The sequence below is a fragment of the Sus scrofa genome, chromosome 2 (genome assembly GCF_000003025.6).
Source record: "Sus scrofa isolate TJ Tabasco breed Duroc chromosome 2, Sscrofa11.1, whole genome shotgun sequence".
Classification (NCBI taxonomy): Eukaryota; Metazoa; Chordata; class Mammalia; order Artiodactyla; family Suidae; genus Sus; species Sus scrofa.
In genome coordinates, this window is record NC_010444.4 from 12802312 (window position 1) to 12874400 (window position 72089).

The following is a 72089-nucleotide window of genomic DNA, read 5'->3' on the forward strand; positions in this document are numbered from 1 at the left end:
AGTTTCATCTGTAAAAGAAATGTCTACAATTATATAACCATGAATTCTTTACAGAAGCAAAGAACTAACGCTTATGAACTTATAGTTAAAGGAAGATGTTGAAAGGAACTTTTGAAGTCGGTTTCTTTGCCTTCAGGAATGTACATAAGAGGAATTCTAAAGAATGGTATACCCTATTTTTTCTTACAAGTAGAATCCCAGTGATAATTAGGTAATTCCCACATCAGAAAAAATTTCATAAGTCTTTATTTTACGCAGACAATAAAGCAACTCAGCAAAAGAAGGTTCAGCACTTTCTGCCCTTCTTTTGCAGGAGACATGGTGGCTGGGAGCCCTGTGCTCAACCAGTCGGGTCCCCCCGAGTTTGTGTTCCGCGCCTTCACCACCGTCCCAGAATTCCAGGCGCTCCTCTTCCTCCTCTTCCTCCTCCTCTACTTGATGATCCTTTGTGGAAACACAGCCATCGTCTGGGCGGTGTGCACCCACAGCTCCCTCCGCACCCCGATGTATTTCTTCCTGTCCAATCTGTCTTTCCTGGAAATCTGCTACACACTGTTGTGGTGCCTTTGATGCTTTCCAACATTGTGGGGGCCGGGAAGCCCATTCCCTTAGCTGGTTGTGGGGCCCAGATGTTCTTTTTTCTCACCCTTGGTGGTGCTGACTGTTTTCTCTTGGCAATCATGGCGTACGATCGCTATGTGGCCATCTGCCACCCACTGCGCTACACTGTCATCATGACCCAGCCGCTGTGCATTCAAATGGTGGCAGGTGCCCTTGGCCTGGCCCTCTTCTTGTCCCTGCAGCTCACCTCCTTAATCTTCACCCTGCCCTTCTGCGGGCACCTCCGGGAAATCAACCACTTCCTCTGTGATGTGCCTCCGGTCCTGAGGCTGGCCTGTGCTGACATCCACGTACACCAGGCCGTCCTGTATGTCGTGGGCATCCTCGTGCTGACCGTCCCCTTCTTGCTCATCTGTGTCTCCTATGCGTTCATCACCTCAGCCATCCTGCGCATCCGTTCTGGGGAGGGCCGCCGCCGGGCCTTCTCCACCTGCTCCTCCCACATCACCGTGGTCCTGCTGCAATACGGCTTCTGTGCACTGGTCTACCTGCGTCCTCAGTCCAGCTCCTCAGTGGATGAGGACCGCCAATTTGCCCTCGTTTACACTTTTGTCACCCCCTTACTCAACCCTTTGATCTACACTCTTAGGAACAAGGATGTCAAAGGTGCTCTGAAAAAGGCCATCAGTTGCAAAGGAACAGCTGAAGCTCTCTCAGGGTTTAGAGGAACTTGAAAGGAATTACCTGAGCATAAGACAACAGTGAAACTCTTACATAGAGATGTGCACTGATAGCCCCCAAATTTGAATTTTTATTAATTCTCTTCCTAATACACCTAGTTGCTACAGTTCGCTCCCATTTTTAAAAAGTTTTCTATAAAACTCTGAAAACTGGACTGGGACACTGTAGGCTACTATTGTTCACTTTACCCCAAATTAAAAGTTTTTATTTCCTCTAAGGCAACTTTATTATCAGTGAAGCATCCTCCTGAGAAGCAATGATATTCACTGATTCCTTGAGCAGTGCTCTGGATGAAGAATGTTCACGAGGATATTTCACTGAACCTAATATGCCTTATTCTTGTATTTGCCATCAAAGTCGGACAAATTAGTGCCTGGTCAATTCACTTGTCTCCTTCATTAAACTTCTCTCACATGTAACAAGGGTCCCTTGTGCTGGTCTAACCTAATCTCCCACATTCAATTCAGGAATGTGCAGGTAGGTAAGGAAAAGTGGAGCAGAGTCAGTTTGCTCTAAAAATTAACAGGAGGGTAACTGCCAGATTTCCAATAGGGGACCCATAAATTGTGGGAACATCAGACTGGATCATCACGTGTCACGGTCAGACTCTCTAGAGGTCATTCTCTATGTCAGTCAGGGTTCTCCATAAAAAAGAATCAACAGGATGTATATACATATATATATGTATGTGGATATGAAAAAGGTGTATTTTAAGGAATTGCCCAATGTGATAGTGGAGTTTGGTTAGTCCAGAATGTTCAGCCCAGGCCAGGAGACTGGAAATTTCAGTAGGCATCACTGTTGTACTCTTGAGTCTAAAGGCATTATGAAAGTCAAATTCCTTCCTTTTCTCACAAGACCTTTAACTGATTGAATGAGCCCAACTCACATTAAGAGAAAGCCTCAGAGTTCCCATTTTGGCTCAGAGGTAATGAACCCAGTTAGTATCCATGAGAATGTGGGTTTGATCCTTGGCTATGCTCAGAGGTATAAGTATCCAACATTGCTATGAGCTGTGATGTAGGTCACAGATGCAACTCGGATCCCATTTTGCTGTGACTGTGGTGTAGACTGGCAGCTGTAGCTCTGATTCAACCCCTAGACTAGGAACCTCCATGTGTTGAAAAAAAAAAAAAAGAAGAGTAAGCCTCCTTAAACACAGCCTACTGATTTAAATGTTAATTATGTATTAAAAAACCCCAGGTCTTCACACCAGCATCTTCACTGGTATTTGACCAAACAACTGATTACCGTGGCCTGACCAAGTTGACATGGAAAATTAGCCACCACAATTCATCCCTTGTCAATAAACCATACTTAATCTCCAAATAAAGACAACAACTAAGTCATACGGCTGCCTAATTTGATACATTTATCCTGCCTATAACTGAACATGAACTAACCCTTTTCCTGGAAGAGGATGCAAACCAAGTCCTTGGTAATGGTCACCCTTCTCCTTGATATTCTATAAATTAAATACTATTATGTAAAGTTAACAATACCAAATACAATGATGTAAAGTGATCTCAAGTTATATGGTAAGTGTATAAGAAATGGAGAAAAACTCACACCAACACATTGATAAAACAATAAAAAAAACACGCATAACAATTACAGCTTTCATTTCTGTAACTGGTCATGTAGTCAAAACCAGTATTTATAAAACACTTCTTCCAAAACCCATTTCATATCCCCTTTGTCCTCAGAGAGTAGCATAGCTCATTATGTTTTTTTTAACCAAGCTGGGTCACATAGACCTTCATTCCTAAATGGTCTATTCGAATTAGGTTGTTGCAGTGTTCTATTGGTTCTAATCACAAGGCATGGTAGTGTTAAGAAAGGCCCTAAAGAATCTCCTGCATTTCAGACACACTCTCTGTTACCTCCATCGTGGAACGGCAGTCCAATTTCCCCTTAGTAATCAATATTAGTTAGTCCAGTCAGTACAATAATTTTGCCTGTTGATTCAGAGGCATGAGGAGCTCAGAGTGGCCAGGTGACAGTCTTAACTTTCAGTTCAATAGAATCATTGTTGTGTCTACTGGTGGAAGCACTCCATATTGGAACAAAGACTTCTTAACCAGAAGAGCAAAAAGTCACAAACACAAGAAGCAATTTTTTTCTCATGAAAAACTAGGGGTAATATAAAGAGTGGTACCACTTCCATTTCCATCTTCTGATTCCTGGATCTATGAATCCTCACTATGAGAAAAACAGTACCATAAGTTGGATGGAGATTCAGGACATGTACAGCCTCTTGGAGAACCTCTCCCCAGTCCTGATAGTTTTTAAAAGGACATTCAGCACTCCATCAAGCCAAATGCTCCAGGAAGGTTAGGAACATGGTCAGACCAGTGAATTGCATGAGCCGGGGCCCATTTCTGTACTTCATTTTCATGGCATGAATTCACTGAGCAGAAGCAATGCTGTAGGGAAGACCACGACAGTAGATAAAACCTTCCTAAAATCCGAAAGCAGCAGTTTTGGCAGAAGCACTGTTTGAAAGGAAGAAAAATTTATACCCAAAGTTCAATTATACATTCTCAAACTGAGGAAATAAGATGGATTTAGGGCCTCACAAGACACGTTGTGAGATAGACCTGAGCTTAAAAAAAAAAAAGAAAGAAAAAATCCATTGATCACTTGACTCCATAAACAACTACCCTGACTGGGGTAGGACTACAGCGACTCTTGGGTCTCCGGGAATTAATGTCAATTCAGAGCCAGTATCTAGTAGTTCCTGATTATTTCCTTTCCCCCAGTGCACAGTCCTATTGTTAACAGTCTACATCTCCATTTGGGGAAGGTGAGGGCTTGGGAGGGGAAGCTTAGCTGCATAAATACTTGGCAGTATGGTGGAGTTCTTCTTTATGAGAATCCAGTCTCCCCTTCATTCAAGAAGTTCTGGGGTTATAAACTAGCTCAAGTCTGAGAATTGATTCTGTGCTTCACAATTCAAGTTAGACTTTTAATAACTTGTCCTGAAACTTTTCCACTTACACAAATCAAGTAAAAACTTAATAGACTTCCCATCTACTTCTCTTCTAGCAACACTGTGATCAACCAGCCAAGGCCACTCACAAAAAAGGTCTCTATGTGTCAGACTCTTCTGACTGCTGCTTTACTCTGTGTGCATTACAATAACCACAGCCACCTTGCCTTTGGCAATTAAGTGCCCCACTTGGCCCTTGCCACCCAAGAATCCAATTATCTCCATTACATTTAGGTTTCTCAAGTCCATGGCAGATCTCACTGTAATTTCTGACCTACAGAGAAGAGCAATCACAGAACTCTTCAGGGAAGCGGGGACTCCCCTCATGAATTTGTTTCTCACAGTCATGACAAAAAGCATGTCCTTTGCACTCTCCTGGGATGGGTGAGCAGGACTTAAATGACAAATCCTCTGACGTTCTAAACTCCTAAAGCCTTTAAATTCCTTTCTCTATGTTATATTAAGGCAGTCTGGTATTTCTACTTTATTTGGTGTAGGCTACCTATTGGTCCATGTTTCAGCCAAACAGGAAAACTTTTAGGGCCCTTTCTTACACCACAAGCCACAAAATAAAATTCAAAATGTATGCTTAGTGTGTCCATGTCAAAAAATTCAGCCCGATTCAATTTTATGTTCCTTTCATCATTAATCCATAGATTTAATATCCATTCCTACACATATTTCTCGGATTTCTGTTTGTATAAGTGGGGGGTAGGGGTGGGGACAGGAGTCATGTGATTCTTTTGCAGTATTGCACAACTTTGTACCTCAATTTTCCAGGTCTGCTAGGACTTGAATCTTGTTTTAAGTCCAGAAGCAAAGAGGGAAGTGGGAGTGGGTCCTGTGGAGAATCAGCAGTGTCTTACAAGCAAATACCTCAGGGGAGGTCATTGCAGGCAAAGCAGGTTTAACGTCTTCAGATGGAGGTGGAGTAGAGCTTCTACTAGCAAAGAAGATTCTTTAGAATTAGGAGTTCTGTGGCCCTAGCTTCATCAGTATTATGCTGTGTGTCCCCATTCCAATTTTTAGGATCCCATTCTTTTCCAACTAATACCCTCATTTTAGCAGTAGAAACCCAGTGAGGTTAGAAATTCAATTTGAATTGTAAATCAGCCACTCCCACTAGAAGGATGAGATTCCTGGTTTGGTTTTCAGCAACCTCAGCTCTGCAACTGTCAGACCAGTTCATTCATCCCTCATTCATCTGCAGGGGGTTGCTTCCAAGACGGCCTACAGATACCAAAATCTGTGGACGCTCAAGGCCCTTCTATCAAATGGCATAGTATTTGCCTATAACCTATGCACATTCTCTTACTCTTTAAATCATCTCTGGATTACTTACAATATATAATACAATATAAATGCAATGTAAATTATTGCTGGCATGCAGCAAGTTCAAGTTTTGTTTTTGGAACTTTCTGGAATTTTTTGGAATATTTTTGATACATGGTTTGTTGAATCTGTAGATATGGAATCCATGGATATGGAGGACTGATATATACTAGGCTCTTTCAGGGCAGACATAGAAGTTTGCAAATCATTTATTTAGTAGTTTAGCTGACAATTTGAATCCTTGAGCCCATTCTTTTCTTTCTTACTTACTCTTGTGCAATCAGAAACAACCCACCAACATCATTATACTTGTCACTTTGACAAAAATGTTTGAAGGTATCATATGCATGGTTACTCAAAACCTTGCCTCTTATAAGCATTTGATCAGTTGTATCCAAAGTGATATTTTGTATATCTCTATTGCCAGTATCTACCACACCCTCTCAGTACTCTCTCTACTACTTGAGATAGAGATATGATTTAAATATATTCAGATTAGAAAGCAAATTCCACAAAGCCCAGAGCCTACTCAGAAAACTCATCCTTAGGATTCCTTCCCTTTAGAACAACTATTGGTATCAGAAGTTCTACCAAACAAGGTTCTCCAAGAAACAGTTGTGGATTCTGGCGAGTCCAAAATGTGCAGGGTAGGCGAGAAGACTGAAGACTCAGGGAAGAGCTGATGTTGCAGATTAAGTGCAAAGTCAGGCTGGAGGCAGAATTTCCTCTTCCTCTGGAGACCTCAATCTTTTTTCTCTTAAAATTTCAACTGATTAGATGAGGCCCACCACTATGGAGGATAATCTGTTTTACTCTAGCTATCTTATTAATCTCATCTAAAAAATACTTTCTCAGTAACATCTAGACTGGTGTTTGACCAAATATCTGAGTATTATGGCCTAGAAAATTTAACACATAAAGCTGAGCATCACAACCCAGGAAATAACAAAAGTTCTGACATAAATTTAATCTCAATCATATTATGTTTCTATTTTAGAAAACTGAGACAAAATGCTTTTGACATTTTATTTTACTGGAAACTCATCATACAACATATTGTTTCAAAATATGCAGTCATATTTGGGTCTTATGAATATATTTAATTTTAAAATTCTCACTCTAGTTTAAATTTTAGAAAAAGATTAAATCCTTGGTGTAATGAGTTATTAAAGGCCCTGTAGTATTCTCTTAAAAACAGATACTTATTCCCCACTCACTTCCTTTGTGGTCCTGAAGAGTTGATAGGTTTTATTATTCAAGAGTCAGAGGATAGTATTAGATAAAATTAGAAGAACCAAGTTAGTCTTTTTGGTCACTGACTTGTAGGGCAATATACAAATTAGACAATTTCTCTGGATTTCAGTTTCTTTATGAAGATCACTGATAATAAGTTTTATAATATCTTCATAGCAGAATGTGCTTAAAGGTCAAATATTGCTGTTTTAATCACACTGATTTTTTCCCCCAGATTTGAGTCCCTTTTTTTTTTTTTTTTTTTTGTCTTTTTGCCATTTCTTGGGCCATTCCTGCGGCATATGGAGATTCCCAGGCTAGGGGTCTAATCAGAGCCATAGCCGCCAGCCTACGCCAGAGCCACAGCAATGCAGGATCTGAGCCACGTCTGCAACCTACACCACAGCTCAGGGCAACGCCAGATCCTTAACCCACTGAGCAAGGCCAGGGATTGAGCCCGCAACCTCATGGTTCCTAGTTGGATACGTTAACCACTGAGCCACGACGGGAACTCCAGAGTCCTTTACAAGTACCATCATCACATTTTCCCTCTTTCTGAATTGGCTTTTCCCCCAAATTTTCACAGATAGGTTATTCTCCTCAATCATGTTCCAGCTCAAACATCACCTCATCAAAGATGTTTTCAATGACCCTCTTTCTCTAGTTTCTCTCTATCCCATTAATCTGTTATATTTTCTTCATGGGATTTATCACTATCTGATAATATTCAATTTCTTATTTACCATGTTTGTTTCACTAGCTACAACACAAACTCCATGAAAATAGGAATCTAGTCTATTTATTCGCTTTGTGTGCCCAGAACTTAGAATAGTGATGGGCACTTCATGGTTTGTTTGTTTGTTTTTGGGGGGGGTTAATGTCAGTGGAATTTTTTTCATCTTTTATAGTTATATTGAAGTATAGTTGATTAAAAATATTGTGATAACTTCTGTACAACAAAATGATTCGGTTATACATATACACACATCCATTCGTTTTCAGACTTTTTTGAAATATATTTGTTCAAATCTGTCAATAAATCAACAGTAAACCAAGCTTTAAATGGGTGAACCCTAAGACTGTGTAATTATCACCTACAATAATAATCACATCTCAGGAGTTCCCATTGTGGTGCAGCAGTGATGAACCTGACTAGTATCTGTGGGGTGGCAGGTTCTACCCCTGCCCTTGCTCAGTGGGTTAAGGATCTGGTGTTGCCATGAGCTGTGATGTAGGTCACACACACGGCTCAGATCTAGTGTTGCTGTGGCTATGGCATAGGCCAGCTGCTGCAGCTCTGCTTCGACCCCTAGCCTGAGAACTTCCATATGTTGCAGGTGTGGCCTTAAAAAAAAGACAAAAATAATAATAATAGTAATCATATCTCAGGAGAACATAACAAATGTATGCTCTATTGTAAAAGATCTAATTTGTCAAAAGAAAAGAGGGAAAGAGAAACACAATTAAATAAGGGTTTTTTTAATTAGCAATTTTAATATGACAAAGTACTAGCTGAACAGCAACATATTCAAACCTATATAATCTATTGAGTGAATATGTATGCTTTCTTCAAATTCTGGAAGACCACAATAAAAGAGTTCTTTAACAAGTAACAGAGGAGAGTTAAACCCGCCTAGGGTTCCCTCTCAATTTGTTCCTTTTTACATGGCTAAAATTACCACTGCTGCCTTTTTCATGTAAAATATGGAATACAGTCTCAGTTCTCCAGAGCAGTAACAGTTTAGAACTTGAGGTAAACCCTGACAATCTGGTGGGATTTGAATCCAATTTTAAATTTCTCAGGAAATTATTTTGGGGGACAGAGACGTTGATAAAGGGTTTAATGCTGCCTTTGCTTTGACAAGCAAGCTCCAGCCCTTCCATTGACAGGAGATCCTAGGGGTAAGAACAGTTTGGGTTTGGACTAATTATCTAGCAACAAGGGAGGAGATCAGCAATCGCCAAAATACCTTCTAGGAGATGGAACTTATGAAACAAGACCCTAAATAGCAAAGCAATTTACTCCTCCTACTGCTTTTGTTTGGAAGTTTACTAAATCTCCGTCCCACTGGGCAGCTTGTCCCAGCTCATGGTCCTCCTTTATCCACCAGAGCGTCAGGTATCAGCTGTCTTTTTTGAATATAGCTAAGACTGGCTAGGTATATTCCTTTCTCTTCTCATGATAGAGCCAAGACCTTTAAAGCCTTTTTCTACCTCCTTCTCGATTTACAAAGTTCCAGGTTCCAGCCGACACTGAGTTAAAAAAGTGAGTAATGGCTTTACAAGTCAACACTCCAGTATTTCAGGAGTTCCTGTCATGGTGCAGTGGTTAACGAATCCGACTAGGAACCATGAGGTTGCGGGTTCGGTCCCTGCCCTTGCTCAGTGGGTTAACGATCCGGCGTTGCCGTGAGCTGTGGTGTAGGTTGCAGACGCGGCTCGGATCTTGCGTTGCTGTGACTCTGGCGTAGGCCGGTGGCTACAGCTCTGATTCGACCCCTAGCCTGGGAACCTCCATATGCCGCAGGAGCGGCCCAAGAAATAGCAAAAAGACAAAAAAAAAAAAAAAAAACTCCAGTATTTCAGAACTAGTTTAGATCATGAATCACTATTTTCTCTGAATCCACTTGGGAGCCCAGTTTTTCTGAGTAGAATTGGAATAACTAATCTCAGTCAAAGAAATACTGAGAGAATAAATAATATGAATTTTGATAGAGCTTAGGAGTTCATAAAAACCCTCTCTTCATAGGGTACCTCATTTAATCCTGACAGAAAATGAGGCAGATATTATTAAAATTATCCCTTAATATTATCCCTTTTATAGAGTCAAAGAAATAAGGGAAGAATTAGCATTTTTATGCAACTTAATAGGTTTCATAGAGCCAGCCAAATGTTCTAAACACTTTAACTCATTTAATCTCATCACAACCCTATTAGGTAAGAATTATTATTTGCATCTTTTAAACAAGGAGACCAAAGTAATGTGAGATGATTTTCTCAGAGGATAATGCTATTAATAGTAGACAGATTCTAGCACAGATCTGTTTAATGCCAAATCCCCTAACCCCGTTTTAAGATAATATTAATTAGACAACTGGAGAGCAGTTCTTGCCTAAACTCTGGATTTTCAGAATACATATGGATAATTTTTCTCATAATATTCTTGCCAACTGGAGCTGGGCTGGCTGGCAAAATAAGAAGGAGTGAGGGTATGATGTGGAAAGTGACTTGGAGGTGCTGATATGGGTGTGGAATCATGAACAGGTGCCAGTCTGGGGCAGATTTCTGAGGATGGTGCTGAAGTGCTCTTTTCTTGCCTGTGTTCTCTGCAACATATTTAGTAGCAACTTGAAATAGCAAGTTGATGATATGTTGATACCCTAAGTCGTACTCTCTTGGAACCAGGAAATCACCTATTTCATCTGTCCAGAATATGGACACCCATTTCTCTGCCTATCCCTCTTCTCCTAGCTAATTTCTGTTCTTCAGATCTAAGCTTCAACATTATTTCTGCTAGGAAACCTTTTCAGAATTGCTTAATCACAGCTATGCCAAATCCCTATGTTGTACAGTCTTATGGCACAATATTTTTCTGAGTAGCACTTAAGCTGTTTTATATACAGGGCAGATTATATAATCAGTTATATATATATATGTACATATATATATAATCAGTTTTATATAGGCCAGATTTTATATGTATATATATATATAAAATCTGGGGTGTGTGAGTGCGTGTGTGTGTGTGTGTGTGTGTGTGTATACATATAACATTTATAACAGTGTCTGCCTTTCTCATTATGGTAGAATAGGCACTTGACAGAGTTCCCATTGTGGTGCAACAGAAATGAATCCATGACGATGCGGGTTCAATCCTTGGCCTCGCTCGGTGGGTTGGTGATCCTGCGTTGCCATGAGCTATGGTGTAGGTCACAGACTGGCTCGGATCCCGCATTGCTATGGCTGTAGCTGTGGTGTAGACCAGCAGCTGTAGCTCCAGTTCAACCCCTAGCCTGGGAACTTCCATATGCCACATAGGTGTGGCCCTAAAAAGAAAAAAAAAAAAAAAGAAGAAGAATATCTGCTTAAGCACTTAACATCCTATTTTGATCACCATTGTAAGTGGTGACTGGCAATTAAAAATTAAATGTGAGTTACTTTAAAAAGATAACCAAGTGAAGTGGCAAATTAATGTTTTTTTTTTTCCAAATCTCAATATCAACAGACTAGAACAATGAACCAATGCTAAAGGAATGGTGGATGTTCTGATGTGCTGAAAATGAGAAAAAAAAATTCCAGCCTCTAAGGAGCTAAGTACCAGTCAAAGTGTGAGGAAACCACCAAAACAAACACAAATCTATTGTTTTAATTTTTATTAGAGTGAAGAAATAGTCTGCCTATTACCGTTATGGGTGATGTCCAAATCTTTTTAATAATGATAATTTCACGTGATCTGTCCCATGCAGCATACTTTTAAAGAGGATATTTAAAATAAGAGGATTTCCAGAGCTAAAATTGTGGAAAGTGTCAAAACTACGTTATTTGAGGAATAGCTCAATAAATCAGAATTAAAATGTAGGACTGCACGATAATAGCTACCTAGTATCTGAAGTGGTTCATGTAGAAATGTCCTCACTGTGTAGGACACAATGAAAGCATAGAAGTTGCACAGAGGAAGCTGTCAGCTCATTATAAGAAAGGACTTTTAGAACATGCACCCTTCCAACAATGGAGCAAAAGAGCCAGAAAGTAAAGATATGTTCTAGGCATTGAAGCTGACACAATGTTCTGATACTTTATTGGAGATTCAAGTGTCTGATAGGGAACTGGGCTAAGCAATTTCTGAGATTCCTTCCATCTCCAGGATTTCATGACCTATGGTAGCTTTGAGGTAAATATTTTATGATAGATCCTGAAGAGCCCCATTAAGACAATATAAGTGTGACTGACTATAATAAAAATCTCAGAATCGAGCATTATCAGATAGATTTCAAAACCATCCATCATAACATAAGTGGTAGAATAGCCTCAGACATCAGTTCGTTTTAGCCTCATATATGCCGTCCTTGAGTGATGGGGTGATGAGATTTTTTTTCCACAGTGTAGCTCAAATGTTTTCCATAAGGGCTCCTAAACAAATGATGTGAATGTTAAGTAATCTTAAAAGTGAAAAGAGAAAATGGAAAAAAAGTTAATGATGTATGTTTTTCCCAGGATATTTATTTATTCCGCATATGAATTTGAGTGTGTACAATTTGGACATCATTAGCTAGATGACATAGGGAGATAAGAGTATAAGTAAGAGAGGATGGCAGCCCTTGAATTTACAAATAATATGATGGTGTAATAACTGTGGACTAGGCATTATGGTAACTACTTTACATTATAAGCTATCATAATCCTAACAACAACCCTTAAAACTAAGTATAGTTATTAAGCTCATTTTTCAAATAAACTTAGAGAAATTATATATAGCCCAGCATCACAGAGTCAGGAGAAAGGACTATACAAACCACATCATTTGGTTCCAAAACTAATTTCACACTGATACAATGAGAAAAAAAGAATTTTTTTCTGCTCCACATGTTATAATAAGATATTGGATATGATAAGTGACATTAGAAGTAATTCATCATTATTGAAATTCAGAAAAGGAGAATGAATGAAATGGACACCACTTATTAACTGCCGAAAAAACAGAGAGCTCTACATGCCCCAGGGGCTCTTGATAGGTATGACAGCCTCTAATCACACTTCTCCCTATGCTTGTGACACAGAGGCAGGTTTACGTGAAGGTTTTACTGGAAGTTCTGTTCCTAGGTTGAGATTTCTCTTCAATGCTCATGTTGAATTATAACAGTTATTAAAATTGGGCAAGTTTAATCAAGGTCACCTGTTGCCTCTTTTCCATCTTCTTGAATATGATTTGATCTTGGAAAAGAAAGAGAATAGATGCCCTTTGAAAGCTATGTCTGTTCACTACAAGATTTCTAAGAAAGCTAGATGGTTTTCTTTGAACTCTGGAACCAAAGACTAGCTTGGTCTTTCCTATTTATGCCCAAACTCTCACAAGAAGTGTTCCTAGATTTCAAATAGCATATATATAATTTTTTTTCTTAGATTGGAAATTCCACTAGATGTCCAGTGTTGGATATTGCATTTTGTGTGTGTGTGTGTGTGTGTGTGTGTGTGTGTGTGTGTGTGGTTGTTGGCCATGTCTTATGTTGAAATCTTCAAGACCTTTTGAGTTTATTTTTGGGCATACTGTGAGGATGTGTTGGTCCTGGACTTTTGTTTGTAGGGATTTTTTTTATTACATATTCGATTTCATTTCTAGTGATTGATCTGTTCAAATCAAAATGAAATCATTAAAAAGAAAAACCAAAAGGACAACCTACAGAATGGGAGAAAACAGTTGCAAATGATGCAACAAACAAAGGCTTAATCTCCAAAAAATACAAACAACACAGGCAACGCAACAACAAAAAAACAAACAACCCAAATGAAAAGGGGCATAAAACCTAAATAGACATTTCTCCAAAGAAGATGTATGGATGGCCAATGGGCACATGAAAAGATGCTCAACTTCATGAGAAATACAAATCAAAACCACAATGAGGTACCACCTCATACTGATCAGAATGGCCATCATTAAGAAGTCTACAAGTAATAAATGCTGGAGAGGGTGTGGAGAAAAAAGGAATGCTCCTACACTGCTGGTGGGAATATAAATTGGTACAGTCACTGTGGAAAACCATACGGAGATTCCTCAGAAACTAAATATAGAACTACCATATGATCCAGCAATCCCTCTCCTGGGACTATATCTGGAAAAAAAAAAAAAAAGCTGTAATTCAAAAAGATACCTGCAACTTTATGTTCTTTGCAGCACTGTTCACAATAGCCAAGACATGGAAACAACCTAAATGTCCATTGTCAGATGGATGGATTAAGAAGCTGTGGTACATATATACCATGGAATACTACTCAACCATAAAAAGGACAAAATAATGCCATTTGCAGCAACATAGATCAAACCAGAGATTCTCTACTGTGTGAAGTAAGGCAGAAAGATATAGACAAATACCATATGATATCACCTATATGTGGAATCCAAAATATGACACAAATGATCCTATCTACAAAAAAGAAACAGATCACGGACAGGGAGAGCAGACTTGTGCCAGGGGGAGGAAGAGGAAGTGTGAAGGATGGGGAGTTTGGGGTTGGTGGATGCAAACTGTTACATTGGGAATGGATAAGTAATGAGGTCCTATGTACAGCACAGGGAAATATGTCCAGTGTCCTGGTGTAGAACATGATGGAAGATGGTAAGGAAAAAACAACAAAACAGTGTTCCTGTTGTGGCTCAGTGGTTAACGAATCCAACTAGTAACCGTGAGGTTGTGGGTCTGATCCCTGGCCTTGCTCAGTGGGTTAAGGATCCGGCATTGCCGTGAGCTGTGGTGTAGGTCACAGACCCGGCTCAGATCCCATGCTACTGTGGCTCTGGCGTAGGCCGGCGTCTGCAGCTCCGATTGGACCCCTAGCCTGGGAATCTCCATACGCCATGGGAAGCGGCCCTAGAAAAAGGCAAAAAGGCAAAAAAAAACCCATATATATATATATATATATATATATATATATATATATACACACACACATACACACACACACATATATATGACTGGGTCACTATACTGTGCAGCAGAAATTGACACAACTCTGTAAATGAAATATATTCTAATAAAAATTAATAGAATAAAATAAAAGGGTTTGGAGTTCTCTTGTGGTACAGTAGGTTAAGGATCTGGCATTGTCACTGCAGCCTCGATAATCCCTGGCGAGAAAATTCCACTTTCTGCAGGTGCAGCCAAAAGGGTTGGAGAGCTAGGAAGAATTATGCATTTGGTTTTTTCCTTCCCAATGAATAATATGTCAACAATTAAATATATTTTGAAAGAAAGTTTTCTTTGATAGAAGTATCTCAGGTAATAAAGAAGTACTATATAGCTAAGAATAAAGTCCATTGAGGTTTAAAAAAAAAGAGTTAATATAGAATTAGAATATTTTGCAAATTTTTAGTGAATTTAGATAAATATCTTAAATGGTGGCTAATATCAAGTTGCATATCAAGAGTTATGATCAAACTCTCTAGAGATCATGCTCATAGGCAAGATCTGGATACCCAGCCCGAGGTGGAGGTAAAATGATGCAAAAGACGAGCAGCACTTGTGTGTAGACAGTACATGGTACAAAGAGTAGATCAATAAAGTCTGATCGAAGGAATTATTTCACTGATGTTACCTGTTCTCGAACACTTTTCCTGTGACCTTGAGTCTATTTCAGTGCAAGGAGTGTGACATCAGCAAGCAGAAAGGACAAGGCCATACACAGTGGAAAGACACTTCACCATGTCATGAATGATCCAGCTTTTATCAAATATATCTGAAGCAGACAAGAATTTTTGCCTAATGATCTGTGATTGAAATGAATACGTGGGGAAGGAGAAGATGGCCACATTGTGAGAAGTATCCCAAGGCATCCCATTCATACCTTTTGACTAGAAGTCGCCTCTCTCCATCATGGTTACATCAACTGACATCTCAAGAGAAACTGCATATCTGAAAAAATTTTTTAGCTACTGTATTAGGTGCTTGCCTAAATCAAGAATCATTCCACCTCAAAGTTAAACTTATTCTGTTTCCTTAAAACTAAACAATAAGGCAGAAATTTCCAACCTTCAAAGGACCTGGATGCCAGATTTTTAAAGTATTTTCTTAACTATCTTTTCTCTACTTAAAAAATATTATGTAATTTTACTGTTGCTGCCTTGTAACTGTGAGATAATTATTTCTCATGTTTTCAGTGTTGGATATGCACTTGGGGAAGAACCAGACACAAAGAGTTTTGCCATTAAATGAATGTCTACCTTCAGAGGGGAAGTTTTTTGATCCACATAAAATTAAAAAACACACCTGGATCAGATGCAATTAATAATAACAACTCCCAGTCATAGCACCTTTATCTCATCTGGGGCACATTTAATAAGCTATTTGCTGTCCAGATTTCTCATGGAACTTCTGCAAGCATTACACTTGCTACAAATAATATTTTGACAAAAATGAATGCAGATTTGATGGACTAGACTGAAACCAAAAATATTATAGTAACAATGTATATCACATTTTTTTTTACCGAAATAAAGAGGAAAAAAATCTAGAAATATATTGTGAGCAATGGGGTTGGGGGAGGGGTCTTTGGGTCTATAAAGAAGAATTTAATGAAATATTTTCTAGAATAACAAGTAAATATACTTTTTCAATATCTGGGTGGAGGAGCAATATTGGTAGGGATGTGGAAGGGATGTACATCAGAGAGAGAAAGACAAATACTGTATGTTATCACTTATATGTGGAATCTAAAAAAAAAACAAATGAAAAGACAACCACAGAATGGGAGGAGATCTTTGCAAATGAAGCACCCAATTAGGGATTAATCTCCAAAATATACAAATATCATGTATATCAAAAAAATCCCAAATAATTCAATGAAAAATTGTCAGAAAGGAATTCCCATTGTGCCTCAGCAGTATCAAACCCGACTAGTATCCATGAGGATTCAGGTTCAATCCTTGGCCTCGCTCAGTGGATTAAAGGATATGGCATTGCTGTGGGCTGTGGTGTAGGTCACAGATGTGGCTCAGATCCCACATTGCTGTGGCTGTGATGTACAGCTCCAATTTGACCCCTCGCCTGGGAACTTTCATACGCCATGGGGTGCGGCCCTAAAAAGATTTTTTTTTAAAAGTCGGAAGATCTTAATATGGAGTTCCCATCATGGTGCAATGGAAACCAATCCGACTAGGAACCATGAGGTTGGGGGTTCGATCCCTGGCCTTGTTCAATGGGTTAAGGATCTGGTGTTGCCATGAGCCGTGCTGTAGGTTGAAGACACGGCTCGGATCCCACGTTGCTGTGGCTTCGGCGTAGGCAGGTGGCTACAGCTCTGATTGGACCCATAGCCTGGAAACTCCATATGCCATGGATGTGGCCCTAAAAGGACAAAAGACAAAAGACAAAAAAAAAAAAAAAAAAGAAGAAGATCTAAATAGACATTATCAGAAAAAAAAAAAACACAGACAAATGGCCAAAAAGCACATGAAAAGATGTTAAACATCACTAATTATTAAAGAAATGCAAATCAGAACTACAATGAGGTATCACCTCACACCAGTCAGACTGCCGTCATCAAAAAGTCTATAAACAATAAATGCTGGAGAGTGTGTGGAGAAAGGGGAACCCTCTTACATGGTTGGTGGGAATGTAAGTTGGTGCAACCACTAATAATAACAGCATGGAGGTTCCTTTAAAAATCAAATATAGCACTACCATATGATCCAGCTATCCCATTCCTGGATATATATCAGAAAAAGATGAAAACTCTAGTTTGGAAAGACACATGGACCCCAGTATTTACTGCAAAGCTATTCACAACAGCCAAGACATGGAAGCAGCTTAAATGTCCACCAACAGAACATTAGATTAAGAAGATGTGGTACATATACACAATGGAATATTACTCAGCCATAAAAAAGAATGAAATAATGCCATTTGTAGCAACATGATGGACATATACATTATCACACTAAGTGAAGTAAGTCAGAGAAAGACAAATTTCATATAAAAATCACTAATACATGGAATCTAATAAAAATGAGACAAAAGAACATATTTATAAAACAGAAACAGACTCAAAGATTCCAAAATCAAACCTATGGTTATCAAAGGAAAACACTGGTGGTAGGGATAAACTGGGAGGTTGGTATTGGCATAAACACACTACTACATTAAAAAAAAATCAATAAGTAACAAGGACCTACTGTATAGCACAGGGAAATCTATTCAATACCCTGCGATAGCCTATATAGGGAAAGAACCTGAAGAAGAATAGATATATGTATATGTGTGCATATATATGTGTATGTATATATATATGTATATGTGATTCACTTTGATGTACACCTGAAACTGACACATTGTAAGTCAATTACACGCCAATAAAAGTTATTTTAAAAACAAATATCTACCATAAAAAAGAACAAAATAATGCTATGTGCAGCAACATGGGTGGAACTAGAGACTCTCATACTAAGTGAAGTCAGAAGGAGGAAGACAAATACCATCTGATATCGCGTATCTGGAATCCAATGTATGGCACAAATGAACCCATCTACAGAAAAGAAACAAACTCATGGATGTGGAGAACATACTTGTGGTTGCCAAGAGGGAGGGGGAGGGACTAGGAGGGACTGGGGGTGTGGGATTAATAGAGGCAAACTATTGTATCTGGAGTGGATAATCAATGAGATCCTGCTGTATAGCACAGGGAACTATGGCTAATCACTTGTGATGGAACATGACGAAGGATACTGTGGGGGAAAAAAGAATGTATACATATGTATAACTGGGTTACTTTGTTGTACAGCAGAAATTGGCAGAACATTGTAAATCCACCATAATAAAAAAATTTAAAAAGCAAATAAAAAACAAACATCTAAACTAAACTTTTCAAAGAAGAAAAACACTTTCAAATTAAAAAATAAATAAAAACAAAGAACTAAACAAATGAATGGATATAACAAAACATAAACAGACTCACAGATATAGAGCACAAATCCTATTTTTTTTTACCAATTTAAATTGGTATGAAAATTTTATGAATATATGAACACAGGAACAGAATGCCTCCTCTGAAAAAGTACTAAAAGGAGGACATTCCTCAGGCCCCAGTGTTCAAATGCCACCTTGGAGACAGGATTGATATCTTTGTCCTTTGCACTCTTTAAGCACATTATTTATCACTAAGAGCTGATCTTTGGAAGCAGGAAGCATGCCACAATCACCTTGGCATGAATTCTTTATGATGCCCAGTGGCCTACCCACAACATGAACTTGAAAAACGGTGGCTGCATGTTAAAATGCAATAAAATTCTGGCAAACTCAGAATGACAATGTATTTTTCCATAGGTAATTCATGCGTGCTCTTTCCAGGAAACTGAAATCCTATCTTTCAAAACAAATGCATTTTAAATTTATTTATTTTGGGAGCATCTCTAAAATGCACTGGAGGCATCTAGGATGGCACATAGAAGTAAAATGATGATAGCAGGCCATACTTTCTGCACACTCACCCAAAGCTAAACCTCACTCATGTTGGCACCTTCCTATCAGGTGTGTGCTTCAAAAGCTTGGCTTCACTAAAGTGTTCAGTTAAGACAGATTCTGGGTTTTCTTCTTTATCATAGTTGTGAAAATAAGTTTATAATATAGTTATAAAACAATTTAAATGTAAATGGAAGTCGGAAAGTAAATAATCTAAACTACAGAGGGAGAATTTAACACTATGCATAAAAATATGTTAAATATCTTCATGACATTTTAAAATAAAGCACCTTTCTCCAAAAATGATAGAATACATAGTCACTGTAGAAAATATAGAAAAAGAAAATCTGGAAAAAACAGAAAGGAAAAGGAGAAAAGCATCTATCATAAATAGATGAGATTAGAAGGTATTAAAGTTTTCTAGCCAAAACTTCTGGTTGAATTTATTAACTGCTGTTCTCCAAACAACCAGATCCCTTGGTCAATGTCGTTAAGCACCTGCTATGTTCCTGGTACTCTTGTATGTACTCGGGATACAGAGATGCAGTAAAGTTTCGGAAGGAGACAGACAAAACAACAAAAATATTGTATGGGGATGAATACATGTTTCATACATATGAAAAGTTTGGTGGCAATCATCACGCTCTTGGATGGAGAGGCAATTCACTGACAATGAGTTCTGGTTAGAGGAGTCCTAGCAGACTCATCTGTCAAAGTCTAGTTATCTTTGTAGGCAACCTCTAAGTAGAGCATTTTCCTTGGGGATTGAGCACCTGTCCGTTCTCTTTGCACATTGCTTTAGTCCAGTTGCCTGTTCCCTGTATCACAGAGAGATTTTAGCAGATTGGGAAACAGAACATACTGCAGCTGCTAACAAGTGATATCTCTTCAATACAATTGTTTTTTTCCTTTGAATGAGGTGAATTTCCAAAATGCTGAATATTTTCATATTCATTCATAGTCTATATATGGATAAAATCTTATTCTAGAGGTAAACACGGGGACTTTGGGATATCCTTGCCGTGCTCCAAAGGTGTCAATTCATGGACTGAATCTGGCTTGATGATGTGCTTCATATGGCCGGCACAAGGGTTTTTGTGGTTGTTTTGTTTTTCGTTTTTTCATGAATTTAAATGCTTTGGGAAAACCTAGAAACTTTCAGGTCTACCACCGTCCCCCCACCACCATGCTTTCCCGTTCATACTGACTGCTTATACCTGAAGTTACATGTGTTTAGCACTCTGCCAATGTTCTTGCATCAGCCTTAATAGCTAGTAATAGGCATTTCCATATATTCAGGGGACTGATTTAGAGCGAAGTCCCAGTGTTCTGCTTCTCTGGCCAGGAAATTACAAAGGATCTGTATAAGTTTAAACTTAGTTTCTCAAACTAAGATCTCAAACTTTAACTTAAAACTTAGGTCTCAAAGTTTAGTTTCTTTCAACTTAGTTTTAAACTTGGTTTTATGTTTCTATACAGTAACCTGTAAGAAAAAAACTTTTAATATTTTATTGTACTTATCACATTGCTTGAACAAAATATTGCTTCAAGATAGGTAGCCCCTATCTGGGTCTTAGTAATATACTGTTTCAAAAAAAAATCACATTTTGGTTACTTTTAATTATTTTCAAAAATATCCTTAGCCTGATAAATGATTAAGCAATGTGATATTCTTTTTAAAAATACACTCTTATTCCTTATTCATTTCCTTTGAAGTGGTAAAGAGTTATTAGATTTTACTGCTATATAATCAGGGAGTAGTATTGAATGAAATAAGAAAAACTGAATTATTTATGTGATATCATATTAATTTTCTTATAAGCCATGTGAGCATGGAATATGTGGACAGATACGTCCAGCTTGTCCCAGTAAATTACACACTGTATTATCTGTCTTAGACAGATAATTCTTAGAATAGGGACAAGTATTTGAGTTTTCAGGGTGCTCTAAAAATGCCTGATACAAAATAGTTGAATTATCAAACCCAGATTCTGGTACAAACCTGAGCTCCTGTGGAGCAAGATGTCCTAAGGGCTCAGCTGTCTTGCTGTATGAGAATCACAGGCAATGATTGCAGAAATTGTTGCTCCCATGGTCCCATACCCCACACCACCCAATCAGAACTTCTGTGAAGAAAGGAGAAATATTCTTTTGAAATAAATATCCAGTTACTCTGTGTCAACCAGTTTGTATATCAAAAATTTACAAATCAAACCTTCTTTTAACACTGACCCACATTAAGATGCCTGAGCCTATTTATCTTCATTCTTACTGATCTTCCTTGGTCAATGTTGATAATCCTTAGAGTTCAGCTGTTGAGGTCACATCCCCAGGAACACTCTGCTAAGCCTCCCTCTGAAGTCCTTATTTTTCTTTTGTGCTTGTCGAAACTAGGACATGAAAGTTCCTGAGAAGATGGCATGTATAGAAACTCCACAAGGAATTTTTATGCAGTGATAATTGATATCCCCACTCACATTCTTTTTATTTTTTGTTTGTTTTAAGTTTTATCTTTCAAAATAATTTTCTGAAAGGAAAGTATGCCAGTAGGCTTTACTTCTTTCACCCAAATTCCCTTTGGGATTAATTAAATCCAGTCCTTGTAAGTCAAGGAAGAAAAGTTAGAGTTAATGCAGCAACAAATTACTCATTCCATGAAGTGCTTGGTCCATCACTACAGTACTTCCTAATAGTTTCTTTATAAAGTATGGGACATGAGAAACACATTCTTGGTTAGTCAAATATCTGAGTTTCTTTCATCAATTTCTCCAAGTGCTTTCCCCTTAGGGATAGTGAATGGGAATGGGGGTACAGGAGAGACTGGGGGCAATGGCTCTAAGAGTGTATCCATGCTCTTACAGGCTGATAATGACTGAACCAGGATGCAAACCTGGGTCAAGATAATTCCAAAGTCTAAGCACTTTCTATTTTGCTGTGGTCAGCTATTTTGCATGCACAAGTGTGTGTGTGTGTGTGTGTGTGTGTGTGTGTGTGTGTGTGTGTGTGTGATGTGTTTTCACAGTCATAAATCCTCTGTCCAACTTCCCCTTACCCCAGATGTATCTTGGCTTCTTCATTGTATGACAATTCACTTGTTCCCTCATTCCTCCGATCAAAGATCCGCAAAGACAACTTGCTTCTGAGGACACCTTTCAGACAGGAGTTAATATATATTCTTCAAAATGAATAGTTGGTAAGAAATAATAGGTATTTTCTTAGAAATTAACTGACAAAAGGATGCTCTGACCTTATGTAACCATCCCTAATTCATTTAACTTAAATATCTTTACAACAGTGAAGAAAATGCATCAGACAACATACAGTCTAGTTAGCTGCAATTCTGCCAACCTGTCAATCTTTATCTTGAGTTGAAAAATTCATTCCCATAGAGTAATTGGCCTGAGTCTTGAGATATTTATTCAATTATTTAACAAATAGTTTTGAGCATATTCTGTATGTCTAGCCCAATGGTTCTCAACTGAAGGAAATCTAGCCTCCCAGGAAAACATTTGGTAATGTCTGGAGAAATTTTTGTTTATTATAAACAGTGGGTAGAAGCTATTGTTACTTTCATCTAGTGAATCCAGAATACAGTGAAATATCCTACAGTGCACAGGACAGCCCCTCACAACATATTTATCCAGCCCAAAATATCAATAGTGCCCAGGCTGAAAACATCTTTTGTTTCACAATACAATATACACACAAGCTGAAGAAAAGCAGACTCAGTCCTTGCCCTCATTGAGTACTAGTGGAGATGGAGGTTAATCCATAAACTTACAGCAGTGATAGTTGCAAAGATGAAGGGATACATGATATTTCAAGAGAAATATTTCATAAAGTTCTTTTAACCCTGACATGACCAAGGTCAGGGGAATATATTCCCTGAAGAACTTGTAAGGAAACTTGGACAAATGATAATCTACTTCAGTAAAGATAAAAATAAAAAGAAGGGGACGTTCCAGCAGAGTGAACAGTATGTGCAAGATCCTGGTGGCGGGAGAAAGCATACTGTCAAAAAAGGAAGGACTGAAAGAAACACAAGATCCCTGGATCAAAGAATGAGGAGGAGGCTAGAAGTTAGTAAGGTCAGCCTTGAGATGGCCTTGTAAGCAATATTACACTTTACCTTTATCCTAAGACCCAGATTTTCTTTCACTAAAAAGTAATTGAGAGCAATGTGGCCTGATGAAACTTGATGTAGAGAAACAAGAATATGCTTTAGGGTCAAGCGAACTTGATCAGCTTCTTGCTGCATCTACTCTTGAGCAAATTACTCAAATTCTATAAATCCTATCCAGAATCAAGATGGTGGAAGAGTAGTAGGTAGAGCTCACCTTCTCCCACAAGTACAGAAAAAAAAATCTACAGGTAGAACATTTCTCATAGAACATCTACTGAACACTGGCAGAAGACCTCAGACTTCCAAAAAGGGTAAGAAAATTCCACGTAACTGGGTAGAGCAACAGGGAAAAAAAAAAAGACAAAGAGGAGAGGAAAAAAGAAATCAGGATGGCACCAGCACTTCTGGGAAAAAGCTGTAAAAGAGGAAAGGAATTCGCATAATGGGAAGCCCCCTGACTGGTGGGGAAATCAGCTGGGATGGAGGGGGAGACTGAAAGCTTAGGAGAAAACCACAGCAGCTGAACTGAGGATGGCAAAGCACCGAGCCACACAGATGATCTGTACCACCATCTGCCACACCCCAGGAAAGGCCCTTGGGTGGGGTCTGGGTACTGCGATTAAGGGTTTCCGAGATCAGTCCTGGAAAAAGGACTAGGGTTTGCAGCATGGAAACAGCTTGAGGGGGCTACAGAGTGGTATGATAAAGCTGAGGGAGTACAGGGAGAGGTCTGGGCTTGCCAGAGAAGCAAGGCACCATTGTTGGGGAGTGTGATGGGGGGCAGCCAGGACCACCATAGAAATGTCTTTCTCTGCTCAGGTAGCAGGGCACCTCTTTCATGGGCTACAGGGGGTGGGTGCAAGCTGCCACAGCTATCTTAGACTCTAGAGGTCAGCACAGCCCACAATTGCCTGCCACCCTCACCACCCAGGGACTGACACCACAGTGGAGTGCCCTGTGACTGGTGCCACCTGTTGCCACCACCTCCCTGGGAATACACACACCCTACCATTGCAACTGCTGAGCATCCCATGACTGGGTTGCAAAACAATATGCAACTAAACAATGAATAGATCACTGAACAAATCAAAGATGAAATTAAGCAATAGCTAGAGACAAATTGAAATGAAAGCACAATAATCCAAAACCTATGGGACACTGCAAAAGCAGTTCTAAGAGGGAAGTTTATAGCAATACAAACCTACCTCCAGAAACAAGAAAAATCTCAAATAAACAATCTAAACTTATATCTAAAGCAACTAGAGAAAGAAAAACAATGCCCAAAGTTAATAGAAGGAAAGAAGTCATCAAGGACAAATAAATGAAATAGAAATGAAGAAATGAAAAGATCAATGAAACTAAAAGCAGGTTCTTTGAAAAGATAAGCAAAATTGATGTACTGTTAACCAGACTCATCTAGAAAAGGAGAGGGCTGATATCAATCAACTTATAAATAAAAAAGAAGTTACAACAGACATCACACAAATACAAAGGATCATAAGATACTACTACAAGAAAGTATATGCAAATAAAATGGACCTAGAAGAAATGAACAAATTCTTAGAAAGCACAATCTTCTAAGACTAAACCAGGAAGAAACAGGAAAGATGAATGGATGAATCACAAGTACTGAAATTGAAATTGTGACTTTAAAACTTCCAACAAACAAAAGTCCAGGACCAAATGGCTTCATAGACAAATTCTATCAAACATTTAGAGAAGAATTAACACCTACCCTTTTGAAAATATTCCAAAAAAAATTGCAGAGGAAGGAACACTCCCAAATTCATTCCCCTGAAACTAAAACCAAAGATACCACAAAAAAAGGAAATTATAGACCAATATCACTGATGAATATAGATGCAAAGATTTTTAACAAAATTCTAGCAAACTGAATTGAACAATATACTAAAAGGAACATACACCATGATCAAGTGGGATTTATCCAAGGAATTCGAGTTTTCTTCAATATCCACAATAAATCAATGTGATACACCACATTAACAAAATAAAGAATAAAAATTATGTCGCATCAATAGATGCAGAAAAATCTGACAAAATGCAACATTCATTTCTGATTTAAAAAGAAAAAAACCTCCAGAAAGTGTAAATAGAGGGAATATACCTCAACATGATAAAGGCCATATATGATAAACCCACAGCTAACATCGTTCTCAATGGCAAAAAGCTGAAAGAATTTCCAATAAGATCAGGAACAAGACAAGGACATCCCTTCTTGCCACTTTTATTCCACATAGTTTTGGAAGTCCTACTCATCACAATCAGAGAAGAAAAGGAAATACAAGGAATTCAAATTGGGAAAGAAAAGTAAAACTATCACTGTTTGCAGATGACATGACACGTACATAGAAAAATCCTAAAGACACTATGAGAAAACTATTAGAGCTCATCAATGAATTCAGTAAAGCTGAAGGATACAAAATTAATACACAATAATCTAATGTTTTTCTAGGTACTAACAATGAAAGATAAGAAAGAAGAGCTAGGGAAACAAAAATCTGACCAAACATATGAAGAACTTATACCAATCTTTCTTAAATTCTTCCAAAAGACTGAAGAAGAAGAAACAATTCCAAAGACACTCTATGAAGCCAGCATTACCCTAATACCAAAACCAAAGGTACGTCCCCCCCAAAAAAAAAAGAAAATCATAGGCCAATATCTTTGATGAATATAAATGCAAAACTTCTTAACAAAATTTTAGCCAACCAAATTAAATAACACATAAAAAAGATCATATACCATGACCAAGGGGGATTCATCCCAAGTTCACCAGGATGGTTCAACATATGCAAATCAATCATGTAACACACCACAATAACAAAAGAAAAGTCAAACCCACATGGTCACCTCAGTAGATGCAGAAAAAGCACTTGACAGTTCAACATCCATTCATGATAAAAAAAAACTTTTACCAAAGTGGGTATAGAGGGATCATATCTCAACATAATAAAAGCCATTTATGACAAGCCCGAAGCCAGTATAATATTCAACAGACAAAAGCTAAAAGCCTTCCTGCTAAAATCTAGAACAGGACAAGGATGACAACTTCACCAGTTTTATTCATCATGGTACTGGAAGTCCTATACACAGCAGTCAGACCAAAAAAAAAGTAATAAAATTTATCCAAATTGAAAGAGAAAAGGTAAAATTTTCACTATATGCACATGACACAATACTATATGTAGAAAATCCTAAGGCCTCTACACAAAAACTAGTCAATCCGATCAACAAATTAGCAAAGTAACAGTATACATAATTAACATTCAGAAATCAATTGCGTTTGTGTATACCAACAACGATACATTAGAAAAGGAATTTTTAAAATACCTTTTAAAATCACACCTCAAAAAATTAAATACCTAGGAAGAAACATGACAAGGTGAAAGACATATGCTGAGAACTAGAAAGCTTTAATCAAGGAAAGTAAAGAGGATTCAAAGAAATGGAAAGATACCCAATGCTCCTGGATTGGAAGAATTAGTATCACTAAAATGGCCATACTACTCAAAGCAATCTAAAGATTTAATGCAATCCCAATCAAATTACCCATGATATTTTTCACAGAGTAGAACAAATAATCCAAAAATTTATGTGGAGTCATAAAAGACCCAGAATTGCCAAAGCAATCCTCAAGGAAAAACAAAACAAAACAAGGAAGGGGGCTAACTCTCCCACACTTCAGACAATACTACAAAACTGCAGTAATCAAGACAGTGTGGTACTCATACAAAAACAGACATAGAGATCAATGATGAAAGGAGAAGACAACCTATAGAATGGGAGAAAATATCTGGAAACAATGCAACTGACAAGGGTTTAATCTCCAAAATATACAAACAAGTTATACAACTCAACAACAAAAAACAAACAACCCAATTGAAAAATGAACAGAAGACTTAAATAGACATTTCTCCAAAAAAGAAATATGGATGGCCAGTAGACACATGAAAAGATGCTCAACATAGCTACTTATTAGAGCAAAGGAAATCAAAACTACAATGAGGTTCCACCTCACACCCATCAGAACAGGCATCATTAATAAGTCTACAAATAACAAATGCTGGAGAGGATGTGGAGAAAAGGGAATCCTCCTACACCGTTGGTGGGAATATAAATTGGTACAACCACTATGGAAAACATTATAGAGGTTCCCCATAAAACTAAGAATAGAATTACCATATGATCCAGCAATCCCATACCTGGGCATATATCCAGACAAAACCATAATTCAAAAAGATATATGAACCCATATGCTCATAGCAGCAATATTCATAATACCCAAGACATGAAAACAAACTAAATGTTCATCAACAGATTAATGGATTAAGAAGATGTGGTACATATATACAATGGAATACTACTCACCCATAAAAGATTAAATAATGTCATTTGCAGCAACATAGATGCAACTAGAGACTATCATATTAGTCAAATAAGTCAGAAAAAGAAAGACAGATGCCATATGATTTCATTTTTATGTGGAATCTAAAATATGGCACAAATGAACCTATCTGCAAAAGAGAAACAGACTCATAGACATAGAGAACTAATTTGTGGCTGCCAAGGAAAAGAGAGGAGGGAAAGAGATGGACTAGGAGTTTGGGTTTAGTAGATGTAAACTATTACGTTTAGAATGGATAAATAACAAGATCCTACTGTATAACACAGGGAACTATATCCAGTCTCCTGGGATAGACCATGATGGAAAATAATATTTAAAAAGAATGTGCATATATTCATATATACACACATATATATGAATGAGTCACTTTGCTGTACAGTAGAAATTGGCACAATGTAGATCAACTATACTTTAATTAGAAAAATTTTAAATCTATAAATCTTTTACCTTTGACTTATACCTATAAAATAGGAATAACCCTCACCTTGCATAGTTCTTGTAAGGATTACATAATATAATGCATAAATGTGATACCAATAGTTCCTCCTTCTTAGAATTGATCAAAGATAAAACGGGTTAATATGTGCAAAGTGTGTGTGAATTATGGTAAGTGCAATATGAAACTTAGATACTGTAATTATTATAACACTTGACACAAAACACATTTCAGAAGTCTTGTATAACTTGTAGCTCAGCCCTGCCTGGTTGTTGGACCTGATTGCCCTGCGCTATCCCATCCCACTCAACACACGTACACAAGCATTTGAACACACATCAAAGAATTGCTCTGATCACTCAAGAACCATGCAAAGGACTTGCCTTTGAGTAAATGGGGCACGTGGGATCATACATTAATACACAGTTATATAAAGATTTATATACATATGACCAAGCACCATTTATTCAAGGAACAAACTAACTTGCTAAAACCTAGAGGAGTGTCTCTGTTCACAGTTAAACAAAGAAAGATGCCATGGAAAAAGTGAAATGTTTGATAAATATTGAGGATCTATTAAATATATAGCACTATACTAGGTCTCATGGAAGCCAGATAAAATAGAAAATATGGTCTCAGTTCTCCAGAAAATAATAATTTGAGACTTAGGCGGAACTCAGCTGTGATAATCTGGTGGGAATAACCTCTTTGAAATACAAGGTTAAAGTGACCTTCATTAGGAGTTCCCATCGTGGCGCAGTGGTTAACGAATCCGACTAGGAACCATGAGGTTGTGGGTTCGGTCCCTGCCCTTGCTCAGTGGGTTAACAATCCGGCGTTGCCCTGAGCTGTGGTGTAGGTTGCAGACGCGGCTCGGATTTCGTGTTGCTGTGGCTCTGGCGTAGGCCAGTGGCTACAGCTCCAATTCGACCCCTAGCCTGGGAACCTCCATATGCCACGGGAGCGGCCCAAAGAAATAGCAAAAAGACAAAAAAATAAAAATTAAAAAATAAAAAATAAAATAAAATGACCTTGACTAGGTAACTTCATATTTCTCAGGAAATTATTTTGAGCACTGAGAATGTTGATAAAGGATTTAATATTGGCCTTTACCATGATAAACATACCCCAGATCATCCATTGATGGGGGGATCCCAAGTGGAGAGACAGTTTCACTTGGACTAATTACCTGGTAACAGGAGATCAGCAATCACACCGCCTTCTTCTGGGAGATGGCTTTTATGAGACAGGACCCTAGATAACAAAGCAATTTACTCCTGCCATGGTTTTTAATTGGGGACGGTTACCAAAGACTCAGTCCTTCTGGGCGGTATCTCCAGGCTCATGGTCCTCCTTTCTGTCCACCAGAGACATCAGACATCATCTCCTAGGTGCTGTCTCTAATGAATGTAACTGAGAACACTGGTCCGGTATATGCCTCTCCTTTTTCACGCTAAAGGTAAGAGAAAGTCTTTTTCTACCTCCTTATAAATTTGCAATATACCCATCAGTTGCTGACGCTGGAACTTCAGTACTAGCACTTATTTACTTCAGCCCTGTGCTTACACTATTTCCCTGAGTTCACTTAGAAGTTCTGAGTTCATTTCTTCTGGTTAAAATGGTAATTACCGGGGTCCCCGTTGTGGCTCAGCAGTAACAAACCCAACTAGTACCCATGAGAATGCAGGTTGGATCCCTGGCCTCGTTCAGTAAGTTAGGGGTGCAGCATTGCCATGAACTTCAGTGTAGGTCGCAGACACAGCTTGGACCCTGCATTGCTGTGGCTGTGGCATGAGTAGGCAGCTACAGTTCCAATTTGACCCCTAGCCTGGGAACTTCCATGTGCCCCAGGTGCAGCCCCAAAGAGACCAAAAAAAAAAAAAAAGGTAATTACTAATCTCAGTCCAGGAAATATTGAGGGAATGACTAATATAAATTCACATAAGGTTTAAGAATTAATAAAAACCTTCTCTTCATAAGGTACCTCATTTAATCCTCTACTATGAAGCTGATATCATTATCATCCCCCTAAAATATTCAAAGGAGAGAAGAATTAACATTTATCATGCAACTTAAAAGGCTTCATACATCAAGAATTCTAAATACTTTATCTCATTTAATCTCATCACAACTCCATTAGGTAAGGAGTATTATTTACATCTTTTAAACATGAGGAAAGAGAAATTAATGTAAAATGATCTGCCCAAGTAACAGTAACAGATGGAGATGCTACCTCAGATCTGTTATTGCCAAAACCACCAACCTTCTTTTTTACACGATGTTCACTAGACAATTGGAAAGCTACTGCAGCCTACACTTTCTGCATTTCTAGAATGCATACGGCCAATGTTTCTCACAATGTTTTTACCTACTGGAGCTGGTCTTACGGGAGAAGTAAGAAGGAAGGTGAGAATGTGGTGTGGGATGTGACTTGGAGGCATGGAGATGGGTGTGGATTGATGAACAACAGACGCCAGCCTGGGCCAGATTTCTGGGGCCAATGCCCAAGTGCTCTTATCTTGCTTCCATCCTTTGCAATATCTTTAGTATCCATCTAGAATAGCAAATTGATGATATGTTAAGATATTACATTTCACTGTCTTCCAACCATAAAATCCACTATTTCATCTGTCCCTAATATGGACCCCATCACTCTACCTACCCCTCTTCTCCCAGTTAATTTTTTTTTCAGATATAAGATTAAATATTACTTCCTCTAGGAAGCCATTTCAAAATCCCTTAATCATGACTATGCCAGAGCCCCAAGTTGGACAAAGTCATAACACACAATTTTTCTCTTTTTTTATAAATTTATTGGAGTAGAGTTGATTTACAATGTTGTGTTAGTTTCAGGTGTACCGCAAAGTAAATCAGTTTTATTTATGTGTGTGTGTGTGTATCTTTATAGATAGATAAAACTAATTTTATCTATATGTCAGAGAGCTATCTCTATGTCAGCTCTTCCCCAGATGCCCCCTTTAAGAGGTGGAAACTTCAGGAGGTCTTCTTAGTACTCAAGGATGGATAGCAGATTCCCTTGTTCAAGCTCAGTGAGGAGAAGGGGGACAAGGTGAAAAGGGAATGAAAGTGATCTAAGACCAGCTCCCTCTGAGCCTGGCCCCTCTCATCACATTGTGCTGTGGGCCAGCATTCCAGCCACTGCAGGTTGTGGAGTGGGGGGGCACTGTACATGCTGACAGATTGTGATCTTGTTATCTAGAAATTCTCATTTGACCAGAATGAACCCTATTGTGGTTTTCAGTCAGAAACTTACTGTAATTAATATTTGAAAGTTATCTGTATAGAAGTAAAGCGCAGAATAAAATGAATCAGTATTTTTAAAAACTATTTTTCAGATTCTTTCCCCATATAGGCCATCAGAGATTATTGAATAGGTTTTCCTGTACTATACAGTAGATCCTTGTTACTTGTTGATTTTTTATATAGTAGTGTGTTTATGCCAATATCAACTCTAAATTTATCCCTCCCTACAGTGTTTCCCCTTAGGTAACCATAAGTTTGGTCTTGAAATTTTCAAGTCTGTTTTGTGAATAAGTTCTTTGGTATCATTTATTAGATTCCATATATTAGTGATCTCATGTGATATTTGTCTTTCTCTGTCTGACTTACTTAACTTAGTGTGATCATCTCTGGGTCCAACCATGTTGCTGCATTATTTCATTCTTTTTTATGGCCAAGTAATATTCCATTGTGTATATGTACCACTTCTTCTTTATCCAATCCTTACAGCACCTAATCACAGTTTTCATTATATGGATATATATGGCATATATATGGCAACACCAGATCCTTAACCCACTGAGCGAGGCCAGGGATCGTACCAACATCCTCATGGATACTAGTTGTGTTGTTAACCACTGAGCCACAATGGGAACTCCTCTTTTACATTTTTAAGAATATTTTCCCTGGATATAGAATTCTAGAAATAATCTTTTTTCATTCTTCTCTTTAAAGATGTCATTCCATTGTCTTCTGGATCCTATTTTTCTGATGAGAAACAGTTTACATCTTTGTGGGGGTTTTTCCCATATGAATATAAACTTTTTTCTCTTTGATTCCTAGCCATATAACTATGATGAACCTAAAATCTCTGTGTGTTTTGGGGGTGGGGGTTGATAAAGGATTTACTGTGTTAAAATAAAATGGATACTGGGCTTGAGAATCACCTGAGCAAATAAAACCAGTCAGGATATGTAAGTAAAATGCAGTCTAGCTTATTTCATGAATATAAGTGAAACTTAATTTAGATATTTCTTTGTAAGCATCTCTGATAATCATAAGTGAAATTTAAGAATTTCCCATTGTGGCTAAGTGGAAATGAAACTGATTGGTATCCATGAGGATGCGGGTTCAATCCCTGGCCTCACTCAGTGGTAAAACATCAGGTGTTGCCATGAGCTCTGGTGTAGGTTGAAGACGTGACTTGGATATGGTGTTGCTGTGCTCTGTCATAGGCTGACAGCCGTAGCTCTGATTCAACCCCTAGCCTGGGAACTTTCATATACTGCACCTGCAGCCAAGAAAAGAAAAGAAAGGAAAAGAAAAGAAATTTAAATTGTCTTCCTAAAATGATGTAACACCTTTTAACCAATCCCCTGCCATCTAGAAACTCCCATTTTAATAATCAATCATTATAAATGTTAAACAACTTCTTCATTCTCACTTCATAAGCCATCTTATAATAATATGCCTCTGAGCTTTTGATCACTCTAGTCTGAAGTCTCACTATTTGCAAATAATTTCTTGCTCAATAAAATGTTCATATCAAGTAAAGCTCTTTTTGACAGTCATGTTTAATAACACATCCCAAACATAAAGTATATTTGCCCTACTCCAACATCTCCAAAAACCTCACTGCATTATAGCATTAAGTCCAGAATTCTCATCTAAATATCATTAGTTCAAAACTCCCAAATTTCATCATCTAAACCATCTAAATCAAGGTCTAGATGAAATTTAGGGTATGAACCATGCTGGGATAAAATGCCTTTCCATCTGTGGACCTGAAAAACTAGAAAATAAGCCATCTGTTCCCAACATACATGGTGAGACAGGCATAGGATAACAGTTACAGGTATTTCCATTCAAAAACGAGACAATGGAAGGGGGAAAGGACATAATGGTTCCAACCAATTTTGAAATAAAACAGGGCAAACTCCATTAGTTTTCAAGGCCTGTGAATAATCCTCTGCTGCTTATGGAATATTATCAGACATAAAAAAAGAATGAATCAATGCCATTTACAGCTACATGGATGGACCTAGAGGTGATCGTACTAAGCAGAGTAAGTCAAAAAGAGAAAGACAAATACCATATGTTATCATTTATGTGAGGGATCTAAAATATAACATAAACAAGCTTATTTATGAAACAGAAACAGACTCACAGACATAGAGAACAGACTTGTGGTTGCCAAGGGAGGGAGACAAAGGGGGAGTGTTGGACTGGGAGTTTGAGACTAGCAGATGCAAACTATTATATATAGAGTGGATAAACAATGAGGTCTTATTTATAGCACAAGGAATTATATTCAATATCCTATAATAAACTACAATGGAAAAGGATCTTAAAATATATTTTTCCTTTTTTTATGGCCACACTAGCCATGGCAACACTGGATCCAAGCCACATCTGAAACCTATGCCACAGCTTGCAGTAATGCTGGATCCTTAACCCACAGAGCGAGGCCAGGGATCCAACCCACATCCTCACAGAGACAGCGTTGGGGTCTTGACCCATGGAGCCACAATGAGAACTCCTAAAATATTTTAAATATTCAGTATTATGTAATAGTTTAATTAATCGTAGAACATCAATACTCTTCATATTAAGTAATCACAAAAAGTATAGCCTGTGTATACTACCTGTAAAAACATTTATAACCTACTATTCGATGGAAATACTATGTGCTGTCATTGCAAGAGTATAAAAATGTAGAAATGAGGCCATCTGAATAAATAAATATATCTGGGTGAGAAAAAAGGAGAATAAGTCTGAATATAACCTCCACATGCACTTCACCACGGTCCAACTTTAAGAACCTGCACAGAGCCATTTAATTGACTATTGCCATGAATATAAAAGGCAAGCTGTCTTCATTCACATGGGTTTTAGATATTTTGGACTTTACGGATAAATTCGATATGCTTATTTTGACTTCCGAAAAGACCATTTTACATGCTGTTGCCTCTGCCCTGCAGTGCTTTCCCATCCTTTCTCCTGGGTGGCTTGTCATCTCAGATCATTGCCTAAATATTGGGTCAGGGAGCCCTTCCCAGAACTCTGCACCTGTCGTATCTATCAAACCATTCTCTCACACACACTCCCCCAGTGCCCTTACCCTTGTCTGCCTTTTGTCTATAGCACTCACCCCTTCTACCACATTATTATGTTCTTATCCTTATGTACTGCTTATTGCCTTTCTTCTCCTCTCCAAGAATATTATCTCTGAGTGGGCAAAATTCTTGTCTCTTTTGTACACAGATGTATCCCAATGGAAACAGGACCTGGCTCATAGTAGAAATTCAATAATATCTGTTACATATTAAATAAAGATATATTATTAATTATGGACATGAGACCTGGATGCTGAATATGGCTTGAAATTAATGGCCACAATGAGGAGAAAGTATGATTTTAAATACATGAGAAATGGAGGGAGGTGGAAAGGGAGAAAAAATTTAAATTGGTAGGTTAAGGGATGGAAATGTAACTATAATTACCAAAAAAGAAGACACATAGATATCTTTTTTCTTTTTTTTTTTTTTTCTTTTTAGGGCTACACCTGCAGCATATGGAAGTTGCTGGGCTAGGGGTCAAATTGGAGTTGCAGCTGCTGGCCTATGCCACTGCAATAGCAACACTGGGTTCAAGCCACACCTGTGATCTACGCCACAGCTTGGGCAATGCCAGATCCACTGAGCAAGGCCAGGGATTGAACCTGTATTTTCACGAATGCTATGTCAGGTTCTTAACCCACTGAGCCACAGCTGGAATGCCTATGGATAACTTTAAGATGTGAAAATTATAAGCAGAGGGAAAACTTGATCAAGAAGTAGAAATAAGTAGGATGAGGAAAAATGAAACCAAAGATTAAAAGGAGTCATTGTGGAGAAATTCTTCATAATTGTACTTATCAAGAAAAAACTAAATATATATATATATATATATATATGGAGTTCCCATCGTGGCGCAGTGGTTAACGAATCCTACTAGGAACCATGAGGTTGCAGGTTCGATCCCTGGCCTTGATCAGTGAGTTAAGGATCCAGCGTTGCTGTGAGCTGTGGTGTAGGTCACAGACGCGGCTTGGATCCTGCATTGCTCTGGCTCTGGCGTAGGCTGGCAGCTACGGCTCCGATTCGACCCCTATCCTGGGAACCTCCATATGCCGCGGGAGCGGCCCAAGAAATGGCAAAAAGACTACATATACATATATATATATAAAGAAAAAACTCAGTTCACACTTCACCCACTCCTGGGCATCTATATGGAGAAAACCATAATTTGAAAAGATACATGCATCCCAGTGTTCATCACAGCATTATTTACAATAGCCGAGACACGGAAGCAACAAAATGTCCATCTACAGAGGAGTGGACAAAAAGGATATGGTTCATACATAGAATAAAATGTTAGCCATAAAAACAAATGAAATAATGCCATTTTCAGCAACATGGATGGACCTAGAAATTATCAAACTAAGGGAAGTTAGGCAGTAAAAGATAAACACGATATCATTTATATGTAGAATCTTTTTTAAAAAAGGATACAAATGAACTTATTTGCAGAACAGAAACAGACTCACAGACTTTGAAAAACTCATGTTTACCAAAAGGGACAGGTGGGGGGGGGACTGGAGGTTTGAGATTGGCATATGCACACTGAGGTATATGACATGATTGGCCAACAGAGACCTACTGTATAGCACAGAGCACTCTACACAATATTCTGTGACAATCTATGTAAGAAAAGAATCTGAAAGAGAATGGATGTGTGTACATGTATAACTGAATCACTTTGTTGCACAGCAGATATTATCACAACATGTACATCAACTATTCTTCAACAAAACTTTAAAAAAGAAAAAAGAGAGTTCATAGACTTTTAGAGCTGGAAGTATCCTTCCTTGGAAGTATCCAAGTAAGTCCACTTACTCCAACAAGTCCTGTCACAGATGAGGAGGTTCACATGGGAATTCAACTGCTTGCTGACGTCAACAGCTACCACAGGGCAAAGCGCATCATTAGATTCCAGGTTTCCAGATTCCCAGGCTAGTGTTAAATTAGTGCATTACACATGGTCCAAGAGCTCAAGCTGAAATGAATGTGTGACTTCAACGATGCTCATTGGGAGACTGTCTGGAACACATCAGTTCGTTCCCTTTGGGTATAGAAAAGGAATGAGGATAGCCATCTACAATTCCCAGATACGGAGTCCCTGTCATGGCTCAACAGTAACAAACCCGACTATTACCCGTGAGGATGAGGTTTCGATCCCCGTCCTCGCCCAGTGGGTTAAGGATCTGGTGTTGCCATGAGCTGTGGTGTAGGTCACAGAGGTGACTCGGATTCCACATTGCTGTGTCTGTGGCATAGGCCGGCAGCTGTAGCTAGATTGGACCCCTAGCCTGGGAACCTCCAAATGCCACAGGTGCAGCCCTAAATAAAAAAGAATTACCAGATAAGCATTGCCTATGGTGACCATGCAGAAGAGTTGCCCATTAATATTGCTTAGTTGTCAGCTCAGTTCTTCTCAAATATTTTCTTGAGTTGACTTCAGTTTAAGGAAACCCTGGGGAAATTCCTCCTCTGTGGGGACCCATTAATTTTAAAGAGATTTCATAAAGGACACCAAATAACCTGGCTAAATCAGGCATGAATGGACTCTGGGCGGATGTATCAGAGTCAATTTTCTGTCATTACGGAGATAGTTCTTCTCATCCAGGACTTAACATATAGGATGATTCCACAGTATCATCCTTCCAAAGGGTGTTCCTCTCATCCTGCTTCACCCTGATCACAGATTTCTAAGAGGTGGCTCTTCTCCTGAATATTAACATGCAAAGGACACTTTTTTCCATTCTCACCTAGACATTATGGAGGTATCGTATACTGTCTACTTGTCCTGTTCAGGAGATCCTGCACAGCACAAGGTTCGTGGATCCTTGTTCCATTTTATGCCTTAAGAAGAGGACAAGCCGGGTCAGTGAGCTCTCTGAAAGAGCTCCTCTATCCTCTATGGCAAGAACTTCTAATATACTAGCAAGAAAGTTTAAGCTGATGGAATGAAGCAAATTTCAAAGCGGTAAGAAACTTCACTTCTTTGATGGATTTGATTTCGATTTTATTTCTAAAAACAAATTCAACAAATTTCTGTAGCTCTTTACAGTTGGGGAAAAATATTTGTGTGTGGGTGGGTGGGTGGGTGGGTGTATTGAATTGTGGGAAACAAATGAAATACCAGAGTAGGTACTACTACCCATTTTGACAGATACAGGAAAGGGACCTCTGATAAATGTTTGAATTACCTGCCATCATGTAAGTAATAAGTATAAAGCTAGGGTAAAAGTGGTAATTTTTGCCTATATTTTGAATATTCTGTCCACAGAACTATCCTAAAAAGTACGGCATGGACCTCACTTTTTTCAAGCAGAAATATGTTATAAACATTTGATGGTGCTTCGTGGGGTGGGGGGGTTATTTTGTGGGGAAAAAAAAAAAGAAAGTACTGCACAGCAGCTTGGATCCTGCGTTGCTGTGGCTGTGGTGTAGGCCGGCAGCTATAGCTCCGATTGGACCCCTAGCCTGGGAGCCTCCATATGCCGCAGGTGCGGCCCTAAAAAGAAAAAAAAAAAAAAGTATCCCATGGTCCCATGGTGAAGCAAAATTGGAAAATCTTTGAGGTAAACCTAAACTGTTTGCTTTACAATAGGACCTCATAGAACTTCGTTGCAATGATATGCACTGTGAGTCTTGAAAAAAGGTGTGAATGTTTTCTAATGTGACCATGAAATTTTTCATTTCTGAGGTGTCATGAAGAAGTCTGCTCTAAGGAACATAATTTAGGAATTAGTTCCTCAGAAGGTGTTTCTTTTCATACATGTCATGTCGTGTTGTGAGGCTGAAGTTGGCAATGTCTTATAATTTCCTTATACATCTCCGCATAGCTGCGCCCAAGACTTGGGGTCATAATATAATAAATGTTTTTCTGCTTAATTTACTTATTTATTTACTTATTTATTGCTTTTTAGGGCTGCACCCATGGCATATGGAAGTTCCCAGACTAGGGGTCGAATTGGAGCTGCAGCCACCAGCCTACACCACAGCCACATCAAAGCCAGATCCCTGACCCACTGAGCAAGGCCAGGGATCAAACCCACATCTTCATGGCTGCTATTCAGATTCATTTCCAAAGCATCACAATGGGAACTCCCTAGATTTTCTTATCGATAAGCTCTAGTGGCATTGTAGTTGAGATGAGAAGAAAGTTTTATAGAAATTCAGAGGAATAAAAGATGAGGACCACAGGGTTGGGGAAAGATGGTCATGTTTTTTCATTTGTGCCAGTGGCAAGATGACTTCAGGGTCATCAGTCAAAAGAGATGAATTTGGATGACAAAATTAATAACTTGTTGCAAAACTGAACATGAGGAAAACTTTCACAAAGATCGTGCCAAACATCCTGAATGGTACACCTAGTAGCAATGATAACAGGTATTCTTATGTTTCATAAAAAGCTGAAGAAAATCATGTTTCTACTGACAACAATATTAGCTTCACCAACTGTTTTTTTTTTTTTTTTTTTTTTTTTTTCTTTTGTCTTTTTTGTTGTTGTTGTTGTTGCTATTTCTTGCGCCGCTCCCGAGGCATATGGAGGTTCCCAGGCTAGGGGTTGAATCGGAGCTGTAGCCACCGGCCTACACCAGAGCCACAGCAACGCGGGATCGGAGCCGCGTCTGCAACCTGCACCACAGCTCCCGGCAACGCTGGATCCTTAACCCACTGAGCAATAGGTATTTTTCTATGGCTTGCTTTATCACAGTATTTGCTTTATCTCTGTGGTCTGGAACTGAACCCACAATATCTGTGAGATATCCCTGTGTTTCCTCAGCACTTGTAAATCAGAGAAAGTCTTTCTGTTGCTTTTGAACATAAATCACTAAAGCCTGAATATAGAATTCTTCCACAAGAATTTTTTTTCTTAAAACTCTGTAAAACATAGCTTTATTGTCTCTTGGGGTTTTGTATTGAAAATAAAACTATAGTTCAACCTATAGAAAGTTCTTACTTGATAGGCACTTTTCCCTTCACAGATGCTCATAAATCTCTTATTCACCTGATTGTTCTAATGTCTGTTTGAATTCAGCTACTGCATTTTTAGTTTTCTTCCTGTCTTTTCTTGACTCAGGCAGCCCCACTTCATTATTAACATATTCACTTAGAAGTTCCTTTAGTTGGAATCTGTCTAAATCTTAAAAGTTTATGTTCACATTTGAAAATGTTTTTAAGTATTCAAATGAGAGGAAATACATAAAGAGGATATATCAGAAAGGACTGAAAGAAAATGTGTTTGACTAGTTTTGTATGGACTCAAAACTGGATGAAAAGCGAACAACTCATGAATAAATAACAGCATAGCCCCAAAAAAGTGGGATACTATAAAGTAATGGAAAGAACAAAGTCTTGCTACCCAAAACAACAAGAATAACTTTGCAGACATAGTGCTGAAGCCAGTTACAATAAAATACACACTTTATTGTTATATATATAAACTGAAGCATAGCTAAACTAATCCGCAGTGATAAAAACCAAAAGGGTAGTTATCTTTGTAAGGGATAAAGACTGAGAGAAGACATAAAGAATGCTTGTAAATAACTGGAATTGTTTTTTTTTCTTAATCTTGGTAGTGTTTATACTGGTATATTTACCGTGTAAAAAATCAAGCTGTACATTTAGAATTTATGAAGTTCTCTGTATGTGTTATATTTCAAAAAGTTTTACCAAAAAAGTAAACATCACATCCATGTACTAATTTCAAAAATATCTACAGCTACAGTGGGTCCTATTTATGCACTCTGCACCCTTGGAGTCAACCAATTAGAAAATATTTGAAAAAAAATTTTTCCAGAAAGTTCCAGAAAGCAAAACCTGAATTTGCCAGGCATAGGCAACTATTTACATAGCACTGTATTAGATGTTATGAGTAATTTAGAGATGATTTAAAGCATACAGGAGGATGTATGTAGGTTATACACAAATAAAATCCTACTTTATGAAAGGGACTTGAGCCTTCGTGGATTTTGGTATCTAAGGAGGACCCAGAAGCAATCCCCCACAATGCCGAAGTGCAACTGTATACAACTCATATGTTTAATTAAATACAAGCAAAGAATTAGCCCTCGTCAATTGGATTTTAAATACCAGAATTACCAAAAAAAGGAGTTCCCATCATGGTGCAGTGGAAACAAATCCGACTAGAAACCATGAGGTTGTGGATTCGATTCCGGGCCTGGCTCAGTGGGTTAAGGATCCAGCGTTGTTGTGAGCTATGGTGTAGGTTGCAGACACGGCTCGGATCTGGCGTTGCTGTGGCTGTGGTGTAGGCCGGCAGCTACAGCTCTGATTAGACCCCTACCCTGGGAACCTCAATATGCTGCGAGTGCGGCCCTAAAAAAAGCAAAAGAAAAAATAAAGAAAATAATAATAATAAAAATAAATAAAAAAGACATTTTTCGGAACATCTGGTGGCATCTCTGTCACCAGAAACTTCTACACATTAGACACAATCCCATTCATGAAGATTTCCAAGGAAAAATATACCATGTCCTCTCTTGTGAATTCATTCCCAAGCACTGAGATTACAAACCGGATGCACAATAGGTAATTCAAAATCAAAAGTCAAATCTTAAATCCCTGATTCTACTCAGGCAATTAAATAACTCTGCAAAGGGAGGTTCCGCACTTTCTTTTTTAAAAATTCTATTGGGATATAGTTGATTTAACACTATTGTATTAGTTTCAGGAAGGTTCAGCACTTTCTGCCCTTCTTTTGCAGGAGACATGGTGGCTGGGAGCCCTGTGCTCAACCAGTCGGGTCCCCCCGAGTTTGTGTTCCGCGCCTTCACCACCGTCCCAGAATTCCAGGCGCTCCTCTTCCTCCTCTTCCTCCTCCTCTACTTGATGATCCTTTGTGGAAACACAGCCATCGTCTGGGCGGTGTGCACCCACAGCTCCCTCCGCACCCCGATGTATTTCTTCCTGTCCAATCTGTCTTTCCTGGAAATCTGCTACACATCTGTTGTGGTGCCTTTGATGCTTTCCAATATTTGGGGGTTCCAGAAGCCCATACCATTGGCTGGCTGTGGGGCCCAAATGTTCTTTTTTGTCACCCTTGGCAGCACTGACTGTTTTCTCTTGGCAGTCATGGCTTATGATCGCTATGTGGCCATCTGCCACCCACTGCACTACACTCTTATCATGACCCAGAAGCTGTGCATTCAAATGGTGGCAGGTGCCCTTGGCCTGGCCCTCTTCTTGTCCCTGCAGCTCACCTCCTTAATCTTCACCCTGCCCTTCTGCGGGCACCTCCGGGAAATCAACCACTTCCTCTGTGATGTGCCTCCGGTTCTACGGCTGGCCTGTGCTGATATCCGCGTACACCAGGCTGTCCTGTATGTCGTGGGCATCCTCGTGCTGACCGTCCCCTTCTTGCTCATCTGTGTCTCCTATGCGTTCATCACCTCAGCCATCCTGCGCATCCGTTCTGGGGAGGGCCGCCGCCGGGCCTTCTCCACCTGTTCCTCCCACCTCACTGTGGTCCTGCTGCAGTATGGCTGTTGCAGCCTGGTCTACCTGCGTCCAAGGTCCAGCACCTCAGAGGATGAAGACCGCCAAATCGCACTGGTCTATACCTTTGTCACCCCCTTACTCAACCCCCTGATTTACACTTTACGCAACAAGGATGTCAAAGACGCTCTGAGACATGCCATCATCAGTAAAGCAGCCTCTGACACCAACTGAAGGCTTAGGGGGACTGCAGTGGGTATCAGTCACTTGCAATGAAAATAACAAATACAGCATATGATTTCCCACACATTGCAGATGATATGTATTTTTTGCCATATTTGCTCCATGTCCACAATCTGCACTCATTTTCCAGCATGTCAAATAAGATTTGAAAATTTAGAAATTTCAATGTAGGAGCTCTAGACTACTGGTCCTGCTATAAAGATCACAGCTCACCAATGTCAGTTGGTCTATCAGTAACCTCCCAAACATGCTATGAATAAAGTTTGATGCTTTTACACCTTTAGACTTGGAGACAATATCAACTTATCCCATGAAGCATGCCTTAAGTATGAACTATCCATACAAACATGTATTTTACTCAAAGAAATGTGCTTTATTATTATTTTATTATTTTAGCTATGAACCTATGACAAACAATAGCCTATTTAGGAGTTCCCATTGTGGCTCAGCAGGTTAAGAACAAATCATTGTGTCTGTGAGGATGCAGGTTCAATCCTTGGCCTCACTCAATGGGTTAAGGATCTGGCCATACTGCAAGATCCTTAGGTGTAGGTTGCAAATGCACCTCAGATCCCACATTGCTGTGGTTGTGGCATAGGCCCAGGGAACGGCAGCTCTGATTCGATCCCTAGCCAGGGAACTTCCACATGCTGCAGGTGTGGCTGAAAAAAGGAAACAAGCAAACAAAAATAACTTATTTAAAGCATCAATTTCCTTCATTCCATCCATCCCATCTGGTTGCCTCAATTTTCTTTTATTTTGCCCTACCAGGGAGCAGTCCAGAAATAGCACTCGTTAACTAAACACCTACTATGTACTAGTCAAGCTAGAGTAACAAAAACTGCATTTGAATGATGCCAGCGCTACCTGCATGTGCTTGCTGTCCTGGAAGCTTTCACATAGACTTGTCCTCACCTCACCTCGTCTGTGTCTTCACAATGGCTGCTACTCAGATCCACTCAGAGGGTGGTGCCACTGTTTCTCACACTTCTAGCCAAGTCCAGCTGCCAAGCATGCACAAACACTCAAGTAGAATCGGCTCCCTCTCTGATATTCATGGCTGCCTTTATGCTGCCCAACCTTCTCATACCCTGAGGAGCAACGAGATGGAGAGAGCTCCCACGACAGTTCTTAACTGGAATGAATGATCATTCCCACGACAACTCTAAGGCAAGGAACTGGAAGCAGCCGCTAAAGCTGATTTTGTTTAGCAATTCCAAGGAGAGAATGTTGACCTAAAATAGACTACCAGTGATTTTCCTAGCAAAAAAAAAAAAAAGGGGTTTATTCGGGATCAGCAAAGAATTGCAATTAGAGGTCTACAACAAGAGTAAACCATGTCTGTACAAGTCCCCACACAGCAAGGAAAAACCCTTGTGAAAAGGTTGAAAGGAAGTTGGTATGACTGTAGTAAACAAAGAGTCCATTGGAGGACGTGAGAGTTGCAAAGTATAGTGGCTTTTCATTGGCTGAGTTATGAGAGTCTCTCATTGGCTGAACTCTTAGCAGGCAAGAGAGGCAGTCACTTCTGGCTGATGGACTCTACTATCATTGTAGGGCAGAAGAGCTCCCTCTTCTGGCCCCCTGACTACCTTAATTGATGTTTTTGTTTATTCATTTTAACAAGAGTGAGGATGTCTGCAGTGGATTTTAAAACTGGCCTAAGAAATTGGTATAATCCTTCCAAATGCCATATAACTAAGTATACCAAAAGCCTAGAAAAGTATCTGTTCTGTGACTCAATAATTCTTATTCTAAAATTGTAACCTCAAGTAATTAACAGAGTCAAACAAAACTAAAAATATAAGGCTTTTCTTATACTTAGAAAATGAAATATTATTAAGATGTAATTTCAAATATTGGATACATAAATGCTGTATGCGTAAAATTATATTTAAGTTAACATTTTATAACAAGGGGCATTTATAACTATAAGTGATAAAAGAAAGGTACAGAACTTTGTATACAGCAGAAGCCCAACTTTGTAAAAATACATATACATAATGACGAATAGAAAGATACCAAAAAGTTAACAGTTTTTACCTGTGATTTGTAGAATTATGGATAATCTTTGTCTTTTTTATCCATTTATGCATTTTTCATGATTTTTAACATAAGATTGTATTACTCTCATAATCGGGAAAATTATAATTTCTAAGAGGAACCTGAGATAAATTTATTTGGCAAGTAAACTCCATCATCATCAGCATGATCTTCCTCCACTTTCCATAGTTTTCCTAGATTAACACTTTTTGCTTTGGTTACTTCTTTTTCTTTTCAAAACTATTTCAATGTTCTAAAACGTTTAAGCTGATTTCACACAGGGATAAGGAGAACTAAAAAGTATTATTTATTCCAGGAATAGTCATGGATTGAACAATATTAGAAATGCCTTTGCTTCCAGCTAAATGTTGGGAAGAGACGCAAAGGTCTCTGATTGGCAGGTTGCTCATGAACGTATCCGGTCCATGTCACATGAGAACATAATGAATCAATTAAATGTACACGTTCTGCTAGGCATTGTCTCGAATGCCAACAAAAGAAAAGTTTGCAGTTGCATTTCCTTGCCTCCTCTCATTTGTATTTGATGTCACTAATCTTACGGAAAATTAACCTGGAACAGAGAAGAGAGAGAAAGAAAGAAAGAAGGAAGGAAGGAAGGAAGGGAAAGGAAAGGAGAGGAGAAAGAAAGAAAAGAGCAGAGGGGTCATTACCTTGTTGGGAAGAAAACCCTAAAATGTGAATCAATCCTTTCAGCTGAATTACTGAGTGCCCCCATTTCCTTCCCGAACATGTATTCACTGAATGTAATTAGTTGCTCCTTTTTTTTTCCTTTTTTTTTTTTTTTCCCCTTTCTTTTCTAGGGCTGTACCCACGGCATATGGCGGTTCCCAGGCTAGGGGTGGAATTGGAGCCTTAGCCACCGGCCTACACCAGAGCCACAGGAATGTGGGATCCGAGCTGCCACTGAGAACTACACCACAGTTCACGTAACGCCAGATCCTTAACCCACTGAGCAAGGCCAAGGATCGAACCTGCAACCTTATGGTTCCTAGTTGGATTCGTTAATCACTGAGCCACAACGAGAACTCCCCTTCTTCTTCTTTTTTTTTTTTTTCTTTTTTTGTCTTTTTGCCATTTCTTGGGCCACTCCCACGGCATATGGAGGTTCCCAGGCTAGGGGTCGAATCAGAGCTGTAGCTGCCAGCCTACGCCAGAGCCACAGCAAGGCGGGATCTGAGCCACGTCTGCAACCTACACCACAGCTCACGGCAACACCGAATCTTCAACCCACTGAGCAAGGGCAGGTATCGAACCCACAACCCCATGGTTCCTAGTCGAACTCGTTAACCAGTGCGCCACGACGGGAACTCTTCCCCTTCTTCTTATCAAAAAAAATAATAATAATAATATTCCCTTAATATGAGTCTTTCCATCAAGTTATTAGATTCTGAAGTTAGAACACTGAGTGGAATGTCAGTATATCATGAGTCACATCATGGGACTGAAATGCCAACCAGTGATGTTTCACCTGAGAAAATAAATGTCCTTCCCGTGACAAGGTAGATGCTCAGTAGCATAAGTGAAAGTCAGAACTTGCAAAATTATTTTAGGTTCCCTCCATTTTTCCTCTCATGCGTCTTCACTGCTACTTTCAAATTTTACTCTTTCTTCCAGAACCTTGTTTATCCCCTTCCCGCAGACTTTAAGTTTATGAATCTGTCCTTGGTATCAGCTAACTTCCAGAGATGTACTTGCCCAGGAAATCACCTCTAGCTCCACTATCTATCTATCTTTGCCTCTCTCATTAGAATTTTATTAAAAAAAAAAAAAAAAGGAGTTCCCGTCGTGGCGCAGTGGTTAACGAATCCGACTAGGAACCATGAGGTTGCGGGTTCGATCCCTGCCCTTGCTCAGTGGGTTAACATCCGGCGTTGCCGTGAGCTGTGGTGTAGGTTGCAGACACGGCTCGGATCCCGCGTTGCTGTGGCTCTGGCATAGGCTGGTGGCTACAGCTCCGATTCAACCCCTAGCCTGGGAACCTCCATATGCCGTGGGAGCGGCCCAAGAAATAGCAACAATAACAACAACAACAACAACAACAACAACAAAAAAAAGTTATTAAAGTACAATTTATCACATAGGGTAATTGCGTACACATATGTCTCCACTATGAATCAATAAGCATCTCGTGGCCCAAATACATGACAATGACATTACAGGTATGTTGATACAGTGGATTTCTCCAACTCTTTTCTTACAGTGTAACTGGTGGATGAAAAGAAGGGTTAGTTACACCAGTAGGAATAGTACTTCTTTGTGGAAATTCCTTCCCAGCATTCCCCCCCCCAAAAAAGGGTTTATTTTTTTAATCCAAACTTTGAGAAAATGTAGTGAGAAATCATGAAAACTGAGAAACATGTCATAATTCTCCTGCAAAAATTAAAGCATAATACTCACTCACAGGGAAATATATATCAAAACCCACAATGATATCACTTCATATTTGTCAGAATGACTGTCATCCAAAAAAAAAAAAAAAAAACGCAAATAACAGCTGTTGGCAAGAATGTGGACAAAGGGGATTCTTTGTACAGAGTTGATGAGAATGTAAAGTGGTTTAGCCACTATGGAAAACATTACAGAAGTTCCTCAAAAAAATAAAAATACAACTACTACATGATCCAACATTTCCACTCCTGGCTATATATCCAAAAAAAAAAAAAAAAAAAAAAAAACTCTAACTGGAAAATATACATGCACCTCAATGTTCATAGCAGCATCATTTATAATAGCCAAGATACAGAAGGAAGCTAAGTGTCCAACAGGTTAATGGATAAAAGAATGTGAGGGGAGTTCCACTTGTGGTGCAGTGGTGCAGTGGTGCAGTGGCTCGGGTCACTTTGGAAGTGCAAGTTTGGTCCCTGGCTCTGCACAGTGGGTTAAAGTATCTGGCATTGCCATAGCTGTGCATAGGTCGCAATGGTGGCTCAGACTCAGTCCCTGGCTAGGGAACTTCCATATGCCAGGGGTGAAGCCATAAAATGAATTAATTTAATTTAATTTAATTTAAAAAGATGGGAGAGAAGATGTGATAGAATGCTACACAGCTATAGACAAAAGTGAAATTTGGAGTTCCCATCGTGGCGCAGTGGTTAACGAATCCGACTAGGAACGATGAGGTTGCGGGTTCGATCCCTGGCCTTGCTCAGTGGGTTAACAATCCGGCGTTGCCGTGAACTGTGGTGTAGGCTGCAGACTCGGCTCGGATCCCGAGTTGCTGTGGCTCTGGCGTAGGCCGGCGGCTACAGCTCCGATTGGACCCCTAGCCTGGGAACCTCCATATGCCGCGGGAGCGGCCCAAGAAATAGCAAAAAGACAAAAAAAAAAAAAAAAAAAAGTGAAATTTTGCCATTTGCAAAAACTTGGCTGGACCTGGAGGGTACTTTTCTTAGCAAAATAAGAAAGGGAAAGATAAGTACTATATGTTATCACTTAAATGTGGAATCTAAAAAAATAAAACAAAGGAATACAACAAACAGAAACAGACTTACAGATATATAGAACAAACTAGTAGTTACCAGTGGAGAAAGAGGTAAGAGGAGAAGAGAGACAGGGTAGGGAATTATAAAATAAATATAAGGCTATGCTGTACAACACAGGGAAAGTATCCAATATTTTTATAGTAACAGTAAATGAAGTATAATCCATAAAAATATTGAATTACTATATTGTACACCTGAAACAAATAAAATATTGTAAATAAACTATCCTCTAATAAAAGTAATAATGAAATGTAATTTAATTTTAAAATATATGAATAAATAAAACTTTATCAAATAGAGAGGTTACTGGTTCAGAGGAACCCTCTCATGTCAAGGAGAAAGTAGGAACCTGGAAACGTGGCACATCAAGCCAAAGGTTAAGTCTACATTTTTTTTCTGGCTGCACCCACGGCAAGTGGATGCCCCTGGGCCAGGGATCAAACCTGCACCACAGCAGTGACCACACCTGGACCCTAACCTTTAGACCACCAGGGAACACCAATGCATTATCTTACTTAATTTTCATAGTAGTGCTATAAAGTAGGTCTCATTATCATCTTAATTTTTCAGCTGGAAGTAACCACTGCATCAAGCCCGGGATGAAACCTGTGCTTCTTCGGTGACCCGAGCAAGTGCAATCAGATATTAACCCACTTCGCCACAGCGGGAACCCCTTCCTTCTTTCTAATGAACTTAGTTCACCTTCCAAACTCTGCTACCTCTTTCCAAGCTCTCTCAGGTAGCGGACACCCACATTAAACCTATACACCAAACCTGCACACACACAGTTTCCCTCAAAATGGATAAACAGTCATAAAGAGCCATATTGTGGAATATAGTTCCTGACTTTCTATGTGGCCACCAAGCGGCCAGATGATGCAACTTGGAAGTTCAAGGGAGTTAAGTCCCCATGGGATGAACCTTGACCGATGGAAAGCAAGAGATGAAAAGGAACAGGGCATATAAATATCCCTTTCTCCTCTCCCTGGATTGACCCTGGCTATGATTTCTCCTTCCAGAGGAGTCTGACATGCTGGGGGAAGATTTCTCATGAGTTATCTTCTCTGGCTCTCCCATGCTTGTGTGAACAATCGCCCTTGCGGTAATGCATATCATTGCATTGTTCCGCATCCAGCCCAGACTCTGTTGCCTCATTTGTCCTCCTCTTTACATCCCTGGGACTTCATTTTCCAAATAAAATGTCAAGTCTTAAATTGTCTTTTAGAAACTTATGCTAAGACAGAAGTTATTATACTCCCTTCTGGCTGCTATAACAAAACACCACAAATCATGTGGCTTGTAAACAACAGAAATTTATTTCCTTTTCTTTTCTTTTCTTTTTCTTTTTCTTTTTTTTTGTTTTGTTTTGTTTTGTTTTGTTTTTAGGGCCAAACCCATGGCATATGGAAGTTTCCAGGCTAGGGGTCAAATTGGAGCTACAGCTGCCAGCCTACACCACAGCCACAGCAATGTGGAATCTGAGCCTCATCTGCAACCTACATCACAGCTCATGGCAAAGCTGGATCCCTAACCCACTGAGCAAGGCCAGAGATAGAGCCTGCATCCTCATGGATATTAGTCAGACTTGTTTCCACTGCACTACAGCGTGGTTTCCAGAAACTTGTTTCTTACAGTGCTAGGGACCAGAAACCCAAGGTCAAGGCACTAGCAGATTTGGTGTCTTGTGAGAGCCTGCTGCATGGTTCGCTGACTGCCACTTTCTCACTGGATCCTCACATAGCAGAAGGGGCAAGGGAGCTCTTTCAGGCCTCATTTATAAGGATACTAATCGTATTCATGAAGGCTCTGTTCCATGACCTAATCACCTCCCAAAGGCCCTCCATCCTTTTACTATTGCCTGGGGCTCAGGTTTCAGCATAGGAATTCTAGGAGGACACAAATATTCAGACCATAACAGTAGCAGAAGAAGGAACTCATAAATGGACAAGTTGTAGAAACAAGGATTCTGGTTCACCCACACTTCTTTCCTAGCTATGGCCAAGATGAAGGAAGGAAGGAAGGAAGGAAGGAAGGAAGGAAGGAAGGAAGGAAGGATAACTTGCCTTTTCTTTCCTCTCCATTACCCAGTTATTTTAAAAATTAGTCATGAGTAGCTATACAGTTAGTCCATAGATTAAGTTGTTGCCTGCTGAGGAGGAGGTGAGTGTTCCTGTTTCAGGTGAAAAATAACTGCACTCTATTAGGAGGCACATGAAATCAATGGAAGGTTTGTATTAATTTTGGTTGTGTCTTTGGCTGTACAGCCTCCTTTTCTCATGTCTATTTCAAGGTCCATTTCCAGCGTTCTCGGCTATCTCTGAACTACCCAACATCATTTCAATATACTTCTTTTCAATATTGAGAATCCAGAGTTTATTTCTCTGGTTTGCAACTAAGAGCCCTGAGGGCTGAGTTCCTGGGTCCCCAGATTCCCTTCCAACACTGACATTCATTTCAAGCAGTTCAGAAGGCTGGAGCCTGTCCCCTTCCACTAGGGAGGGCCTCTCTTCAGAGTCATAATCCCTAGTGCAGAAATTACAGTCAATTCTCAAGGTATTTACTAAGTATTTCCTCTTCCAGACCCTAGAGAGGGAACAGAGAAGGAACTCTCAGAATCTCTCCTTCTCTCTGGCAAAATAATAAACAGCAAATAATCCACTTGCTACAAAGGGCAATAACCAAGTAATTTACAAACAGGAAACCACAGGTGAGAAGCGGCACCTGAGGACAAACAGACAGAGCTTCCTGTCTACTCCCCATTTACCTCTTTGGAGCCTGGGACATGAAAACGACCTCTGTCTTGAGGAAATCACCTCAGGGACATTGTCCCCAAGGACTCAGAAGAAGCTACTATAGCATATGAGCCCAGCACCGTGGCTCTGTTAACTGCTTGGGAAGAATTTGGTTCTGAAAAGTACATAAGACCTGCTCTCAGTCTCCCTGCTGCAACCCCGTCAGCAACAAGTTAAGCTACCGGGTCTGGATTCCAGTAACTTCCTGAGATCCTACCATCTTTCAGAGGTGAGCCCTTTCAGACTTTAGTGCTGCTCTTAACTAGCCAGGCAGGTGTCTCAAGATCTCAGACAATTTATGCAGGAATGCTGATGTGCAGGAGAGGTAGAATAGGAAGGGTGAGATTGGAAATTGCCACTCAGAAATACATACTTCCGGAGTTCCCATCGTGGCGCAGTGGTTAACGAATCCGACCAGGAACCATGAGGTTGAGGGTTCGGTCCCTGCCCTTGCTCAGTGGGTTAATGATCCGGCGTTGCCGTGAGCTGTGGTGTAGGTTGCAGATGCGGCTCGGATCCAGCGTTGCTGTGGCTCTGGCGTAGGCTGGTGGCTACAGCTCCGATTGGACCCCTGGCCTGGGAACCTCCATATGCCGCAGGTGCAGCCCCCCAAAAAAGGGCAAAAAGACAAAAAAAAATACCATCAGTTTCATATTCTTCAAAGCACATGCCCTCCTTCCTGAGCTCAACCTGCTGTGTACCTTGGGAGTGTGTAGCAGTAAATAGTAAGGGGGAAGAATGGGGCTGAGAAAAAGGGCAAAGTCTTCAAGCCTGTTGCCTTGGAAGACTAGCAATTGGTGAGTTGTGTGTGGCTGACGTGCTCTGTCCCAAGAACATTTGGGACTCTTCAATATTCTTTTCAGGAACAACTTCATGAAGCAGTTTCCCAACAAGGACAATGAGTTTTCTCCCTGATCTCTCTATAATCTCTGTCATAACAGAGCCATCCTTGACCTCTTACTGCTAAAGCCTCCTCCACCACCCCAGCAGGTCCCTTCTTGGTTGGAGTCCCAACAAGGTGGCTTGAGCTCAATGGCTTCCAGCAGCATCCACTAGGCTTGTGGATAACTTGCTGCACTATGTATGAGGATGCAGGATTGCCCTACCTGCAGAGTGAGCCCACGGTGTTGGCTGATCCAGAGGGCCCACAAACACAATCTTTAGGCTCCTATGTATCCCCTAAATTTTCTCCACTCATCTAACATCTGGCTATGAATGAAGTAAAATTCGGATCTCCCCTCCCTTACATTCTCCAAGACCAGTCCTTTTGGAGCCCTCCCCTAACTCGAGTGGGTAGGAGCACTTACATTAGCATTCCTGCCCCTCAGGTGTTTCTTCTTCCCCAAACTCCTCACCTACATCACTATTTAACATTCTCTTTCTTAGATTTAAAGGATGAAGGTGAATGGTGTCAAAGGTCTTTTAGTTCTTTTTTTTTTTTTTTTTAGAGCCGCACCCGTAGTATATGGAGGTTCCCGAGCTAGGGGTCAGAGCTGCAGCTGCCGGCCTATGTCACAGAGACAGCAATGCCAGATCCAAGCCTCATCTGTGACCTACACCACAGCTGATAGCAATGCCAGATCCTTAACCCACTGAGTAAGGCCAGGGATTGAACTCGAGTCTTCATGGATACTAATTGTGTTAGTTAACCATGAGCCACAATGCGAACTCTTAGTGCATTTTTTAAATAATTCCTTCATGGCTACTTGGCATTTTTTAGAAAATGGATTATACCTCACTATTGCCCTCAAATTAGGGTATCTCTTTTATAGTTGGAACCAACTGTAAAAAAAAAAAAAATCAGAGTTATGTTAGAGTTTAAAACATGTTCATTGAGAAGTATCTATCCTGCCTCTGTCTTTTCTATCTAAGGAATTTCCTGAGTCTCTGCATGGCTGACATAGTTCCTTATTAAGTAATCCTTCTCCATCCTCACCTCCTGCAATGGCCACAGTTAAGTGGTACCATATTGGGTTTTCCTGTAGGGTTGTGAAGACCTCGTGTTCCTTTCTCCAGATCAGCAGAAATATGCATCAAGGAAACCAAACCACCATCTCGGAATTCCTCCTCCTGGGACTCTCCAACCAGGCTGAGCATCAGAAGCCCCTCTTTGTGCTTTTCCTGGGTATGTACCTGGTCACTGTGGCTGGGAATGGACTCATCATTCTGGCCATTGGCTTGGATTCTTACCTTCACACCCCCATGTACCTCTTCCTTGCCAACCTGTCCTTTGCTGATATTTCCTCCATTTCCACCTCAGTCCCCAAAATGCTGGTGAATATTCAGACCAAGAGTCAATCCATCTCCTATGAGAGCTGCATCACTCAGATGTACTTTGCTACTCTGTTTGTCGTTATTGATAATTTCCTCTTGGGGGTCATGGCCTATGACCGTTTTGTGGCCATCTGCCACCCTCTGAATTATACAACCATCATGGAACCCAGGCTCTGCTTGCTGCTCACAGTCATCCCGTGGGTCCTCAGTAATACTGTTTCCTTGACGCACACCCTCCTGCTCCTTCGACTGGTCTTCTGTGACAGCAACACTCTCCCACACTTCTTCTGTGACTTAGCCCCCCTGCTCAGACTGTCCTGCTCAGACACGATGATCAACCAGCTTGTGTTGTTTATCGTGGGCTTATCAGTCATCACCTTCCCCTTTGCCCTCATCCTCTTCTCCTATGTCTGCATCGTCAGGGATGTCCTGAGAATCTCATCCACAGAGGGAAAGTGGAAAGCCTTCTCCACCTGTGGCTCTCACCTGACAGTTGTATTGCTCTTCTATGGGACCATTGTGGGGGTTTACTTCTTCCCCTCATCCACTGACCCTGACAACAGAGATAAGATTGGTGCAGTACTCTTCACTGTGGTGACGCCCATGGCGAACCCCTTCATCTACAGCCTGAGGAACAAGGACATGAAAGGTGCCCTGAGAAAACTCATCAATGTGAAAAGGAGATCTCCCTTTGATACCCTGGGCATATGACTTCCTTTTATCTCCATAACAAAATGAATAATTCTACCCAGAGTTTGTGACATAGATATGATGGTTCAGCTTTTGACAAACTTTCAGATATCTGCCTCCTATTCCAACCTCTGAAGCCTAGGACTTTTCCACATACCTCTGGTCTTCAAAGAAGACTCTTAACCCTATGGTTACTCACAATAATACATATCTAGGAGTTCCCATAATGGCGCAGCGGAAACGAATCTGACTAGGAACCATGAGATTGCAGGTTCAATCCCTGGCCTCGCTCAGTGGGTTGGGGATCTGGCATTGCTGTGAGCTGTGGTGTAGGTTACAGACACAGCTCAGATCTGGTGTTGCTGTGGCTGTGGTATAGGTTGGCAGCTACAGCTCCGATTGGACCCCTAGCCTGGGAACCTCCACATGCCACAGGTATGGCCCTAAAAAGGCAAAAAAAAAAAAATTAAAAATTAAAAAAATAATACATACCTAGATTATAATCTATGCTACTACTAACTTTAATAATAATAATACACATCTAGATTATATTTGGTGCGAATTGTTTATAAGTTAAACAATAACAAGTATATGCAGAACCTACCGTCTAGCTTTACATCTTTGAGGATAATTCTTACTATTTTCTTTATTCAATCTCAATTTCTCTAGATCATCTTTTCTCAAGGTTTGTTTTGCCAAAACAAATTACTATTCATTGATATGTTTAATGGCTATAAAAACAAAGAGTCCCATGTTCACATACATTGGGACAATTCTGACCTAAATAAAGCAAAATTTCTTAACTAGACAACTTCTTGGAGCCTTTAGAATGGTTTAAATCTCCAGGATAGTAATACAGTATGCAGTGTTTCTCAAAACTAAACTTATTTGGTCATACAGAACCAGATTTATCACAGAGTGATGACTAGTGTAGTTCAAAACACATCTTGGGAAGTGAGTTTCAATGGCAAACCAGGAGCAGGTATATAGAAGACTTTTGTTTTAGTCCCGATTCTGTCCCCAAGTTAGCTATGAGACTTTAGCTATGAGAGCTCACCTTCTTTTTTTTTTTTTTTTCATATTTTCCCACTGTACAGCAAGGGAGTCAGGTTATCTTTACATGTATACATTACAATTACATTTTTCCCCCACCCTTTCTTCTGTTGCAACATGAGTATCTAGACAAAGTTCTCAATGCTATTCAGCAGAATCTCCTTGTAAATCTATTCTAAATTGTGTCTGATAAGCCCAAGCTCCCGATCCCTCCCACTCCCTCCCCCTCCCATCAGGCAGCCACAAGTCTCTTCTCCAAGTCCATGATTTTCTTTTTTTTTTTTTTTTTTTTTTTTTTTGTCTTTTGTCTTTTGTTGTTGTTGCTATTTCTTGGGCCGCTCCCGCGCATATGGAGGTTCCCAGGCTAGGGGTTGAATCAGAGCTGTAGCCACCGGCCTACGCCAGAGCCACAGCAACGCGGGATCCGAGCTGCGTCTGCAACCTACACCACAGCTCATGGCAACGCCCGATTCTTAACCCACTGAGCAAGGGCAGGGACCGAACCCACAACCTCATGGTTCCTAGTTGGATTCGTTAACCACTGCGCCACGACGGGAACTCCCATGATTTTCTTTTCTGAGGAGATGTTCATTTGTGCTGGATATTAGATTCCAGTTATAAGTGATATCATATGGTATTTGTCTTTGTCTTTCTGGCTCATTTCACTCAGTATGAGATTCTCTAGTTCCATCCATGTTGCTGCAAATGGCATTATGTCATTCTTTTTTATGGCTGAGTAGTATTCCATTGTGTATATATACCACATCTTCCGAATCCAATCATTTGTCGATGGACATTTGGGTTGTTTCTATGTCCTGGCTATTGTGAATAGGGCTGCAATGAACATGCGGGTGCATGTGTCTCTTTTAAGTAGAGTTTTGTCCGGATAGATGCCCAAGAGTGGGATTGCGGGGTCATATGGAAGTTCTATGTATAGATTTCTAAGGTATCTCCAAACTGTTCTCCATAGTGGCTGTACCAGTTTACATTCCCACCAACAGTGCAGGAGGGTTCCCACCTTCTTTCTTTCTTTCTTTTCTTTTCTTTCTTTCTTCTTCTTTTTTTTTTTTTTTTTGTCTTTTATCTTTTGTCTTTTTGGGGCCGCACTACCCCACAGCTCAGGGCAACACCGGATCCTTAACCCACTGAGCGAGGCCAGGGATCAAACCTGCATCCTCATGGAAGCCAGTTGGGTTCATTAACCACTGAGACATGACAGAAACTCCCTCAGCTCACCTTCTTAAAATTGGCTTCTCATCTACAAGATGAGATCATTGGTCTCAGTTGTTTCCAACTGAAGGTGTACATCAGAATTACCTAGAGGAATTTTTTTTTTTAATTCACATTTTCAAACTCTTCAGTGCCTTCTCAACCAGCTGCAGTGGTCTTGTGTTCAGACCCAATTAAACTCACAAGATACACGAAAATCAAGTGTTAGGAAAGCTTTAAGAAAGGATACAGGAAGTTCCCTTCATGGCAAAGTGGAAACAAATCCAACTAGAAACCATGGGGTTGCGGGTTCGATTCCTGACCTTGCTTGGTGGGTTAAGGATCTGGTGTTGCCATTAGCTGTGGTATAGCTCACAGACGTGGCTCAGATCCCACATTATTTTGGCTGTGGTGTAGGCCAGTGGCTACAGCTCCAATTAGACCCTAGCCAGGGAACCTCCATATGCAGCAGGTGCGACCCTGAAAAGACCAAAAAAAAAAAAAAAAAAAAAAAAGCCAAAAAAGAAAGAAAGGATACAGGACAGTCACACAAGACACAGGGGCAGCGTAGAGATCTCATGATTCCAGGCATGCCTTTTAATTATCCTAGTCATTCCACACTTGAGATGTGCCTGGTCATGTGAGTGAACACTGGGTGTGTACCATCATGAGACAGAGCTGAAGTTCAGGAAACTTTATTTACTTGCTTATCACATAGCCCCTCCGTGGTGTGTGACTAGTACCCATTTTCTAGTGAAGCTGTATCTCAGCAAATACAGGTTGGTCATCAATTACAGATTTCTCCATTACCAATTTTAACATAGATGGAAGTGCTCATGTCATCTCAAAGCCATTTCAGCAGGACTGGCATGTGTCTTGGATCCAATATGCACCTATACAGGTCTTAGATTAGTTGCCAGGAGGATTTAATAGAGTATCAAACCTCAGACTTCGCCAAGGCTGGGAAAAGACTACAAACACGTTTGACTACTTTCCTTCAAAACTCTTGCCTGGATCTACTAACCCACACTCTAGTGAGGGAAATGGGCACTGGCATTTTTTAAATGCCCTCCAGTTGACCCTGATGTGCTAAGCCATCACTGAACCACATGAGCCCTGAGTTCCACTCCAGCTCTAGGATTCTGAGAATTTAGATGACAACTGGTTGATGGAAATGTCTTTGAGACATCCATCTTAAAAATACTCTGTATCTACCCAGAAAAATGTGGGGGGTTTTCCCCTGTCCAAATCCTCTTTTCATATTTCCAGCTCTGGAGAAAACTATTGCTAGTTATAGAATCTAATTTCTCTCTAACAATTGCACTGTAATGCAGAGAAAAGATCTGGTCTAAATTCTGACTTTTCAGCAAGTTCTGACCCACCTGTGTGGTCTAAGGAAAATTACTTAGACACTGAAACTCACCTTTTTGTCTATAAAATTGGAATAATAATCCCAATATTCCAAAGCTGTTTGTGGTTAAATAAATATGTAGACAACTACCATGGTGCCTAGTATATCATAAGCAGTAAAAAAAAAAAAAAAAAAACCACATAAATAGTAACTGTTCCTTTTTCTTCGGCTGTTCCCTGGACTCTAACTCCATTCTATCTGCTCTATCAAATTAGGTTTATTTGTACCCAGTCAAAGCTGACTTTTATTCTTCTGTAAACTTACAAAAATCCAACCTCTTTAAGAGAATATATATGATCAGCCACTTACCTTTCTCTATGGTGTCTCAAATTTTTATGATCTATTTGAGTTTTTTCATCACAAATGTAAAAACTACCTGCTTTTATGTGCATTACCAAACCATCCTCTTAAGAGTCCTGCCTTTCTTGAGTACCCCCAAAGTCCACTCTATTCCACTCCCAGCTCCAATATGAAACATCGCAGACCTCTGCTTTCATTATTCCAGGTGGAGTAGCAGAGTCATAAATTTGTAACCAAGAGACTTGGCATCTGGTCCGACTCTGCCGCTAACTCACAGTGTTACTAACGTCTAGAAATAAAGACCCAGCAAAGGGGTCTGAGGAGCAGCAGCCAAGGAGATGGGATAAATAAAGAATAAAGTAATGTCGGGAAGATGGGGAGGAAGTGACAATTCTTCCAAGAAAAAGGAGGGATCAGCTGTTTCAAACACCACTGGAGTCAAACCATTATTCCTGAAATGGGAATTCCTGACCTGCCCTCTCCAGCCCATGAGCATAATTCCGAATGATTGCTCCACCATCCCACGTCCTATGGTTGAATTCAAATGGAAAATGCCTCCTTCAGAACATATATTTTTCGAAAACATTTCAAACTTCTTATTTGCTTCTATCTTCCTTTCCCTGATTATGCCTCTGTCTATATTCTCTTTTTAATAGAGGGATTTAGATGACTTGGAGCTATAAATTCCTTTTAAAACTGGCATATGACTTGAGGCAATACCTTCTGTGACCTTTTTAACCATCAAGAATAGGCAGAACACCTTCTACTTTCTTTCATCATAAAAAGAATACTCCACTGTGACCAAGTGAAGTTTACCTTAGAAATAAAGAACTGTTTAACATTCCAAAGGAATCAAAGTAACTCACCATATAAACAAACAATAAAACACAGCATGATCATCTTAGTGAGTGCAGGAAAACTTTTAGACAAAATCAAAAATTCATCCCTGATTTAAAAAAAAAAAACTCTCAACAAACTAAGTCTCACAAAACACTCCCTTAACTTGATAAAGGACATCTGTGAAAAGTCTACATAATTAATGGAGAAAGAAACTCTTCAAAAGTTTCTCCAAAGATCAAGAACAGGACAGGGGCTTTCACTCTCATCACTTCTGTTCGATATTGTATTGGATATGAAATAGGTCAGAAAGAGACAAATACTATATGATTTCACTTATATGTGGAATCTTTAAAAAAAAAATAGTCTCATAGAAATAAGAGATTTGTAGTTGCCAGAGGCAAGGGCTGGAGGATAAGGGAAGTGTGGGTGGGGAGTAAGAGGTGGGGGAGCACAGTAGAGGTGTCAAAAAGGCACAAACTTAGTTGTAAGATAAATAAGTTCTGGGGGTGTAATATACAGCACGATGACTACTGTTAACAATACTGTACTGTGCATTTGAAAGATGCTAAAAGAGAGAATCCTAAAATTCTCATCACAAGGAAAAAAACTTGTAACTATGTGAGGTGATGGATGTTAACTAAATTTATGGAGGTGATCATTTCACCAACATGTACCTATAGCAAGTCATGATTTTATACACCTCAAGCTTATGCTTATATAATAGTTATATCAATAAAACTGGAATAAATAAATAAACATGATAATAAAGATGAAATAAAATGCCACAGGCTCAGAAAGCAGTGCCCAAGGAGAACCAATGGTAGCAAATTTGGAATTTAAAAAAAAAATTGTTTTGGAAGTTCTAGCCAGTGAAGTAAAGCAAGAAAAAAGAAATAAAGTCACTCGAATTAGAAAAGAAGAAATAAAGCTATTTTTATTTGCAGGCACACTGATTATGTAAGAATAATATTTTGTGGAATCTCAGAAAAGCTAGTAGAACTAGTGAGTTTAGCAAGGCTGCAAGATTCAACATGAATATTAAAAAGCAATTGTATTTCTAGAAATAAGTAAGGGGCAATTGGAAATGGAAATTTAAAAATCAATACCATTACAGTGGCATCAAAAATAATGGAATACTTAAGGATAAGCCTGACCAAAGATTTGAAAAGTTTATACACTGAAAAGTATAAAATACAGAAATTAAAAATCTAAATTAAATAAGAGATACATCAATCTTATGGGTCAGAAGAATCAATATTGGTAATATATTAATTGTCCCCAAATTGATCAGTGAGATTCAATGCAATCTCAATCAAAATTGCAATGGAACTTTTTGTAGAAATTAATAAACCGGTTTTTAAAATCATATGGAAATTCGAAGGGACTAAAATAATAGTCGTATTTTCATAATAATTTTCATTGTTTAAAAGAAAATGGATGAAGTTGAACAATTAACACTGCTGATTTCTAGACTTATTAGTATTCCAGGCAGTGTAGTATTGCAGTAAAAATAGACTAATAGATCATTGGAACAGAAAAAAGCCCAGAAATAGACCCACGCATATAGAGACACCTGATTCTCAACAAAGACACAGAGACCACTCAGTGAAGAAAAGAGTCTTTTCAACAAATGATGCTGGAACACCTTCATGTCCATATGCAAAATATCTACTTTGACCCATACATTGTTTCATATATAAAACCCAACTCAAAATAGATTGTAGACACAAATGTAAAACCTAAGACTATATAATTCTAGAAGACTGAGGAGAAAATCTTTGTGACCGTGAAATAAGCAAAGATTTCTTTGATATGATACCAAAGCACAATCTGTAAATGGAAAAACTGATAAATAGGACTTCATCGAAATTAAAAGTGTTTATTCTCTGAAGGACACTGTTAAGAATAACAAAACTAACAATGTAGAAAATGGGAGAAAATATTCACAAATCATATATCTGATAAAGAGCTTGCATCAAGAAATATAAAGAGTCTCGAAATCTGATCATAAGAAAACAAAAAATACTCTTAAAAATGGGCAAAAGATTTTGACAGATATTTCAGATTTACTAATGGTCATTGACCACATTAAAAAATTGAACATCAATATCATCGCTTATCAGAGACTTGAAAACTAAGATCACAATGAGTTATCACTATATACCCATTAGAATGCTAACATTAAAGAAAAAAATGGCCAAACCAAGTGCTGGCGAGGATGTAGAGGATCTGAAAATCTCATGGGTTGTTGGTGGAAACGTTAAGTGATACAAGCACTTTGGAAAATAGTTTGATGGTTTCTTAAAAAGTTAATCATATTCCTACCACATGATCTAACAATACTACCCCTAGATAATTACCAATTTATACACCTTGCATGCCAATTACACCTCAATGAAGCTTTTAAAAAAGATGTTAGCAAACCAGAAGGGATTTAAGATACATCCTTTGAGTAATATCTTATGTGATGATATATAGATAAATAGATAGATACAGATGATGGATATAGACAGATGGCTATGATTAATTGATAGATAGATAGATTGATTAATAGTGATGGTGAAGATAATGATGAATTGAACAAAGTAATAAAATATTTTAAATGCAATTAAATGGTAAGAAATAACAATGATAGGTGTTTGGAAATGAATATTGAATTCTTAGGCAATCACTGAAGATTGAAAAAGAAGACATGAAGACAAGTTTGGTGACCTTGTACTGATGAACTACTTATTGGAGGAAGCTTTCACTCCAGAGGTGTTCTGGAAGGGCTTCAAAAGGCAATAAGTTTATCTGAGCCCATCCTGCTTTTTCTGAGGGAGCAGAAAATTCTCCCCATGTCCTCCTCATTGACCTACAAGAAGGCAAGTGTGAATCCATGAATGTATATATGTGTCAGGCCATGCCATGCACCCAGCCCAGCCCAGACCTACCAAATACTGAGAGCAAGAATGCAATTGAAATCCAGATGCCTCTGAAGCAAATTGCAAAAAATACTGGGGCCTGGGAGAAAGAGATGGTAAAACACAGAAAGATGGACATCATTTAAGAGTAAATACTTTTGGAGTTCCCGTCGTGGCTCAGTGGTTAATGAATCCGACTAGGAACCATGAGGTTTCGGGTTTGATCCCTGGCCTTGCTCAGTGCGTTGGGGATCCGGCGTTGCCGTGAGCTGTGGTGTAGGTTGCAGACGCAGCTCGGATCCCGCGTTGCTGTGGCTGTGGCGTAGGCCAGTGGCCACAGCTCTGATTCGACCCCTAGCCTGGGAACCTCCATATGCCGAGGGAGCGTCCCCAGAAAAGGCAAAAAGACAAAAAAAAAAAAACAAGAGTAAATACTTTGGTGACCTGAGATCAGAGCATCCCTGGTCTGCCACTTTCTTGCTGCAGAGCTTGGGCAATTTACATAATCATGTTGGGTCTTATTTCTTCCTTTTGCTAAATGAGGTTGATAATAATTACTTTCCATTAAAGTTGTCAGGAGGACTAAAATAGATGATTCATATAAAGCTTTTAGTGTAGGGCCTAGCTTTAGTTTAAGTGTGCATTTAAGTGTACGCTAGTTTGAGAGTTATGTTTAAAGGTGAACTAGTGAACTCTTTACTTCTGGAGATGTCTGGATCCACAGCTAATCTTGGCCCTGGAGAGACCACTCCAGACAGTTCTGAAGTGAAGATGCCCACTGATCAGCTGTGGGACCCTCTACCCACTGATGCTCACGACGCTGCAGAGCCTGGGACAATCACCATCATAACACGATTTATAAACTAATGTTTATGCTTATAGAGCTTCACATGCACCCTCCCGTCCTCCACATGTGCCATGTTATTGTGAGAACAAATGAGATACATATAGAACCTGTCCCCGAGTAAATGCTCAATAAGTATTATTTCACAGTTGAGAAAGCAGGCTGATAGGCCCTAACTAATCTGAAACCATAATAACCTAAAAAGTGACAGACTGGACACTTTGATACCAAATTCTGAGCTCTTTCTATAAAACAAATGTCTCATCACCTACTACAGAAACGTGTCAGGGGAACACTGCGTGGCAGTTAATATTCAAAAAATGGCCTCCTAGGCACACTCTGTGGAGGTGCTTCCCCCCAGTTCTTCAGTGTTTAAGAGATTTGTGCAAAAACCCAAACTAAGGCTAAGGTGTGAATCCAAATCCCTTGGCCACCAATGCAATTTTTTTCCAGCTATCTTTTCCTAAACATGTCCACCTAACTCTTTTCTAGAAATTTTGTTATATATCCTTAAAATGAAAGTTCCTAGAGTTCAGAAGCTGCCATCTATTTCATCGATTTTTCTCACCACAACTATATGCACACACACACACACACACACAGACACACACAAACACATTGACACATGCTGCCACATTACACAGTACTAGCACATGAGAATAAATGTTGTTGGTGACCTCCTACCTCCACAGATTGGACTTTTATCTTTTCTTCACCAAGTAAAAGGAAAAAGAAACGTGCGATAACATTAAATGCCAGGTTGAGTGCTTATACAGTGTGGGCAGTAGATCACAGTAGGAGATTGTGTGTATGGCGAGGAAGAAAGAGCTCAGGAGTGGGTGGGGCTGGAGCCCCACTCTACCACTTGCTTGCTCACCTTGAAACAATTAGTCAACTCGAAGTCTCAGATGCCTCCTCTACCTATAAAGCAGGAATAATCATAGAACATGTTTCACCCTGCTGTGATGAGTACCAAATCAGATACTTCCTGCAGCAAAAATCACAATTCCTGGAAGGTGATAACTGCCTAATAAATCCTAGGTGCCCTCTATCATCATCATCATCACTAATATTATTATTATTGTTCAAAATCTACAGAAACTGTAGGAGAAACAAGGAAAACATAAATAATGGGATTTGGAACATTTCTTTGGATTCAATCAGCAGTGGCATTTGTAGATAGCTTTTTTATTTGCTTCACCCATTAACTGTGCCAGGCAACGCACTACATTTTACAGGTACTAGAGACTAAGACCAACATGGTCCCTGCCCTTTCACACCCTGAATCCTCAAAAATATAGTCCTGTTAAATAGGCAAACCCACTTGACAGATAAGAAAACTGAGGACTGAAGTTGGAACTTAAAAGTCAACAATGGAACCTGAGTTTCTTTCATTCATTCAACAAATATTTATCAAGCGCCTTATATGTAGGCTTTGCTTAGGAACTGGGCACACAGAAATGAATCTCACAGATAAAAATGCTTGCTCTCATGCGGTTTACTTTCGAGTTGTGAGGATTGGACAATATCAAATATATAAAACGTGGTACATCAAATGATGACAAGCATTACATGATACAGTTAATCAGAAAGTGGAGGTGGGAAGTTGAGGTGAAATGTTAATAAAGCTGTCTGGGAAAGTCTTTCCAATCAGTGATGTTTGAGGAATCCCAGAAAAGATAGAGAAACTAAGGAATGATGTGTTTGGGTCCATCTAGGTCCTTCCAGAAGGCTTTGATTGGCTCAGGACTTTCACAACAGCATCCTTGACCTCCTTATTCCTCAAGCTGTAAATGAGGGGGTTCAGCATCGGGGTCACCACCGTGTAGAGCACAGACACCACGTGGTCTGCCTCTGAGGACTGGCCCGAGTTATCTCGCAGGTACATGAAGATGAGGGTCCCGAAGAAGAGGGCCACAGCAGTGAGGTGGGAGGCACAGGTGGAGAAGGTCTTGGCCCGGCCCCCAGCAGCGCGGATCTGCATGACTGCCATGATGATAAACAGATAGGAAACCAAGATGACCAGTATACAAGCAGGCATGACAAAAAGGGCAAACACGATAATCACCACCTCCTGGGTGTAGCTGTCTCCACATGTGAGTTTTAACAGAGGGGGCAGGTCACAGAAAATAAAGTCGATCTCGTTGTCTCCACAAAAGGAGAGAGTGAAGGCGGTGACCGTTCGAACGAAGGCACTGGAGAAACCAGCCACGTAAGCCCCAGCTACCAAACCCAAGCGGGCCTTCTCGGTCACAATGGTGACATAAAGCAGGGGTTGGCACACGGCCACATAGCGGTCATAGGCCATGATGGCCAAGAGGTAGCAGTCGATGGAAGCGAAGAAGGTGAAGAGGAAGAACTGGGCAGCACAGCGAGCTTTGGAGATGACAGCTCCGTGTTCCAGCAGCACAGCCAACATCTGGGGGACGATGGTGGACGAGTAGCAGATGTCCACGAAGGAAAGGTGGCTGAGGAAGAAGTACATCGGGGTGTGGAGCCGGCGGTCTTTGCGGGTCAGGAAGATCATTCCCGCGTTCCCCAACAGAGTGAGTAGATAGAAACCCAAAAAGACCAGGAAAAGCGGAAGCCCCCACTCTGGATGTTCAGCAAACACAGAAAGGAAGAACTCCCTCACCGCCGTGTAATTCCTCTGGGCCATCCATTCAGTGCTTTACCTGTGCAGCGGGAGACAGAAGCACCCCAGGATGGGATCCCCGAGGAGAGAAGTGCCAGTCATTTCAAATGAAAAGATTTCAGAACTTGATGGAAGATAATGAGAGAAAATGAATGTATGACTGGATCACTTGTCTGTACAGCGGCAATTGGCACAGCATTGTAAATCAACTATCCTTTTTTTAAAAAGTTTTTTTAATTTAAAAATATTTTTAAAAAGAAAAGCTTTAAATTGAGTGACTGATAGGTAGACCTCAACTTCAACAAACTTCACAGCCTAACGTGGAAATGGACAAATACAGAGCTCCCTATAATATAAGATAAAAAGTGATGAATGCTTCTGTTATACTAAGAATGGACAGCACTGTGATTCTCTGGCTTACAAGTCAGCTCTTGTGTTTGCAGCTCTGCCCCCAGTTAGCTGTTTGATCTTACACGAAGCACTTAACCTCTCTGAACCTCAATTTCCTCTTCTGCCAAAAGGGGATCATAATATCTGCCCTGCTTAAGAGATAAGGTTAATGCATAGATTAAAACAGATGCACAAGTGCATTGGAAAACTAAAAGCACTCTACATATATATCGTGGCTATTTAAAATTTTAAATGAGTGTTTTAAGGAAGGGTAATTTATATTCTCTGAACAAAAGAACACAAACCAAAGAAAAAAGCCATTAGCAATCAGCAGTTGGCTCTGATTATAGGAATATTTCAATTTCCATCTAACAACATGCATGTTTAACAAATAGGTGTTATCCTAATTAGAGTTGGCTGACTTATTAAGGTTTTTATGTTTGTTTTTTATAAGGTTTTTATGTTTGTTTTTTGGTTTTCGTAAGTACTCACATGAACCTTGGAAACAGAAGAGCAAACACAAGCTCCTTTTAGCACCTAACAAATCTCTCTAAACATTGTTTGGTTATTCTCACAATCCCTAATAAAAGCAGAAGTTTGATAATAAACAGCATCCATATTTGAAAGCAGAAATATTTCTGCAGCCTGGTGTTGTCTAAGCACTTTTGTAGGATTCCCGGTTAATGCATGTAAGGTTTCTATAGAATAGGGCTGTAAAGGATGGGTTTGACCATATTTGATTACCTGATGCACCAGCAGCCAGGCGAATACTGAGCTGACCCATTAGAAATAATAACTAAGAAAAGAAATCAGATTTGGAAGCCATGAACTGGGCATGAAACATCCTCACCTGAATTCCACTTCACTAGTGTCTTCTTCCTTTGATTAATGGTTCCTCTGCCAGGAACCTGCCAATCCAGAGGAATCTAGGTTCTAGCTCATTCACAGTAGATGTGTGACCCCAGGCAAGACAATTTTCCCCTCTGAACTTCAATTACCTTGTCTTCATTCCTCTTAAGTAACCGAGAATGCAGCATGAGCCCATAATCGTAGCAACTTGTTTGATGTGGATTTGCTTCCAGAACCACTATGTCTTAGTCACAATTCATGGAGCCCCCCTCACCCTTGACAAAACAAAGCATCCACGACATTAGAGTTCCCTGAGATTTTTTTCAGACTCAGCTCAGGATAGCAGGGCTTGGGCACCAGCCTCTCTCCCTGAGCTTCTAATCTTGCACTAGACCTCGCTGGTGGGTTTTTTTGTATTCGCTGCCCCAGCATCATGTGCCATAATTGGTTCCTGAGGTAAGTCTCCAGGGAGGGAAAATTTATCTTCCTAACAATGTGTCTAATATCTTTGAAGATTTCTCTCTAATTTCAAACTCCCAAAGCCCCATCCCACTCTTGCTACCAGAGTCTGATGGGACTGGTTCTTAGTCTTGCCTCATGATGGCCTTATACCAAAATGAATATATTCCTTTGAAGATTTCCTATATCTCAGAATAGGAGAATTTTGTCAGGGGTTTTGCGCAATGACACCCTAGCCAGCTATAAGCTGATCCCAAAAGAAGACCGTTTTCTAAGCATGAGTTTTGTTCCTCATTGCCATGTGCTGCAGCAATTGGTGACTTTGAAAGTTCACTACTTGGCAGAAACAAAGAATTGTCCAAATGCAAGTGTCCTGAGATGAGATGTTGGAGAGGCTGGTACAAGCAAGTCATGAACAGACTTCTTCTAGGCAAACAGAGCACATTTTTCACGGTGCTCCAAAACACCTCTCCTCCAAAACACTGATGCTCAAACTTTGGTGTGCATAAGAATTACCCAGGGAATTTATTTAAAACATGAATACCCTTGGCCCACACCCATGAATTTTGATGTAGGTTCTCCACTATAGGGCACAGGTATCTACATTGTTGAGGCACTCCAGGTGATTCGGATTAGTCAATCTCCAAAAATTATACCTAGAGGCAGAGGCTTAGGAAATGTTCTCTAGCCCTGCCTGAACCTCTGTGCACTGTTCCATAAAGTAAAATAATGAAGGCATGTTCTTGATGACTATTTTCTCCAGAGTCCATCAGCACCTTCCTTCCTCACGGGAGACCTAAGAGAGTGAAATTTGATGTTTCTTTGTCTTATAAATTTAAAAACCTAGAAATTGACAAATGCTTGAGAGTGTGTGGAGAAAAGGGAACTCTCCTACTCTGTTGGTGGGAATGTAAATTGGTACAACCACTATGGAAAACAGTATGAAGTTTCCTCAGAAAACTAAATATAGAACTATCTTATGATCCAGCAAACCCACTCCTGGGCATATATCCAGACAAAACTTTCATTCAAAATAATACATGCACCCCTGTGTTCATTGCAGCATTATTCACAATAGCCAAGACATGGAAACAACCTAAATGTCCATCCACAGATGAATGGATTAAGAAGACGTGGTACATAGACAAAATGGAATACTAGTCAGCCATAAAAAAGAACAAAATAATGCTATTTGCAGCAACATGGATGCAGCTAGGGATTCTCATACGAAGTGAAGTAAATCAGAAAGAGAAAGACAAATACCATATGATATCACATATGTGGAATCTAAAATATGGCGCAAATGAACCTATCGGCAAAACAGAAAGATACTTGCAGACATGGAGAACAGAGTTGTGGTTGACGAGGAGGAGGGAGCGGGATGGTTGGAGAATTTTTAGTTAGTAGATGCAAACTACATTTAGAATGGATAAGCAATGAGGTATATAGCACTGGGAACTATATCCAGTCTCAGGATAGACCATGATTGGAAGATAATATAAGAAAGGGAACTTACAAATATGTATGACCGGGTCACTTCGCTGTATAGCAGAAATTGGCACAACATTGTAAATCAACTATACTTTCATTTTAAAAATTAAAGAAAAAGGAAAAAAAAGATCCTGAAGTGAGAACATGTCTGACATCCTCAAGGAACAGTGAGGGCATTGGACTTGGAAGAGGAAGGGGAGGGTAGGAGGATATAGTCCTGGAGGTGGCTAGATACCCAACCTGGTTGAATCATGTAGATCATGGCAAAGAATCGAATCCCATTTAAATGCTTTAAGAACTTAAATCCATGGGACTGGATGAAATGACCTAAGGAGTGACTACATAAGGGAATGCAAATGTGTATATGTGTATATGTGTGTGTGTGTGTGTGTGTGTACAGGACATTGTAAATCAACATATACACATATACATGTGTATATATATATGTATGTATGTATATAAAACTGGGTCACTTTGCTGTACAGCAGAAATTGACAGAACATCGTAAATCAACTATACTTTAATAAATTTTTAATTAAAAAAAAAAAAAAAACAAAAAATAAAAACCTAGAGATGGATAGGGCTGTGCAGCTACTTGGTGGAAAAACAATGACTTGAACCAGTTCAGTGCTCCGCTAACTAAGCCTGTTTGGAAGAAGGCACAAGGCAAGAGGACCTAGGGCAGTGGTTTTCAACTCTGCTCCCATTAGAATCTCCTGGGGAGCTTTTAAAATCCTGAAGCTACGCAGTTCTTATGGCTCAGCGGTGATGAAACTCACAAGTGTCCGTGAGAATGTGGGTTCGATCCCTGGCCTCTTCAGAGGGTTAGAACATCCAGCATTGCTGTGAGCTGTGGTGTATGTTGCAGATATGGCTCAGATCCTGCCTTGCTGTGGCTGTGGCATAAGCAGGCAGCTGCAGCTCTGGTTTGACCCCTAGCCTGGGAACGTCCATATGCCATGAGTGCAGCCTAAAAAGACAAAAAATAAAATAAATAAAATAAAACCCTGAAGCCCAAAGATTACCCCTAAACAATTAAGCCAGAATGTTTGCATGTAGGAACAAATATCAGTGTTTTTTAATCCCCGGGTGATTACAGTGTGCAGCAAAGACTGAGAACCACCACCAACGTGTTCCCCTAACTTGCAAACCCTTACATTTACCATAGTAGACATTCCAGCGAGGAAAATAGGTTTGTTCTTCTCATAAGTTTAGAAATCACTGCATACTGCATCCCCCACATGGAAAAATCACTTTGCACATCAGTAGATTAAAGGATCTATATAGTCCTATTTTTAAGAAACTTTGTCAGCTTTCTGTAATGCACCATTTCCCAGAAATATCTGATCCCAGAACCTCTTTTTCATTGAAAGCAGATTAGTATCCTGCAGAACTAGAGTTCCTAGGGAAGAATGATCTTAAGGCAGTGCAGCTCCATAAAAGCACAGCAGCTGACCAAATGCCAAATAGCAAAACCGTCGTTATTCTAAGATAAGCCATCTTCTTTTGACTCATCCCAGGACTGGCTTCTTTAAGTCTCTATTAGACAGGCAAGAGATAGGCAGACTCCAGGATAGACATTTACAACCAGCTGTCTGTCTGTAACTCAAGACAGAAATAACAACAGGCACAAGGTAATTAACTGGAATTTGTCGTCTGTGGACACTTTAAATAATCATAATGGCAGGGCCAGAGAGCAGGTAAGCCCTGCTTGGGCAAAAACCAAGAGGTCACATACTTCGCATCCTCAGGGTCAGGGAGATCCCAACTACACATGTGCAGAAAGACCCCTCTGGGCCAGAAAGGGAGGAGATGCCAAACCATACTAAGTCAAGCTAACCTTCCCACAAATCATAGCTCTGGCATCCATCTTGGCCAAAAAATGCCCACGCATATGGGGAGGGCTCTGGCTCTGGTCAGGTGTGAGAAATAAAATAACTGGCCAAAGGAAAACAAAGACTGGAAGAGAACTGTCCTATATAAGTGATTTAAATCCCCTCGCTGGTGCACTCCTCATTCAGGAAGTGCCACACCCACACTCTCTTTTGCTGTGTATTACTGTCTTTCTCCTGTCCTTTTTTCTTTTTTTTTTTTTGATTCAAAAGATTTTTTAAATTGTTTTATTATAGTTGATTTACAATGTTCCTTCAATTTCTGCTGTACAGCAGTGACCCAGCCACCCATACATTCTCTTTTTTTTTCATTTTCCGTCACGTTCGAAACCAAGAGGCTTCTTAAATAGACTATGTCTCTGTGTGCTCTCCCACATGTTGTACTGAGTTTCTTTTTTTTTTTCTTTTTTAAGCTTTATTTTTTATTTTTTTAAGTATTTTTTATTACTCAATGAATTTATTACATTTATTGTTATACAATGATCACCACATCCCAATTTTATAGCATTTCCATCCCAACCCCCCAGTGCATCCCCCCCCAACCTGTCTCCTTTGGAAACCATAAGTTTTTCAAAGTCTGTGAGTCAGTATCTGTTCTGCAAAGAAGTTCAGTCTGTCCTTTTCTCAGATTCCACATGTCAGTGAAAGCATTTGATGTTAGTGTCTCATTGTCTGACTGACTTCACTTAGCATGATAATTTCTAGGTCCATCCATGTTGCTAAAAATGCCATTATTTAGTTCCTTTTAATGGCTGAGTAATATTCCATTGTGTATATTTACCACTTCTTCTTTATCCACTCCTCTGTCAATGGGCATTTAGGTTGTTTCCATGCCTTGGCTCTTGAAAATAGTCCTGCAATGAACACTGGAGTACATGTGTCTCTTCAAGTCATGGTTTTCTCTGGGCAGTTGCCCAGGAGTGGGATTGCTGAGCCAACTGGTAGTTCTATTTTTAGTGTTCTGAGGAATATCCAGTTTTCCACAGTGGTTGTACCAATTTACAATCCCACCAACAGTGTGATAGGGTTCCTTTTTCTCCACACCCTCTCTAGCATTTATTGTTTGTGACTTTTTGATGATGGTCATTCTGGCTGGTGTAAGGTGGTACCTCATAGTGGTTGTGATTTGCATTTCTCTAATGAGAGTGATATTGAACATCTTTTCATGTGTTTTTTGGCCATCTGTATGTCTTCTTTGGAGAATTGTCTGTTTAGATCTTCTGCCCATTGTTTGATGGGGTTGTTTGATTTTTGGTATTGAGCGGTAGGAGGTGTTTATATATTCTAGAGATTAATCCCTTTTCAGTTGATTCAGTTGCAAAGATTTTCTCCCATTCTGTGGGTTGTCTTTTCATTTTGTTTAGGATTTCCTTTGCTGTGCAGAAACTTTTAAGTTTAATTAGGTTCCATTTGTTAATTTTTGTTTTTACTGTCATTACTCTAAGAGGTGGATCTGAGAAGATGTTGCTGTCGTTTATGTCAGAGAGTGTTTGGCCTATATTTTCCTCTAAGAGTTTTATAGTATCTGGTCTTATGTCTAGGTCTTTAATCCATTTGGAGTTTATTTTTGTGTATGGTGAACTGAATTTCTAACAATAAACTTTGTACCTGCTTTCATAGTCTTTGCCTCCTTGAAACAATCTTGCTTTCAAGATTGGCAAGGATCAGGGCAATTATTTTTTTTTTTTTTTTTTTTGTCTTTTTAGGGCCATACCCTTGGCATATGGAAGTTTCCAGGCTAGGGGTCCAACCACAGCTGCTACTGCTGGCCTACACCACATCCACAGCAATGAGGGATCCAAGCCACATCTGCCACTTACATCACAGCTCACAGCAACACCAGATCCTTAACCCACTGAGCAAGGCCAGGGATCAAACCAGCCTCCTCATGGATACTACTCAGTTTTGTTTCCACTGCACCACAATGGGAACTCCCTCCAAGTTCATCTTTCCAGACCTTTGCTGTCTCCTTTTAGGAATGATAGCCAAACTCAAAACCTTCCAGCAGATGGTGTTTTCTGATCTGAAGAGCCTAGCATTCCCTAAGCATATATTTCCAAAAGCTATTTTGAATGCTCTCTCATCAGCTATATATTTTCTATTAAAACAGGAATTTCAGAATTAAAATAATAAAAACAATCACAGTTTGCTTTATTTGGATGACAACATAAGATATAGCCCGATACAAGTAAATACTAACAACTACTTACAAGTAACCCCCCTATTATTACCTGTTCTTTTTAGTTACCTAATTTAACCCTGCTTCCCTTCCCATACATAAATGGAAAGCTTTTTTTTTTTTTTTTTTTTTTTTTTGTCTTTTTCCCATTTCTTGGCCGCTCCCATGGCATATGGAGATTCCCAGGCTAGGGGTCTAATCAGAGCTGTAGCTGCCAGCCTACACCAGAGCCACAGCAATGCAGGATCCAGCTGCGTCTGCAACCTACACCAC

At 39.6% G+C, this 72089-nt stretch overlaps 4 protein-coding genes across 4 annotated transcripts; 3 read left to right on the forward strand and 1 right to left on the reverse strand.

Moving 5' to 3' along the window:
- LOC100512154 (olfactory receptor 10Q1-like) lies at positions 319-1295 on the forward strand. The gene is given in 2 exon segments (XM_003122747.3): positions 319-547; positions 550-1295. Coding segments are annotated over 2 exon segments (975 nt in total).
- Positions 41091-42330, forward strand: LOC100512331 (olfactory receptor 10Q1). Its single transcript, XM_021085038.1, has one exon. It carries the CDS (start codon positions 41091-41093, stop codon positions 42048-42050), a length of 960 nt encoding a protein of 319 aa, XP_020940697.1. The 3' UTR covers positions 42051-42330.
- On the forward strand, positions 52393-53382 carry LOC100512519 (olfactory receptor 1S1-like). The gene has a single exon (XM_021085039.1). The coding sequence runs from the start codon at positions 52426-52428 to the stop codon at positions 53380-53382; it is 957 nt and encodes a 318-aa protein (XP_020940698.1). The 5' UTR covers positions 52393-52425.
- On the reverse strand, positions 63636-64580 carry LOC100512703 (olfactory receptor 9Q2). The gene has a single exon (XM_003122750.3). It carries the CDS (start codon positions 64578-64580, stop codon positions 63636-63638), a length of 945 nt encoding a protein of 314 aa, XP_003122798.2.

Bases quoted from the DNA above. Each gene is read 5' to 3' on its own strand.
- LOC100512519 (XM_021085039.1), top strand. From the start codon at position 52,426: ATGCATCAAGGAAACCAAACCACCATCTCGGAATTCCTCCTCCTGGGA.
- LOC100512331 (XM_021085038.1), top strand. From the start codon at position 41,091: ATGGTGGCTGGGAGCCCTGTGCTCAACCAGTCGGGTCCCCCCGAGTTT.
- LOC100512703 (XM_003122750.3), bottom strand. From the start codon at position 64,580: ATGGCCCAGAGGAATTACACGGCGGTGAGGGAGTTCTTCCTTTCTGTG.